Genomic DNA, 72,089 nt, shown 5'->3' with positions numbered 1-72,089 from the left:
TATATTCTTCTATCACAAGGCCAGCATTATGATTACAAACATCATGAATGTCAGTATTTCCAAACATTTCATTTCTGTGATATCAAGCTTTTAGAAAGAGAACAAATAATTTCATTCTTTGACTCGGTATTCCAGTACTTCCCTGAGATGTCTTAAACCTTAAATTCCTCCTCTCTTCTTTATAAAGTCGAAATTACAACTATTGACCAATCAAAGTAAACAGCATTATGCTTGATTAGGAGATTTCTTTCAAATCATGATGATAAGATAATGTACTATTTGACAAATATTTACATGTGACAGTTTTTCTATATTTAATAAATATGCATTTCTGAATTAAATGTTGTCATCTAAATATGTGCATAAGTCCCTCTAAATTTAAAAATAAGCATAACTCATCAAATTTTGTAGATACAAACGTGAAACGTTACTTCTGCATAGATAAATATAAGAGAAGCATTTTATTAATTGACACTTTTACACAATGAGAGAAGCATAAAAATTTAATTTTTTAGTATCACCCTCCAACACTACGGAAGCCAGTGCGATTTCATAGATTTGCTCACCATATTTTATAAAAGTTTATATTGGTAGTATATACTTATGTACAATATTTAGGAGAAAAGAACTTATTCCACTTTTTTGGGACACCCTACATAATCACATATAAAAAGAATCCTCGATACAAACTCATTGTTATAAAACAAACTCGATTGAATATTTAATCAAACAATAGTATTGATAGAACATCGGCATTTTTCAACTGAGCATTTGGCAGTGAAAAATATGGATATTGTATTTTTAACTAATGCCCATCTTTTTAATTAATTTAATCAACTAAAGTGCAGATTTTGCAGAAATATTAAAAAATTTTCACCAGTTTTGATTTGAATACTTACACCAAACACATAATTTTCAATTTTTTTAAATGAGCACATTTTTGCTTATGTTTTATGCTTAATAGCAACCCAGGTCTGCTGTACTTTGTCACTTCCCGCTATCATCTCTTTGCCACGGATCCTGAAGCACAACACCACAGGAACTAACGTCACTCTGGATAACACAAGGCTTCATAGGATCCAAAATAAAGCGAACTTACATAACAAATATTTTATTTCTTGGAATGGTAGTTCTTCAATTTTAGTGGATGGAGTAAATTCTGGGACATTTTTCTTCTTAAAGATTTGGCTGTTTCAGCGTAATTTTTGATGTAACTGCAGTAGTAATTTAAGAGACTTCGTGCACTTTTTAAAGCTGTTTTGGTTTTAGGCGTTTCAATGATTTCAACGTCACATAAATTTTAAGGATCTATTTGATGACTTCCTGCTCCTCTAATATTGCCTAGATACCTTATTCGCGTTTATACGAAGATCCTTTAATAATCTTTCTCAAATTCTGTAACATTTTACAATTTGAGGGAGCTGCTATTGTCGTCTCTAACTATGAATTCATTTCGCAAAATACAGTTATCATGACTTTATCACTTGAACTTCGGGCTATTTTTTCCTTGTGGGAGAGAAATTGTGTAGCCATCCCATAATAATGTGTTTCATTGTGAAAGTGAAGTGGTAAAATCACGATTCATCCCCAATAATTACGCAACGTAGGAGTCGATGAGCTTCTTTCTGCAGCATTAGACCATGGCAGAAGATTGAAATACGATTACCAATGCTGTCCTTTTTGTGTGGCCATCAAAAATTAAGGTACACATCTAGCTTTCGATATTATATGTTTTCATGAATAATGGAACGCATACACTCATATGAAATGTCCAGCACACTCGGCTTTTAAGTTTAATGCATCAATGTTCCCGAATAACTTGTAAGACAAATGGCAAAATTTTCAGCACTAATGGAAGTTGCAGGTCGCCCAGCTTGATCATCTTCAGTTATATCCGTGAGGTCATTTCTGAATTCCTTGCATCACTTTGATACTGCAGGTCACGATATTGCATGTTTGCTATAAACAGTGACAATTTTATAATGAATTCCAGTGCAATCCACTTGCTTAGTCCATATCTATATAAAACGTACAGTTCCTCTTACTTGCACTTTGGAATACGGATACAGCTGCCGCATCATTACGAACCATTCTCTAAGCATGTTCATTAGAAGAAAAACTATATACTTTTCCTTCTGAAGCTCTCAGTCCCGTGGAATTATTTCGATCTTTTTACAATACTTTGCCAACTGCTTCCAAATGTCACGTACTTGTTTATTCGCCCTCGTAATAGTATTTCTGCTTCGATTTGATTTCTAATCTGGAATTAATTCATCACATTAAATAGAAATCCCTGGGACACTGTCGAAGATTATATCGATTTATCTACCTGCGATATAAATAAAAATCTTCTATAAGGAGGTTAATTAATTCAACTTTTCGCCAACTCTTCAGGTTGAAACCCGTTTTCTTCTTGACGAATTGCAATTCGAGCTGAAATCTTACTACCTAAAAATTCAAAATTTTAACTAATAGGGTTTATTAAAGATTCGAAATCATTCATTTGACGAATCTTGTTGATATTCGATAGTAAACGAGACGCAAATTGTTGTATGTGATGAATATCTCTTGGGCCTCTTTTAGTTTCCTAAAATTATCTTATTTTTAAAAAACGTATATGAATGATCTGTTTTAGTCTGACAATACGATTCTATTTGTATTATCTTGACTAAACAAACGTTATTTACATAAACAACAAATTTAAATTCATGTATCGGAGTTCTCTTTCAAAGTTCCTACTAGGGATTGCAATATCGGAAAAAAGTTCAACACCGGTATTCGGTATTTTTTAGATCTTAATACCGGGATACCGGTTTTAATACCGGTAGTAGAAATTTAAGAAAAAGAAAGAAAACACAGGTGTTTCTTTGTTTTATTTGCCAGTTTTATTAGAGAGTGTAAATACCACAAAAAATAATTTGTAACATACAGTGGTGGCCAAAAGTGTGGACATTTTTTGAAAGTTTCATGTTTTTCAACTTTGCGTGCTTGTAGAATATATTAATTTTCACTTAAATACAAATGTTTGTATATCAAATTGAAAGTAATTTAATGTAGAATTTAATAACAAAAACAGTATTACAATATCTGTATTACAAACAAAGTTGCGCTAATTTTAGTAAGATGTATCTTAGATTTGCATTTTTTTTAAGTGATACTTACACAATCAATACTGAGTAGGATAACTCTCATTTTTTAAGACAGCTTCACAGCGTCTTTTCATCGAGTGAACGAGTGTTTGGAGTTCATCTTTCGTAATCACATGGTGCCAAGAATCAATTATAGATTCAATAAGTTGTCTTTTATTGGATGGACGTTTTTTTCGTACAAGAATTCGCCACAAATTTTCAATTGGATTCAGATCAGGGCTGTTTCCTGGCCATGGTAATACATCTATACCTTTATTTTGAAACCATGCTTTGCATACTTTTGCTGTGTAGCATGGAGCTGAATCCTGCTGAAAAGTAAATGGTGCTTTGTTGGGGAAGAAATCCCTGATGGCAGGTATCAATTTTGGTTCCAGGACAGTTTCGATGTATTTTTTGGCATTCAGGATGCTATCAATCACTTGAATTCGGCTCACACCATCTGCAGACATACATGCCCAAATCATGGCATTTGTTGTTGTTTTTATAGTTGCTTCAATGCAATCAGGATGAAGCGCTTCACCTACTCTACGTCTCACGTATTTTCTACCATCACTATCAAAGAGCGATATTTTAGTCTCATCGGTCCAGATTACTTGCTTCCATTGATTTTCTGACCATTTTATGTGTTCTTTTGCCCACTTAACTCGTCTTTCGCGTTGCTTTTGATTTAAATATGGTTTTTTCCTTGGAATTCTAGCTTGTAGTCCAAATTTTGATAACCTTCTTCTTATTTTTCTTGAACTTACTGCAATACCCGCTGCATTCATTTCACATCTAATGGCATCTGATGAAATTTTTCTATCTTGAAGGCATAACCGTTTAATTTTTCTATCGGCAGTAGCACTTGTGCATTTTTTTGGCCTGATTTGGCCTTATTTTCCACTGATTTCGTTTTTTCATAACGTAAACAGAACTTTCGTACACCAGAACAAGTCACTAAACCACCAACTTGTCTTGCAATTTCAGCATAAGAGAGGCCATTTTCTCTCAATATGACAATTCGGCTTCTTTTTGTAGATGTCGAATCAGTTCTTCTTGTTGGTGACATCGTTTAAAATTAGTTTAATTAAAAAAAAAGGACTTAAAATATTCAAAAACAGCAATACTCTATTTAATTGTACTAGTATGCATCATTCCGCAAAATATTTCCACAACAATAACTCTTTTACCATCCAAATAACCTAAACTATAGTTACATACATTTGATTGGTCCTCAGAATAGTGTTTGTGATCGGCTAGTACGCTTTTATTACAAAACACGTCATTATTCAAAACAATTTGTGTTTGTTTGTTCTACTAAAATGAGCGTAACTTTTTTTGTAATACTGTTTTTGTTATTAAATTCTACATTATATTACCTTCAATTTGATATATAAACATTTGTATTTAAGTGAAAATTAATATATTCTACAAGCACGCAAAGTTGAAAAAAATGAAAATTTCAAAAAATGTCCACACTTTTGGCCACCACTGTAAATTATAACAGTATATAAAGAATCACAAAAAAGTAAAGGAACATCTTATTTATTTAATTCACAAAAAAAGTGTAAATATCACTATTCAGTCTGTTATAAATTTTTGAAATGGGATTTTAAAAAACATAATGTATCAATTGTACTGTCATTAGGCCTGGAACGTAATCTTGTGCAAAAATTACTAGCTGTCGAAAACGCTCTTTCGGCATCTACGCTAGTTGGTGGTACTGTTAGCAACGCGCGATATACGTTTTCCAAGTATTTACCTATAAATCCCTCATCTTCAAATAAATCGATTTCTCGTCGGATGGTTTTGGATTTAGCTGATTTCTGTGTTGTATTTTGGTTTGTTGAAATTTTTTTTATTTATCGCTAATTCTAATTTTTGTTCAAGAGACAATTCCTTTTCACTATTGACATTAGTGTCATCATAATCTTCGATAACTGTACCGAATTCTGAATGTGAATAGGTTTAAGGGTAAAAAATTTTAAGAAAATTTACTATAAACTTGATCAAATTTGAATTGGTAGTCTCTTTTCTTCTTTTTCGTTTTCATTTTTAAAATCATTATAATTATGTAAATACCGTAAGACATTTTCTATTTCGATATGCCTTTCTTCTGCGGTTTTTTTGCAATATAATATATATTCTTCAGATAGTGATGTGTGCTGTTCTTTCAGTAACTGCAACATGAAATTTATTGTTGCATTAGCTGTTAATAAATTAGAATCTCTCCAACATAATGCCTCAACAGCCAGTTTTATTGGAAGTAGAACTGATACAGTTTTGGATATTAAGTCGAATTCAATATCTAAAAAATTAATTTGCAGGTTTAAGTCGATTATTGCTTTTTGGATTGGATTTCTCAGTTTCAAAAATCGTTCATCATTAGGAGTAAACTGTTTTATTTTCAGTTAGTGTATATTTTTGTAATATGACATTTTTTGTAGGGGAACGTTTAAATATTTTAACAATTTTTCGAACTTTATAAATTATAGGAAGCAATTCTTGATGGGTTAATATTTCATTCTCATTAGCAATATGTTGGCTATCACTGAACATATAGTGAAGACAATTTAAAAAATTTCTAGTAAATACCGAAAAAATGGTATTTAAACTTGGGAATACCGGTATCACAAAATTGTACAAATGGTTCAAAATACCGTTATTCAGTATACCGGTATTGCAATCCCTAGTTCCTACTAAGTCATGCACATACCTGTATCTTCCCCACATCTCCTAAGCAACAATTCATCTCTCTTCACTTTTACTTCTTTTGACCGTGGGACCGGAAGTGTTACTTAGAAGTAGGTGGCATAACAAAAGCAAATGTCCGCAACTACAATTTGAAGTTACAGTGAAAAAATATTTCACTATACAAGGCTTATCAAATGGAATTAAAAATCATTTCATTCAAAGTGCTTCACGCATTTTAAAAAGCTTATAAAAGCTGCAGGTAAGTGAAAATATACTTCGAAGTAAATGTAATTAATGCATCAAGGTAAATGAACGTTGTTAATCATAACCTAAATAATGGGAGAAAGATAATGTTATTAAACGACCTGATAAAAATAATAATTGTTAAAAAAAATTTTAATGATATAATTACATAAAAATTTCTATGACAATTAAATGTATAAGAATTTAATTGGTAGCATTAAAAGAATGAACTTTTTTAAATTTTAAAATGGTGCAACAACAAAAGCAAGCCACTCTCGTCTTGCCGTAGTATTCGATGTAACAGTATAACAGTCGTCACGACAGCAATGAGGCGAAAACTACGGTTAAATTCTAATGGCCATCACAGACCATGGTATAAACCTCATGCAAGAGGTTTCGGCAGGCTCTTTGGAGGGCATCACCGGAGGTCAGGCTCTTTAACCCCACAGCTTACTACATACACCACAGAAGCGAGAAACAATCACCAAACCGAAAACTTCTCATCCCCATGTTTGAGATACCCCCGTTGGGATTAAAACGGCGTAGACACAATTTCTGAAAGATAATCGGATAGATAGATAGTTTTCGGAAGACATTTTGGAATCCAATCATATCCTCCGACAAAGACATAATTGCCAACACGCGCAGCTGCTACTTCCAAGAGATGGTTCGCCTCTTCTCATCGTTCGAGTCGAATTTGCAGTGAAAATGCAACTTTAAATTGTTCACTAGTGGTACTCAGCTCGTAAGCTGAGTATGCATCTTTTAGAGTTAGCATACCCCAACTGTATCACGAAGAATTAGGAGGGAGGCGGCAAAACTTCGAAAGTCATGGCAAGGTCCGCAAGCGGCAGTGTCCACTCCCTTCGACTTTGGAGTACACCGGAGCAACATGGAACTTTTGTGCTTGTAATATACCAAAGAAAACCGAATATGCCTTTGGATACTTTATTTTCAATCAGTTTAAACCAAAATTCGATACAAATCTAAAATTTTGATTATAACGCCACTTACCAAATTTTCATTTATCTAAGTCATTGTATTTTAGAGTTATTAAGTTTATATATATACAAATTTACAGACCAGTAAACGGTCAAACCATTGACGGATTCGATCCTAAATAAAAACATCTACAATTTAAATGATAAAACAGTACGTCGAATTTTATCCATCAAGCTCTTCAAGTTTGTTGTTTCTGTGCTTACATGTGTACAAAAGACAGACAAACGAGATTTCTCAAGATGGAATTCGCTCACAATCTGATAGAAATCTACAAATTTGTTATAAAGACCCCACAGTAAATTTCATATGTCACAAAACATTTGTTCCATGTTACCTCAGTCACTTAATTGGGAAAGCTATAGTAAATCAGGTTGGTTAATTAATAAATTGTTTGGGAGAAAAGAGTATTTTAAGAAAACATAATAATGCATTCACGAAAAAAAATCTCTTAATTTCAAATTATTTTAAAAAATGGAGAAAAAGGATAACATCTACAAAACTGTTCCTTTACATCTACAAACTTGTTCCCAACTACCCTAACCCCCTAAGTATGTAAATGTTAAAGGCGTTTTATTTCTTTCATTTTACTGAAATTTATATTATAAATGTTAGTTCAGCTGTAATAAACAATGCGTAACACGGCAAAATAGCTTTTGTTTTATTTAAATACGAAGCAAGTAATAAAAATGTAAACATCCCATTTTTGAGGATAGTGTCTTACAAAATAAACTCTACAAACACCAAAATCTAATTCTGCTTTAATAAATTAAAAATGTCAAAATTTTACAAAACAAAAACTAAATAAATTCTGTAATAACATTGTATTTTCTAAATACAGTGGCATGATATATAAAAAATAAAATATGTCTCTAAAAATAAAATGCATAGCTTACACAAACTGTAAATTAAGTATATTTTCAATAAAAAATACAATTTAAAACTGTTTACAATGAAAACTTCCTAAAAAAGTCTTACTTCTCAACTAGATATGATAATATTCACAAATATTTCGCAACAATTCAGGATAATTGCTTCAACTGAACAATCCAATTTGGCATTTCATTATAAGTACTTATAATGAAAGACAGCAGCCTTGACAAGAAAAGCTAAAAATTTATTCTAGATTATTTATATTTGAGTGAAGATGGTCTTTCCAACATACATGAAAGGTATATGACTTCCTTTCTAATTAACACAGAAACATATTTATCTAGCACAAAAATAGCATGCTTACATATTGCAGAACAGTATATATTTTTTTTTTTTTTTTTTTGCATCCTTTCTCATGCAAGAAAGAAAAATGTGCAAGCTATATTAATCAAAATTGTATTATTTTTTTAATTAATTTTTTTTCTAAAGGAGGTAGGTATGAAAAATTGGGATTCCAAATTTTTTATATACAAAAGAAAAATACAAAAATTAAAGCATTAATTAAACAAAAACGAGATTTAAATTAAAAGTGCTTAAGATATTGAAAACCAGAAATGTGAAACATCATATCTTAATATCATTACTTAAAGAGAAGTTAATTTCAAACACACTATTCTAACAATTATCCTTATTAAATCTCTCAATTTTTAATATATTGCACTAACCCTTGAAAAATTCTTATATTTCATTTAGAACAACAAAAAATAGTGACTAGTAATATTTTCACCATGATGTTCATATGATTTTTATGAACAAATAAACAGTTTCTTTTAAAATATTCGTTTTCTTTCATTGAACAGTTTCTAGGTAATACAAAAAAGCTCTCTGGATGCATAATTTCCAGAATACAAGCTTAATATAAATTAATGCCATATTCCGACATAGGAGGAACTTATGCTGAATTATTCAGATCTGCTGAAGCATTTAGAGGATATAAATTAAGAGTTCATATTAATTTTTATCTATGTTAATATCGTTTGTTTATAAATAAAGATAAGGGAAAAAATCTTGAAAGACTCAGCTGAAAATATTTTCGAATGTTGAGCAGCTAATAAAAATATGTGTGCAACATACATATTAATACACAATACCAATAAACTTGATGGGATATCCAGAGTAAAATTTTTTACCGAACACAAGACACAGACTAGGTTAGAAGCTACAGAGCGGTGAAAATATATATCTTAATAAAAATCAGTATAATAACAATTAACTAAATTCAATTTTCTTCAACTTTTCATCAACCATGCTCAAATTTTTCATACTGGTATGATTAATTGACTCATAATACATAAAAGGAAAGACGGTCAAGGTTAATGAATAATGAATTTCTAGTGCATAAAAGCAAAAAATATTTTCTTTAAATTGTTAGAATATCCTTTATACTTGATAATTACATTTTATTTATTAACAAAATGTTTTATTACAAAGTTGTACAAGTCTATGTTTATTGTTGTGTTATTGATATGGAACATACTTTAAAACACCCCTAAACTATTCACTGTTTATAGAATGGAATATACCAGAATCGAAGTAAATCTCTCCATTATTTTACTTTTAATATTAATCATATGTGACATAAAAACTCAATATTTCAACAAGGCACATTTTCTTTATCATTATTACGGTAATTCAAATTTAAATTTATTGATGTTTGTCATGTACCAATTCTAGCTGCGCCCTGAAACTTCAATTATGTAATTTAATTTTTAAATGAAAAAAAAAAAAAAAAAAAAAAAAAACGATGCGATTTCTAGCGATGCACACGAACACATAAAATTAACACAAAAGCAACACAATATGAATGATCAATAAACGATTGGATATTTGAAACAGTTTTACACAAATAAAAATGCAACTTATTTTAAAACAGTATAAATTTATAAAATAATGTCTATATAAATACTATGAAAATCTTTTTAAGTACATCAAAAAAAATAAGATAAACTAATTGAACCTAAAAAGTGAAGAATTTTCTTAAACAAAACTATGAAACTGTTCAAACCGCAGAACATTTGATTTTCTCCAGAAGATAAAACATTTCGTAACGACTCTTAGTACTTTCCTTAACAAATTTAACGAAATAAACTCCTTATCACAAAGTTCTTTTAAAAGCCAATAATAATGAGTGAATTTTTATAACATTCAGTTTCAATGATTAGTAAATGCACATATTTAATAAAAATCGATATAAATTTGTTATTTATTAGTTTCCAATTCATTAGATTTTGAAGTGCAAACCTTCATTTAAAAAATTCTTCTTATATGCAGTAAAAAAACTTAACAAAAACCAAAAGGATATAAATGCAATATAATTTTTAGTAAACAAACTAAAAGAAATAAAATATCGCTCTAAAAGGGTAAAATTTTATTTTTATTCGCAAAAGGCGGCTGAAAATAAAATATGCAAATCTTTTTATTATTAATATTAATCCCTCCCTATCTGATTGGCGTCACAGTTGATTTTCAAAAAGACCTGAAAATATTTTCTAATGTTTTACAAATGGAAGTAAAGTATAAATATCATGATTATTATTTTATATAATTCAATCCTATTTAGAACTTTGCTTTAAACTTTTAGAGAAACACAGAAAAAAGTCAGTACAATAGAAAAAAATATCAATAATAGCATAAAGTATTAAAATTTCAGAGACAAATGCACTATTTGATAATTGATATGCTTTTATCTAGATAATTTACTGATTAAAATTTGAATTCTCCCACGATGTCAAATAGATTTTAAGAAACACTCTAAAGAGTAAAATATCTCAAAAATATGTCGAAAGAAGTTTCGTGATTTTTGCATATAAACATCTGACAATGATGCGAAAAGTTCAACAAAGGCACACATATGTATCCGAGATTAGGACCAATGGCAACCGTTTTCCTAAAGAAACATAACAAATGAACAGTTAATTGCCCAGTGATCGTTCATTCACAATCCACTATTTTTTCTCAGAGAGTTGTTAAAACTTAACTCAGCCTTTAATAAATATTTATTTTTATTAGAAATTCAACAAATTATCTATTTCTCACAAGGGATTAAGTTTTAAACAGACAATTTTCACGTGCATTGCTGTTTTACCTGCAAATTACGGTTTAAAGTAAAAATTTGAATTACACAGACAATTATCAGAGAAAGTCACTAATTAGAGTTGGTATTACAGTCATATAAATTAACTTCATGCCAGCATTTTGTTACATTCTGCATTCCCCACTCATAAATTGACTAAATCCTTATGAAAGGAATACATTTATTTTCTTAAAAGAATACTGCTTGTATAAGTGAAAAGCTTCAAAACAGCAGTATTACTATGGTATAAGCTTAAGTGAGATTCAATATAATACTTTAAAAGTGCTATTAGACACCAATATAAAGAACTAGCATTTAAACAGATCTCTCCTAATGTTCCTTCTAAGTTATTCGGTCAAAGGGAAATTTACAAATCCATAATTAATTTTTGAAAAGTGATCACTTTTTGTGTATATTACGAACTAAAAAACAAAAATGTAAATAATTGAACAAAGATGAACATACATTCCAAAGATTAGGGTCAATGGAAATCCTAATCTTTGTAGTGTTAAACGGCAGAAAAAAAAACACTATACATACAGTTCTGAGTTTTTACAACTAAATACCAATTTAAAAAAGAATTCAGATCTTCTATTGCCAATTATAAATTTAAAAATAATAAAAAAATCTGATTATATTAAATTATATTAATTTTTTTATTTTATATTAAAATGAAATATTTAAGTGAATTGTTACATTAATAATAATTAGAACTATTTCATAATTTCAAAAGAATGAAATTAAAAAAAAATCTATACCTTGCGAAAATTCTTGTTAACTGCTTCTCAAAAGTTTGTGAAAATGCACAAAAAATAATAAGAAAAAGCGGCAGGAGCAATAAGACAGAATTCATTCTTTAAAATAGAAGAATGAAAGAAAGTGCATAACATATCACAAGAAAAACATAAATTGGATTGATAAAAATTCTGAATTATGAATGATACCCATATCGAAATATCGATAAAATGAACAGATAATTAATTGGCACTTAATTCATTTGGCTACGTCAAAGAATATATGAATGTAATAACTTTCATAACAGTTGCTCTTGTTTCATCATATGCAAATAATTAGAAACATATTTAAAAAATATGTTGATTTACGAAAAGTAAAACCATAAAACATTCTTTTTATCTTTCACAGCCATGCTCTAAAAATATTCTGTAAAGTCCAATCAACAGAAATAAAAATATAATCAAATATAATTAACCTTAACTATGAAAATTTCATATTGCACAGCAAAAAACCTTTTATATAAATGAAATATAACAAAAAAATAAATAACTGTCGTGATACAGTAAATGCTTTAAAAAATTTAAGGAATATTTCCTTTTTCACAAGTAATAAGAACATTCTTTAAAATGAAAAAAAATATCTAACACATATTCATTTTACAAAAATCATGAAATTCATAAAACAGTTTCATACATAGGAAAGCTATTCTCGCATTGTTTCAGATCTAAAGAAAATCTAAGAACAAGGATTTATGCTTTCAGGAAATCTAACATCATTACAACCGTAACCATGTTCCCTCACAGGAATTCGAAAAACACGTCCACTAGGCATACAGACACATAACTTGTACCAACGAGGAGCACTGTCTTGGGTTTCAGCAGCAAAAGGCAATTTATCCGTGGAAACCATTACACCTTTTGCTCCATCAAGAATAATACTTTGATTCTGAAACAATTTTTGTTAATTATTCACAGAAAAGATTTTTAGAAATGAAAAACAAAATATACATTACTTTTATATAATGATATACTACACACAAATTAGATTTTTTAACAAACACATCATAATTTAAGGGTATATTTTATGAGTTACAAAACTATATAACAGAGCATATTAAATTTCAATAGACATAGGCATAGCAATTTTTGAAACCATGAAAAATCTGAACTACAGCTTTTATAGAAAAAGGCAATTTGAACAGTTTTTTCGTTTTGAATGCTATGTAATTAAATTGCACCGTATAATGTCATCAATAAAAAGCGGATTTTAATCCTTAGACTGGGATTATATAACACCACAGAAAAAATGCCAGATTAAATGTTTGAAATATGAAGAGAAAAAAATTTAAACCCCTACTTTTTACAAAGCAAAACAAAATTAGCACAGCTTAAAAACTATATTACATTTATTTTACGTCTTTAATTAATACTGAATGCATATTTAAAAGGTATAATGTAAAGTTTTATCAAATGAATTAGCAATAAATACGATGATAAGTAAATAAGTACCTATTTTATTCGTGAGATATGTATTTCAATATCAAGATTCAGTCAAGGATATCTTAATAAGAATATAAATAACGTTTGTAAAACATTGTCATAAACTACAGAAAATTATTTCTTAAAGATAGTAAATAAGTTAACTATACCATATTGCATAATTTGATAAAAAATATAGCAAAGAATCTAACAAAAGAAAGAGAGAGAGAGAGAGGGAAATTTCTTTACACATACCACACTCTTCAGATATAAATCAAGACCAGTAATCCAAATTATTTCTTTTCCTGCCATATATAATCCTTCATTTCCTTTCAACATTATTTGATATGGTGATGATATTTCAAGAGATTCATTTTTCTTGCTCACTATCTAATAAAAAATATATAACTTAATGAAACTTCACAGACAACAGAAAATGTCTACAAAGGTTTAAATACAGCTCTTTTGAAACATGAAACGATACAAAGATATTCATATTAATCGATTAGATTATGCAAAATATGATGCTGACATAAGACCAATAACTGAATTAAAATTTAAATAATAGTACAGAAAGTTAAATGAAAATCAAGGAAATTGAAATTAGAACATATTACGATTAAGAATAAATATCTCTTGAAGATATAAACTTCTTAAAACTTTATATATCAGTGTTTAGGACACATAAAAACTAATGCATAAATTTCATAATTACAATGCAAAGGTGTAAAAAAATAGAAACAGAAAAGAAAAAAAAATCAGAATTTGACTACCAAGTCAATTTCTAATGTTTCAATTACTAATAATTTCAATAATTATCTAATGTGTTTAGTTAATGTGTCAAAGTTCCAAAGGGGACTATTATTGAAAAATCATGCATTCATTTAAACATTCATATCCACGTAATCATTTAATCACGTATTTAAAAAATCATGCATTCATTTAACTTTTACCAAATCTTCACAATAGGAAAAAATTAAAACAGCCGAGATTTGTTCAGTCAGCAAAATCTACACGAACACTGGCATTTATTTTATAAACCGCCATTTTTTAACTCTCAAACAATTAAGTAGATGCTTTATCATTTCGTCTATAGTAGCCCCAATTTCCTTCAGCGAATAGAAGAAAGCACAACACAATATACAACAAAATAAAAAACAAATACAGAATGTTTATTAGTTCTGATCAGTTTTACTTTTAATAACTAGTAGTAATTTACTAGTAAACTTACTTTTAATACCTAGTAAGTAATTTTAATAATCAGTTTTAAGTGTTAATGTAAGAAAAGATAAAATTATTTTTTTAATTACCCTCGAAATATGTGCTTCTTTCACACTCAAATGTGAAACACCCGTAGGTAGTTTGAAATCTTTGTATTCTGTTGAAAAAATATTTTTTCCAGACGATGGACTTTGAAGTAGAAATTCTTCTACACCAGAAATCAGTGTATGATCATGATGGATTTCCATGCTAGGACCATATTTTCCGAAATTCAATGCAGATGTTGTGCGAAAAATGACCTAAATGATGAAAAAGGCTTAAAAATAATGAACAATATTAAAAAGGCCAAAAGTAAATGAAAAATACTTTTCATAAATAAATTATTGTGCATTAAGTAACTAAATTTTCAATTACTTTTCAAAACTCTGAAAGGATATTTATACAATAACTATAATTCTGTCACTTTGCATGATTATTAGCATAAGACGTTATTTGTAATCATAATTCAACTAACCAAGTTTTTGTTCATAAACAACATTAAGTTTCAAAAAAAAAAAAAAAACATAATTTATACACAGAGACTATTTTTTAATTAGACATTTAATCTTTTTTTCTCTAATTTCTTTAGAATTCTTTTATCAATAAAAAAAATTAAGCTGTCCATGTTACTCTGCTATCAATAATACAAACAGTTATAAAAGCTAATAAAAAATAATAAATAATAATTACAGGTTGATTATCTCCAGTTATTGGTAGATCACTCTCTAAAAATCCACCAATAACTCCAGAATCCGGAATAACAGTTCCCATATCAGCATGATTAAGAAATCGTAACAACCTTCCACCAGTCATAAATTCCATGCTTTCCATTCCATATCCAATTCGCAAAACACTTAGCAATACGACGATTACCTAAAAAAGGATTCAAACATTCATTTTTATACAAAGGTAAGGCCTAAAAATTAACTTTCATAGAACAAATGTAAACAGTTACAGATGTTATAATAATCAATAACTTTTTTGATAATAACTCTTCTTCTGACAGTTATTGATGCTATAATAATTAATTTAGATTAATAACTCTTCAAAGTTTATTATTAAGGTAAATATTTAAAAAATTTCTGAAGACCCACTGATTTGTTTTATTTTCAATGACATAACTTAAATATTAATAAATGAAAAATAATATATTTGATAAATTAAGACTTTTGAAAAAACAAATTTCATTAACAAAGTTATAAAATAATGATTAGCATTAATTACAAGGAATATGCCAATTTAAGAAAGAGCCATTTAGATATAAACATTATTAAAATATACACAAAAATTCTAAACATAGTTTTTGTAATTTATTTTCCTTGTATGACAAGTTCAATTGACTGCAATAATCAAAGAAAAGTCATAACATTCTGTCAATTAATACAAACAAAGAAAAATGTATAAAGCAACTTGTCAGGAAAATACTTACAGCTAAATTAATAAGAGCAACTGTAAAAAGAAGTACCACTAAGGCATAGAACAGCATTCCCTTCCTTCCTCGTAAACCAGTTTTATGTAAATAAATTTCTGATATTGGTGCATATCCAGGATGAATAGTAACATGTTGCTTATTTAATTGAGATTTTAAAAGAGCTTTCTCTCTCATGGTCAAAGCATTTGCACCCTAGAAGAAAAATTATGTTCTTTAGTAGCTGTTACAGACTTAAGAATAAATATTGATAAAGAAGATATTTGCATTTCAGAATTAAATAAAAAAAATCAACAGTGCATACTTTTTATTAAAGCTAACTTAATACAGGAAACATGAAGGAATGAATGAAAGGGAACTTTTTATTATTAAGAAAGCATTTATCAACATTATTTACTGTTGTTGTTATTAGTTTATTTTTCTTCTTCAGATTATGTTTCAGTTACTAGAATTCTAAATATGTATAGTCCAAACATTAGTTTCTAACAAAGCTATAAAAGTAGACTGAATAGTATTAATTTTGTAAAGTACTAGAAATGGAGGAATTGATGGGAAATGGAGAAATTGGTTATTTTACTCCTAAATCCATTAGCATTAGAATCACAATATGAACATGCAATCAATAAGCTCTTCAAGAGTTTGAAGTAAATTAAAATAAAAGTTTTTCAAACTTTTTGCTCATTAACTACAAAAAAAATATTTTAGAATAGTATATGATTTAAACAAGCTTTTAAATTCTATACTACATTATAAAAACTGGTCCAAAATTTTAATATTAGGTCAGGTTTCAAGAGAAAATTTTCAATTCTCATGAAGAAAGCATGCTTTTATTTTCAGAAATTACAAATCAGAAATTCTAAACTATTTCTGAAATTAATAAAGATACTTGCACAACAATATTTTCATGGATATACCAATATATTCAATACAGTAATGTATTTTTTGTTGATTTTTTTTATGAGTCTAAATTTAAATAAATTCCAGTATGAAAGAATTTACTCTCAGTTTTATTTCATTTCAATAAAGAAAAACCATTACTTGAATTTTTAATAATTAAAGAATTTGTTTTGAGATAATTTTTGGTTTTAAGATGCCATTTAATATATTTTAAAATTATTTATATATCCTAAAATATTATAAGTCAATTTATATGTCCCTTCACATTTTGAAATAATAGCAATAAAATAATTTGAACTTGCCAACAATAAAAACTTATGTAATGGTGTTATGCAGTTTTCATTTCGCAACTTCAGGTTGGAACTAAACTAGAAATTAAAATAACTATATACCAGAATTTTAATTTATTCACACCTCATTTAAATATATTATTGCTTTGAATATACCATTAAACATTTAAGATAGATCCCATTTAAAGACGTTAACATTAACTTAACTGCCTTCCTAACCAGTTTGACAATGACTCGGCAGACAAATAAATTGAAAAGAATGGAACTGATTTATCAAAAATAACTTGCCATATGTCCTAACATAGTCACAAATTAGATTTCTTTAATCTATGTACAGAGAGAAGAAATTCTACAATCTAACAAAAAATTAAATATTAAATAATAAAATCTAACTTATTTTACATATTATTACTCTGAATTACAATGTCAATTTCTGTCATTCTATGATAAAAATTCAAATAGTATCACTTCAAAATCAGAAAAATGTTATATATAAGAGTTTTCCCTCTTATTTTAAAATACTAAGTATATAAATACTAAAATATTTACATATACCAAAATATCAAACAATATAATAATAAAAACAAATTTGAAAAGAACAAACAAGAAAGAATTTTTTCTAGATAATTTTTCTTCCTCAACAGAAATTTTGACTTTTCATATATTTTTTCATTGTATCTGACATCAATAAATTCATTGGAACTTATAATAAAACTTGGAATAATAATGAATGCAGTGAGATAAATAGCCTTAATTTCTTAATTACAAAACAAATACACTTTTCTTATTTGAAATAAAGTGCTCTTATGAACATCAAGTACCAAAATTAAAAATTCCAATAGAGATACTACATTTGAAGAACCTCATTAAATCAAGCAAAAAATCACATTAACTTGCTTATATGTACAAACAATGTACTAAAATTATAGCAAACAAATTAAGAGCCAGAAAACCACGTTTATGACAATGAATTTTTTCTTAAAGAAACATTTAAATAAATAATAAAAAAATAAAACCTATCTAATGCTTTTGTTATAAATAATTTGCATATTTCATCTCTATATAGTTTTAAATGCATTATAATAAATCATTAATAAATTTCATCAGACTCTTCTCAGAAAGAATGTAATTCATATGAAAAAGTACTTAAAATCATAGAAACATATATTCTAAAGCAAATTGAAAAATTAATTCGATAAAACAAAATATATTATTTCACTGCTCATTATTGTATTGATATGCTTCTAATTGAAATTTCTATTTCACTCTAAAAAATTCAATGATTTTTCTATAATAAATAATTTTTTTGGTTTTTATATAAAGGGAGCAATTTATCTTATAAATTCACTATCAAGTTTCAGGAAAGAATTCAAGAAAATTTGTAATTTTGCTAACCATTTAGGAAAATGTTAAAAATTAACCAATTATGTAAATGCTAGTGAAATTTAAAAACTAACCCTTTTTTGAAACTGTTTGTGTCAGTAAATTTTATCTTTAATTAAAATTTCATTCAAAATGTTAAAACTCTTCATTTAAAAAACTGTAAAAAATATAAAGTTATTTGGAAAAACCAGACATAAAGTCAACAACAATCAATTCAAAAATTTTTGCACATTTTCCTTAAGATATAACTCTTCATAGAGAGATACTTAAATATATGAAATCAAAGTTTCTACAAAATTCTCATTAAGTAAAGTATTTTTAAATAAGTTTAATATATAACAGACTAAAATTTTATATTTGAAAAAATATAGAAAAGAAGAAGCAAAAACATATTGCAATTCACTATTTCATTAATAATACAATATTGCCTTCATTGCATAAAATTAAAAAACATCAGTACTGTCAATATCAAAATAATGGACATCTATAACTTATGGTAAATAAATAGAGAGAAAATAAAATAGGAATAAATATGGTTATAGTAACAATTGCCTGTCTTTCTGCTGCATCTCTTCCCTTCCCCCCAACAAAGTGCCTCTCTTTAATTTGTTACTTGTAATATATCATTATAATTTCAAAGATTGATATTCTATTTAACATAAAAAAAAAATTGTGATGAAAAGGAATATATATATATATATATATATATATTATTTTGTTATTATACATTTTTTTCAAAAACTTCTTTATTTGGATATCTTATTTTCAATACTATTAAACATAAAATATATAATCAACAATTTCATTCTTAATTACCAGTTTTATATCTATAATAAGAGTGAATAATGAATCTTTAGTTTTAATTAATTAATTTTTTCTTTTCCTCATTAGAAAAAGATTCAAAATCTAAATTGTAACCAAATGACAAGAAAGAAATATAAACCCTAAAGATAAAACAAATTTTCTTTCTTTCTCTTTTGGACATAACATAAAAATTTTTTTTTTTCTGCTCAAATAATGATGAATTTTGACTCCAGTGATGATAAATTTTTCTCCATTCTATCTAATTAAGTATATTTACCTTAAATGTATTATCCTACAAATTGTCTGGAACTAACCAAAAAGAATATGCAATATTCTAATTCCCTGTCTTACTTAAAAAGTCTGATTATAATTTGACAAGTTTGAAAAAAGAATAGTACATCACAATTCCATTTCTTGTCTTCTTGCAACTGTAGATAGCCTATGATTATAAAGAAGTTATCAATTAAATTATTATCAAATTCAAAATCTCTCATCCTTAGATGATCTTAAAACTATAAAATCCACAACATCATTCTGGAATTCACAGATATTAATCTCAAATGTACATTTAAAATCTTAAGTTCAATATCAATTGCCACCAAAGATACTGAAACCTATCTCCCTTCCTCTCCAATCTTTTCAGAATGATTAAAATACCAAAGGAATCATATTAATAATATAAAGCACAAAAGAATCAAAATACACTTTACTCCACAGTTTGGAAATGCTACTAGTAAGACATACAAAAACATAAAGTGTGCTTGTAAAGAAGCCCATTTGTGGGGGGGGGGAGTGCTAAGCCATTTCACAAGTCCATTTAAAATATAATTGAGAGATAATCGCTAACAGCTACCATCTTTTACAGTTTGACAAGTTTTAAAGGAAACAAAAAGATGCACTGCAAAATAGAAGATAATGTGATAAAATTTCATAAACTATCTTTAATTAAAATATAAAGTTGTATCATCAATTAAAATAAAGTAAAATAATTCTTATAGGGTATTTTTTACTTATTAAATAATTTGAAGTAAAAATGAAATTTCAGTCCTGTAAACAATAAAATACCAACAAAAGATAACGATAAGAATAATAGCCTGAAGGTAAACAGAAGCATTCCTATAAAAAAATGGAGCCAAAGGTAAATAAATACCTCCTCCTATTGTAACCATTCTCCAATTTTTTTCTAAAATTAAAGACAGCTTTTAAGTGGCTTTGTGTTGGAGACATGTTTATGTTCAGTTTTTTATAGAAACATTCTTAACTTTTTCATTTAAAATAATTATTTATGGATCTGATTTTTAAATAATGATTATATCGATTTGTGACTTCAAAAGCTAGTAAAGCTTTTTATTTGAAACTTCTCCTTTCAAAATATATAAAAGGTAAAATCTTAACATTTAACCCTTAACTGGGGACGTGCGGTCTGCGAGGCTGCTAGCGAAGGATTTTCGGTCACCCCTATTCTATTTTTAGCTCAATTTAATGGATTGACCCTGTAGCTTCCTGTTTTGTGACCTTCAATACATATGCACTTTTTCAACCGATTTCAGCGGATGCTTTTTCAAATAATTCAGTTATTTCTTCAAGTGCAGTCTCTAAGACTGCACCTCCCTGTTAGTGTCCCAGTGATAAACAAGGCTTAGCAGATGGCGCTAAAACCTGGGCACCGAAATATCATCCAATTTACTGATCATATTATGAAGCAGTGCTCCAGACACTTTTAAATGAAGCAGAAAGTGATTTTAGTGATAAGGATAACTGTACAGAAGAGTTTTTCGATGAAAGTTTGCATTCAACTCATTCTGATATGTATGTTCAAACATAACTAATTTTTCTAGTGATAATGTATTTTGAAAAATTTATAAAATATATTAATGCACCAAGAAAATATACAGAATTTATAGGTTGAATTTTTTACTAGTTCTGAACCCGTATGCTTAAAATGCCCTAGAAACCGTTCTACGAAAGTCACACAAGCCGATAAAAAAAAAGGGCCAATTTTACCCATTGTCAATTTTTTTATTTTTTATATAATTGTTGAATTTTATATTATATTGTCTTCTATATACCTTCATATACTGTAAAAATAAATATGACTTAAAAAGTAAAAAGTAATATTGTTTTCAAGAATATTATTAATTGTAACATGTAATTTGAGAAGAAAATGTATGTTCCAACACATTTTTTTTTTAATGATAATATATTTTGAAAAATTTCTAACACATATCTATATATCAAGAAAAATAGCTGCAAAATATATTGGCAGTTTTTCATACTAATACATTAATTAGAAAATTTAATTTGAGTGTAAATGAAATGCGGTCTTGTAGACCGCACCTCCCCAATTAAGTCCTAAAATTTCACCTCCCCAGTTAAGGATTAAAAGTAGTCACACTTATTGCTACCATATATTTCCCTATTTTACAATAATCTAGCTATTTTCTTTATGACTCTTCAACAGAAAAATGGTTTATTATATAATATCTTAACTCAAAATTTAAAAAAAGAACTCGCAAGTCTCTCTCTCTTTTCCCTTCCTTGAATTTAATTTTCTCTGCATTACTTAGTTAATAAAAATAACTTTTTATTGATAAAATAAAAATACTTATTTCTTTCAGTTTTCAGCTCAATTTTTGTAGATTCATTAAACTTACTATAATAAAAGTGTAAGCAAAAGTTATTTTATCTATACGTTAATTCTAAAATTCGCAGAATGAAAAATTTAAAAAAATATATTACTTTTTTTTATCAACAATTAAGAAAGAAATATCCTTTTTATATAATAACTTACATCCTTGTTGTTAGCATAATAGTTTCAAGAAGATTAATTATAATTCATTTATTCAAAAGCATATTCCTTGATAAAAATGAATGATATTATGGCAAATTCAATATATTTACAGATGCACTTAGTAGTAAAATAAAATGTATTTTAGATTTAAACCATTAAAATAATAATTAGAAATATTTAATGCTTCATTACTGATATTAGACAGACTATTTTACATCTAAAATGTCAGATAATTTGCTGAAAATATAGTCCATCATTAAAATTTTACTATTTAGTACGAATTTACTGACAAATAAGTATCTGAGTTTTTGTAATTAGATTGTTTCTTCAGTCCTTGGACCATATAAGAACCTACCAAAACCAAAGAAGGCTTCATTGGTCTTGGAGTCCTCTGAATGTTTCATAAAAGTAAATATATAAAATCATAATTTTTTAAATCATTTAATACACAAGATTTAGGTAATAAGACAGCGACATTAATGAGGATACAGGATGATTTTATATTAGTTCAAAATAATATCACAATTTAAATTTTGTGAAACCAATTTCGCAGCTACAATCAAGATTCATATAAACATTTATATACAAAAAAAGGCATTTGGGGAAATTCTAAAATTAAAAATTCATTAAGAAATTTCATGACATTATAATACAAATCATCATCAACAACCTCACATCATCACATAAAAACCTGAACAGTATGTCCTATTCTTAGAATTCACCTTATTTTATGTCACAGAAGTATGATGCTCATTTCTCAAACATTTTGATGAAACTTTTGTAGACTGCATGGATTTTATTTTAAATGTGGTCTTAAAATTTATACTAACTATCAATTACATGCATTGACAAGGGGTCATAATCAAGGCACTTCAAAAAGAGACAAATTTCGAGAATTATCTAGAGGCACAAATTAACAGAAGTTTGTCTTAACTTGCAAAGGAAAAAAAATATATATATTAAAAATGCATTCACTAAATTATACAAGAAGAGGCACTTGAATGCACCTTAAAATTTTCTATAATAGCAAATAGTTGCCAATTAGTATTAGTGTTTAAATAGTTCTGTTTGAATACAACATTATACTGGTTCATAGTCCCAACATAGCCATATAAAAATTTTGAATAACAGCTCCAAAGGTTTTTGTAAATTGTGGGTTACTGAAGCTATAATAACGTTCAGTAAATAATCAATTTCCAATCCAGAACTTGCATTATTAGCATAACTAATTCAGAAAAACCTATCGAACCAATTTTTATTTAAATTATTTTATTAAAATTTTACTAACACTTTGGCCCAAATTTACAAATGAATAAATATTATACTTCAAATTTCAGTTCAATCATTCTCTTAAATGAACATTATAACAAAAAAGTAATAACAACAGAGATCAACTAACATATTTGACCATAGATTAAATCTTAAAGAAGAAGAATATTGTTGTTTTCACATTATCCAAACTTAAACATGGATTTTATTTTATTCTAAAAAGGCAAATATTAATACTTGAATGAGTACTATCATATAAGAATTATTGTATGCATCTTATCTTTCAGAATTGGAAAATAGATTTTAAAATTTAAAAAAAAGATGAAGAATAGTCATATGAAAAATGTTGTAAACTACATATATATATATTTTTTTAATAATTTTAGTATCATTTTTTGTCAAAATACTTAAACAGAAAATTATTTCACCCTCCTGCAAGAGAAAAGAGTCAATTTTCATCATACATCAAATATTATTTTATATTAGAATAAAATTTATATCCCAATAAAATTGAAGTTGTATGTAATGGTGTTTTTATTAAGTTATTCACAAATATTTAGCAATAATAAATCAGTTACACATTATCGTTTCGATTTTATTTCGCAATTTCAAAGCAAACTAGATAGCACTTTTAATGTCATGTTTAGAAAAACAGTAATAGTTTTAAGGTGCACTAGTGAAAGTTCTTCTATGTATTAATTGAAATAAATATAAATTTAGTGATATTAACAAAACAAAAAAAATTCAAATTAAATGTTATCGAATGCACTAAAAATTTCCCTCAGACCAATACAAAGATGAACAGCTACACTAATTGTATTCATGGTTATAAAATGCAAACGCATCTTACATATATATTTTTAAAAAATAAAACATTTCCCCTTACCTCACCCGCAGCCATAACGAAACTATAGAATCCGATTGTTATTTATTTATATGCCAGTTTACTGTATTCTTAGAATTGCTTTCATCAGTACTGGTAGAATTTGAAAACAATACTTTAATAGCCGGCACAATGGCAGAATGTGTAAGTGATATTCTTCCCTTCTACATAAAAGAAACTACAAATTATAGAAAGAAAGGGGGCACATTGTTGGAAAAATCAACTGCCTAAATATTACATAATTTCTTTTAAATTAATAATAATAGGTAATTATCAATAATAACCGGTAAATGTGATAAACTAATGAATCACTTTTATCAGTTATTAATAAAGATGCATAATCCAGGGTTTTTTTTTTAAAAAACCAATATTTTTAAGGATGTTATTTTTAAATATTTGTTTCATATAATTGTATTTAAATCAGGCTTTAAAAATTTTTATTAAATATTATTAACAAAAATTTATTAATAATTAATATTTAATTTATTAATTTAATTGAAGTCTGATTAACTTAATTTTGTTTATTTAACTTTAATTTTATTGAAAACATTTTACACGATTTTATATATCCAAGTTAAATGTTTTCTAAAAAAAAATGAAATAAAAAAAAAAGGTATTTATTTAAAGTTTTAAAAAGTTCTGTCAAAAGATGGCGCCAGGAGAATGAATGCATATAGAAGGCGGTTTACTTTTTTGTGAGGTTATAAAATAAATTCCTCAAAAATATGCAAAAAAACAAAAAAAAAAAAAAAAAAACGGATAATATCCTTCAAGTTTTGATATAAATTTGAAAAATGATACGACTAAGCAGCAGTTTTAATTAAAGTACAAAAGTTAATTTAGAAAAAGGATTAGTTGAAAAATACTTACATTTTAAATACATAAACTTAATGGAGATAAAGAAAAATTCTCAAAACATATTTTAAAACAACAGTTCAGTCAAAAATAGAAAACACATTCGCAGGGGATAATAAATACAGTATAAAGATTTTTTTTTATAAATGTATAAATTGTAAAGGGAAAGGTCCGTTTTTTTTTTTTTTCTTTTCTTTTTCATTGAAAACGATTTAAAAGAATATTATTTAAGATCCCTGTTATGGCAATCAATTTTAAATTTATGGTTTGATTTTCTTTCCGATGATACACAAAACTTTACTCCCAATATTACCAGAAAGATCGTGTATTAGAAGAGAAAGTTGTTGTCGGAAAAGCTTTAATTCAATATCTTTTATCTTTAATAGCGATAAGAAATTTACGTTAAGAATTTATATCTAAAAATCTGCTTTTCATGAACGACATGAAGTAGAATAGCTACATTTTTATTCCAAGAATAACCTTTGGCCTTTCAAAAATCTGATGAAGACAGCTAATTTCATAAGACTTAAAATATAAAAGACTTTCAATATTCAACGTCTGTATTAATGCCTTTGGAAAAGATGAGAAAAAGTATAGAAAATGACAGTGTAATTTATTTTATGTATATATTCCATTCTTTTTTAACCCGTCTATTTTTTGCAGCTTGTATTATTCATCATCATAATTATGACATTACAATTTTAACAATTTTTTTTAATTCGATGATAACCGAAAAAACATTATCAGCCAAAAACTAAAAAAAAAGTAGTTGAAAAAAATTTGCACTTAAGTTTCTGTTCAACAAACCAAAGACTTCGTAATGATGGAATTTATCAAGTAACAGCACTCTGTTAATAAGCGAAGATGTAAGGAATATACAGAAAATAGTAGATAATGAAGAAATAGAAATTAATTCAGTTATATAAAAAATTGATTTCGTTATTTCTAGAGAAAAATCAAACCCAAATTAGAAAACCAGAATATTTTGTAAATGATGATATTGCTTTTTGGTCTCATGTTTTTTTAAGATTTGACCGCAGATATTTTAAGAGCAAACTTGCTGAAAAATATTAAGAACAAAGGTGATTTGAAATCATTGTATACGGGTAGATATGCAATGTATTTTAAAAGCCTATTTGAAAATTACTTTTGCAAAATAAAATTTTAAAAAAATACAAATTTGCTTAAATCCTCAAAAACAAGAGATTGTGACAACTGCGAATCGAATTTATCTAATATTCGATATTTAGTATATTAACTCTCTTTTGGAGAGTTATAATTCATTGAATTTTGTGTAAGAATTAGAAGTTATTTGTTTACAGAAATCTCCACGGTAATTTTAAGCGCAAAATAATTTTCTTTTTATATAAGAAATCTTTAGTTCTTTCACCAATTTTACTTAAATTCTGCTCAAAAATTTAAACTACGAGTGCGAGTAATCTTAAAAATTAATAATATTAATTATAAATCCTGCATATTATTTCTGTCATCGATCTAAGTCTAGGATGTCGTACTTTTATTTCTCTCTTTTCAGTAATTATATTGATGAAAGGGATAAAATGAATATAACTTCTTTGATTCCCTTATTTCTTGGAATATATGGAGCATCTTATCTAGCATACCTTTTGAGTGAGCATTTCTTTCCTCTCTGCTACTCTTTTTTTTTTTCCATTCTCTTAGCATGTTTTAAAGTGACGGCCTCAAGTCCTAGACAAGTATGTGGCCACCTCAGATATTATTATATTAGGTGCGAATTCTTCCGAAAAAAAAATCCATGAAAAAATTATTTCATAATTTTTATTATTATTCTACTGTACTATTTTATGTCATTACGAAATTACTGTGATATCGATATAAATATGTATTGCCATTTTAATGAACTGAGCTTCTCTTGCTCTTCAGGAAACCGATTGCTCGTTCTTCTTAACGTTGAACAGAAGAGGGATTTATTAATATTTTCCCCTTCCGGTGGGATAATTCTTATAGTTTTAAGTATCAGAAGTAAGGGGGGGGGGAGCATAATATATTTTCTACTGCTTCTCAGATGGGTAAGGGCAGTTGAAGGTTAATAAGGAATTCCAAGGTTAGTAAGATCAAATCGTCAAACTTGTCAACAAATTCATGGAACAATTATTTTGCAAATGACACAAAAGTACTATTTACTCCGCAAACTTACACTAACAAACGATAATCGAAATAGGGAAAGTTAGATCAAGGTTCAAAGATCAAAATTTTCAATAATATCACCTTCAGGGGATTCAATGTCGGCATATATCATAAAAATTTTATTCGATTTCTCTTTTGAAGTATATTGATGCATTTGAAGTTATTTAAAATTTTATTTTGTTCTCTTCTTTCACATTTTATTTGACTTGTAGAAACTAATAATTAATTTGCCAGTATTTTTTCCCCTTTTATATTTTCTCCATTATAAAAATTTTTTATAAAGATCCTCTATCCTGTGAGTATTTAATAAAATGTTCTTGAGACACTAATATATATTTTAAATAAAATAAAAAGCTCCACTCTTTTGCAATCAAAATTGATTCAGCTATGAAAATTTGATTATCTCTATTCTATAAAAAACGCTCAATTTTAGACTACTCATTCTAGAGGGAAATACTCCCATCAGCGCTCAGATTTTCTCCACGACCGATTGGTCTCAAACAATGAAATTCAAAGCTTTATGACTCGGTCAGATTTGGTCACAAAATATTGAAACGTTTTTTTTTTTTTTTGCGTGTGTGTGTGTGTGTTTTTTTTAAATTTATTTAAAATTTGGTGTATCAAGAACATTTTACTGAATATGATCGAAAGACCGTATAAAACTTCATAATTTTTTCAGAAGCACATTCATTGTTTGAAACAAAATATTATTTAAATCCTTTAAAATTAAATCTTACTTTAATGATGAATCGGAAAAGACTTTACAGAATAATTCTGTGAAGTATTACATAAATCATATATATTATATATATATATATTCATTCTAAACTGCACGATTCTCTTTTCCTCGTATTTTTAAAGAACATGTTTGGCTTCAGCAAAAAAGTTATCGTATTCATCGAAATTTTATCAATTTCAAATTTTACGTGAGCTGACAGAAAATTAGCGAGATACATGATAAAATGAACAGAATATCGTTAAGTCTTCGATAATAGTACGAGTTATATTACTATCAAAATTCGAAGCCTTTAAAATTTTTTTGCTGAGAAATCGTTAAGACCGAGTTACAAAAAAATATTTAATTGGACATTTTACCTATGATTAATCCCAGCGAACCGATTGGTCGCCAAAGACTGCTAGTATTAAAATAAAACCAAATTATTTCTACGTCAATGATTGCATAAAATCTATTTCAGTTGCCTGACGAGCCTTCCCCCATTTTTTTTTCTTTGTTGTTGTTGCGTAAACTTATAGCAAATTTATATTTTATTTTTCTCGTATACAAAGATAAAGTATTGTAATCCTTAAAAACTTCGAATTCCAAATTTTAACGAATCTCTATATTTTTCACTTTCCCGAGTCCGAGAAACACATTTGTGGAATTATATATCTGTGAACATAATTCAAAAACACTTTGAGTTAGACGCATGAACTTTGGTATAATAATCTATTCCAATTTTGTATATTTATATCAAATTGTGACGGAAATCCATTCAGAGGAACTCTCTACCCGATTATAAGTTAGCAGGATAATTATAAAACGAGTACTAAATGAATAAAATTTTTTAACACTTACTGTGTTGATATGTATCATATTTCGAAACACAGCTGCTAATGAATTTACCTCTGTACTTTCAGTAGCATGTAAACGGCATAACTCAAAAACACACTAAAAATATGAAATTTGGTACATGTTTTTGTGACTACAATTGTAGTTAAGTGTCAGATTTTAGTTTTAATTGTTAGGGAAAAAGGTGCCCAAAGAATTCTGGCATTTTTGTATAAATCGCATCTCAAATAGGCTCTTTCATAACCAATCACATACAGTCAATAAGTAAATTTATTAGAGAATGTTTCGGGAAAGCACTCCCCCTGAATTATTACTTGCCTTGTAACTAGAACACTTTCATCCTTGGAAGTTATTGGAGTTTATTGTCTTCAAAATTTGTAACTCATTTTAAAGAAAGCCGAGACCATCCTCCATGGCTCTAATAAAGCTAGGTCTCATGTTTCAGCTTCCATACTAGCGATTTACTCTTACAAATCTTTATAAGCTCATGACGGTAGACTCTCTACAGCAGTGGTAATTTTACATAAATTAAAGTGGCTATTAATTTGTTTTCTAGATATCAGCTAATTTAATGAATAATAATAATAAAAAAATGCATTTAATACAAATGAAAAATAAATTCAATTAATTTAAATTGTAGTTCTATAAAAGTCTAAAACATTTTTGATTTTTTTTAGACCTTTGTGAAAGCTAGTTTCTGCAGCATCCTGAGTTCAAAATAAGTAGCAATAATGAATACACACACAAAAAAAATTCTATAGTTTATTATATAAAATATACATATATATAGATATGTACACAAATTTTCCAGAGAAAAAAAAATTAAAATATATGAAGACACAAATAGACAAAAAGATAAATTCTAGAATTTCAATTCATAAGAGAAAATCGGAGATCTGCCTTCATAAATAAAAAAATAATGGAAGGAATAATCTCATATCAATTTTAGAAAAATAAATGAACTAGCGCGAATATTTCATAGTAGGGAGAAAAAAAGAACCTTTAAGTATCTCCAAAACGATAATAGCAAATGGCATATACATTTTGTAAAATTAAAAAAAAATTTCAAAATAAAATCCAGATTTAGTTTTCTGCAATCACAGATTTTAAATTTAATTCATAATAGAAACACAGATATTAACAGGTACACAGATATTTATTTATTTAACATTTAAGTACATAATATTTCTGATATATTCTTTCTATAACAAACTGTACAAAAAACGACAACTATATGCAAAAATTAATATCACTTTGGTAATCATGTCAGCTGCACCATTTTTCTAAACATGTGGAAAAAAAAAAGCAAGCATCTTGTGTACATGATAAATATATATAAAAAATTACACAACAAATGTTGCTTAATAAAATTTTATCAATGTAAATTTATAGACAGGCACTTAAATATCACAAGCTTGAAGAGCCACAATTTTCACTGGTTATCTTGGTTTCAAAATGATCAGAAATAAAAACATCTTACCGATATGCGCATATTTTTTAATTTCAATATAAATGATCTATTTTATGTTCAAATTACAATGTATATGGATAAAAACTTTAATGTAAAAGTTACATGCTTAATTGACAAGAGGCAAGTGTCAATTTTAATTTCCTTATTCAGACCATATATGGGCATATGAAAATAGCTTTATTCAAATTTATATATTTTTTCCAATAAATAATTTATCTGAACCCTGGAAGAATATCTAAATTAGTAAGCTACATTTTATGTTGATATTTAAACATTTTTTTTTTTTTCATTTTCCTTCAGATTTTGAAAAAAAAAAAAAAAATTAAAGCAAAATATACTCAAATTTAACAAATTATACAACAATTTCCATTAGAAAGTATATATGCAACTTTTAAATATAAACGAGTACATTTTTAATGGAAATAGGCATATAGCAGAACAATGCATATGAAATTTTTCATAGAGGGGAAAAAAAAGTTTGCATTATAAAATTTCTTGTGAATTTGTGAATCATTTCACCTTTTTGTTCATTAGAGAATTATGCTAGTAATCCAACTCTTGGCAATCTTTTCATTCCAGTTTTCAGTTTAATAATATATTGTCCAGTGTTTGCTGTTGATATTTATACTTAGAAGCTGCACACCAATACACACATTAAATAAACTTTGTCTCAAGTTATTTGGTCTTGAAATCATATTGAATGCTCTTCCTTATTAAATATGAATTAAGCATTAAAAATAAAATTACAAATATAGATTCATTCATATTTATTTAAAGATAAAATTTTTTTTGTAAATGCTATTAAAAACAATGACAGGAATTTGAAAAATATCTAATCAAATAACATTTGTCAAATTTAACAAATATCACTCAAAACTGGGGAATAGATGATATGACAATTCTCATATTTTATCTTTTAAAAATAGCATGATACAAAATAATAATAGAAAATTTGGTAAAGAGAATGATTTACTCTTAAGTGTAAAATCTTAATTTTGTACACAATAGATTTCAATTAATGGTTGAAATCTATTTTAGTAACTTTTTCACATCACCAATGATGCTAAATTGTCAATGCCAATACACAAGATGGCAGTAAAGGTAAATAATGCAGTCACAGTTTAAAGATTAATTGACTACAATCTTTATTAGAGGATTTAATCTTGAAAGTTTGCAATGCCTTCGACATCTAGAAAAATTAATTTAAAAACACTCGAAGCTTTGCTAGCAGTATCAGCAGGAATCTCGTAGTTCTTTCAACCTCTTAAAATCAAGAAAGAAGAGCAAATAATAGAAACAACACATAATCGAAAAGAAAGACGCTAAAAACTTCCAATGCTGCTTTTTAGAACAAAGAACTACTATGAATTAATGCACTTACTTATTTAGCTAATCCTTCCTTTTCGCCTTACCCACATTTTTGAACAATCCCTGGACATAGCAAATTATCAAGAGAAGCATAAAATACAGAAAAAGGGAGGGGGGAATGAAATAAAGATAAACAATTTTAAAAATTCTAGTAGACAATTTTAATTAAAATAATAAATCCAAAAATTAATTCATAAACAAATCTTTTCAAAGTTCATTAAAAAAATATTGCTAAAAAGTTTTTAATAAAATTCAAAATAATTTCAAGAATTTAAATTCACATTCAATTAATTTCTTTTTAAATCAATTATTTGTTAATTATTTTTAATGTTCAGTTCACTAAAACTTCATTTAACCCTTTAAAGGGCCATTTTTTTCTAGTCATATTATGTTAAAATATTTTTAGGTTTGAAGTTAGAATAAGAAACGGGATTCATTCAGCTTATTAGATAAATTTAATTTGATTAATTAATTTGGTTAATTAACAAATAAAGACACATCATTTTGTCTGAGATAAAGAACTAAAGCATCTAAGTTTCTGAATTACTAAAAAAAATTGTCAGAACTTATGCTAACCTACATAATTTCATACAAAGATTGATAAATTTGGTGGGAAGCATACTTCTCACCGCCCTAGAAAGGGTTAATAGGTGTACAGCTTAACAATAGAAACACTGGCAACAATTTAACTGAAGAGCTGCTAGCAGAAATACTTTGATTATGTGAGTTGCCATATTGGCAACAAACTCAAAGCATTCAAGTCCTTCTCAACCAAAATCCATTTATCCGTAACAACCAATTCAATTCTGTATCTTTTTTTTTTTAAATCTAATTACATTATACACTTTTTGAATATTAAATCTGATAATTCATTTTGCATATTTAACCTATTTTTTGCCTACTTTTTGGACAATTTACTTTAAATATGTAAGTTTTTAAAATTTAACTGTAATATAATTTTGGAAGTAATAAATAAATGTCTAGAAAACTGTTTTAGCATTATGGTCTACAAACTTCTTGTGCTCAAAATTTTGATTCAAAATCATGTAATAATGGTATCATCAAATCGAATTGATGCACATTTAAAATCTGATAAGTAAATGCAATGCGATTAAAATTCCCATATAATGACACCATCCAGATAGAAGAATGATGTCTGAATAAAAAGATACGTATTATCTGCCTTCCTCAATGGTATCTGTAGACTCAATTTAGACACGAAATAGCATGCTCAATCAAATATAAAATCAGAAACTACATCTGAGCATAAAATGAATATTTTTTAGAATTATACAGAATGAATAGTATTCAGTAGTATAATGAATATAAGCTTTTCAGATAATGAATTTCTGACATTGTGTACATCCATACTATAAGTTTTGAAACAAATTCAACAAAATATTATGAAAAAAAAAATGATGACAAAAACTTTGTTAAAAAAACTATAAAAAATCATCATATCAAAAAATAATTTCACAGGTATATTTTTGATTTTAAAGTAAATTTGTCTTAGATTCAGTGTGAAATATCTTTGGCATGATTATGAGCCATAGCTATTGAGAGACACTGTACCCATTGTTCAGTGTTTTTACTATCCTTGGCTTTCAAAACAAATGTCTTTTCGTTGGTAAATATCTCAAAGGCTTTGGGAATATTACGCCCTCTACTGCTGATAGCTCGAACACTACGAATTTGACTGATATCAATAGGTTGGACTTCTTTTTCATCCTGCTGAGAAAGCAAAAAGAGAAATTTAGGATACAAAGGCAACAAACTTAAAATACAAAGGTGAAGAAGATATATGACAAAAGAAGCTTTGGACAAAGTAAAAATGGGCCAGGAAACAATATTTTCTTTTATACCTTTATTCATCATAAATACAGCATTTAAAATTGTGAGGAACAATTCACAAATAATATTAATGAGAACATCGGTTAAAAATACTTACATGACAGCGTTGTTTTGTACAGATATTAGAATTACCAACATTGGAATTAAATAACATAAAACGTCACTTTATCAATGAAAACATAAATCTTGCCAATTCATAAAAGTGAACTTGAAGCAATTTTCTACTTGTATGAAATACTTTAAACAAATTTTTCAATTTTAACACTGCACTTTTTGATGGCTTACATCATTTTGACATTTCTAATCTTACAAAAACACAGCTGAATAATTCACTTTCATGAAACAAATTTATTAAATATGCCCAATTTGGAATGTACAAAAAATTATTTCTTTGTATTTACTGCAATGAAAGCAGTGTAATTATAATCTAGCCACTTTCGGAAACTAGTCGATTTTTTCACCTTATTGCTATAATTTAATTATGCCAACCAACTTTAAATTCCTCAATTTAACCTTTATGTTCATTTTGTATAGTATACCAAACATACAACTTTATAAAAATATACTATAGAAAATGTATACTACCTATATACATTTTTTTTGTTTGCTTTTCTTCAAAAAAGCAATCTTGCCACGATAAGGGTTAACTTTTGATAAGTGAAAGCATTAATTGCTACAAAGATAAGTAAATAAATAAGTTGTACAGTAAAAGAAAAAAAAAAAAGATCAATAAATAGGCATTGTATCAATATTTCCCGTAGTCCAGCTCGCATGAAAAGCCAGTATGAACTGGCGGGTTTCTCTCATTCGCCAACCCAGGGCGGCTGGTACTGAAAGTGAGCGTAAGCATCCCGGCACGTGTTGGAATGAGAGCATTCGAAAAGAAATGGCAAATGATTTTCAGCAAGTGTATATCTGACTTGAAGAATTGGAGGCGAGAATCATTTCTTTCTCATGTCTGAAATTACCATCCAATTTAAAGGAACAAATTGTTGAAAGCCTCAAAAATGAAGAACGCCAATTCCATTCTTCCAAAGGAAGCTTGCTAGAAATTCCGTTTCCAACGTTTTCCGGAGCATTTTGTGAGTGCGCATCATTTAAAATCCAATTCAATATGCTAGTATCAAATAATAATAATAATTTAAATGACTATCAGAAACTGTTTTATTTAAGAGTGTCTCTCAAAATAGAAGTTAAACAGAATTATCTGAAGATACATTTGATTCTTTGCAGGAATTAAGGAACATTAAATGCAATCAAGGAACAAAATGAAAATGAAAGTTAATTGATCATCATATTCTTTCGATTTGGAATTATACAAAAATACATAAAAAATCAGCCAAGGAACTTCGGTCTTTAACTAACTGTAATAAAAAAAAATTCGGGATCTTAAAGTTTTAAATTATGTACAAAATAATTCATCAGAGATTTTATTAGTTAATATAATCTTTCAAAAGCTTGAAGAATCCAGAAAACAATTTGAATTTTCCCAAAAACTCTCAGGAGCTCCATATTTTGATTCACATTAGAAAGAAAAAATTAAGAAACCTGCAAATAATATGAAAACTTACTGTTCCTCTATAAGATAAATGGCCGGCTGACAAAGTGAAATATCGTGTTCTCCATCGCCGAAAGATTTTCCATTTTCCTTTTTTTTCCTTCAATTGACCCTGAAATTTGCAAAAATTCCAAATGGAATTATAATCTTTTGATACTTAACATTAAGATATAAAAAAAAATCATAGCACAAAATCTCTACAAATAATAAAGTAAAATGCGTTTGTTGGTGCTCTACAGGCCACACCAACAGCTACCAAATTTGTCACAAATATATTTTAAAGGGTCAGATTGTGCATCTATCTTATTAGAATTTATTATAAGAATTTTAATAAATTCTAATCTATTTTTTATTTAATTATTTCTAACACGCATTCTAAAAAATTGCTTATGCGTTAATTCTCATGCTGCAAACGAAGGGATAAATATCCAATACCAATACCGCCTATGGCATACCTTCTAAAGATACAAAATTTTGCCATTTTTAAATTGGTATGTGTGAAAGCAATCCAAAAATCTCTTCATGAAAGCGACAAGGGAAAAAATGTCATATATTCGAATGTCTAATATTCTGGTGCGAACAGCCGCGTTTCGCCTTTGGTCCTATGCACAAACCATACCCTTCAGTGGAAAAACAAATTGAAGTTAATTCAAAATTTGTCTTTTTATGGGCTATGCATCTGCAAAATTATGTTACATATACAAAACTTGGATCGAAGAAGCAGTCGTTGAATTTTTAACACTTTCTGTTCTTTAGAATTTCATGAATATAGTCCAATTTTAAGCTTTTGTCAAGATTTCTTTGTACAAGACATTGAGAAAACACGAAAAAGAACTTCGAATCAATACAGTTTTAGAAGGGGTGTAGAAGCCTCAGTGTCATGATTGTGTGGAAAAATTAACAGCACGCACAACTCCGTACCTAAAGTTACAGTTAAGAGAGAATTCGAGCGATTAAATTATTTTAAGAGCGCAGCTAACCTGAATATATATATAGGTGGTTATCAAAATAATGGAAACACCTTAGATTTATAAAGAATCCTTTATTAGTATGGTGTAGGACCAACTTTGGCATGCAATACAGTTTGGAATCACCTAGGAATCGACTCATACAGGTGCTGAATAGTGTTTAGAGGAATATTATACCATTCTTCCAGGAGATATTGTAAACGTTCTGAGAGAGATCAATTCTGGAGGATATCAATTCCGTATTGAATACTCCAAAATAGACCACAACGGTTCAATTATATTGGGGTCGGGTGACTGTGCGGGCCAAAGGCAGATGTTTCACTTCATCCTCGTGTTCATCAAACCATGATTGGACAAGTCTCGCTGCATGGATAGGTACATTATTATCCTAGAAAATTTCATCTCTTGCAGGAAACAAAGTTTGCATCAGAGGATGGACCTGGTTAGCTAAAATTTCTCTATACTTCTCTCCAGTGATCCTTCCTTTCTGGGTTACGACTGGTCCAGCAGAAAACCACAACATAGCTGCCCATATCATGACAGATCCACCTCCATACTTGACAGTTGGAAGGAGACAATCACGATCATACGCTTGTGCAGGTGTCCTCCAAACGTGCACCCGTCCTGTTGTAGGGAAAAGTGTGAAACACGATTCGTCAGACCATATTACTTTCTTCCAGTTATCAATCGACTACGTTTTGCGAGTGTGACACCACTGTAGACGACGTTTACTATTAATATCTGTGACAAGTGGCTTGGGAATTGCTGCTCTGTTATATATATTCTGTTTATGAAGGTATCTTCTAACTGTAATCACTGACACTGAAGAATCTAAATGGGTATTGAGCTCTGCGGTCACTTTTGTTGCAGTTATTCGCTTTTTAGACATTACAATCCGCTTCAATACCCGGCGGTCCCTTTCACTGAGCTTCTCTTTCCACCCACTATTTTGCTTTGCTGAGCTTGTCTTGGCCGCGCTGTGTGTATGCTGACATGACTTTAGACACAGTACCTCTAGAAACGCCCAAAAGTTGGGATGTTTCGGTCATATTTGCTCCAGCTAGACGGCCTCCTACAATTTGGCCCCTTTGAAAATCTGAGAGGTCCGACATTTTACGCTTTTGAAAAAAATCCAAGGATTACAGAACTTCAATAAAGCTAACACATACTACCAGAATATGTACATTGCTTTTTATATATATATAAAAAAAAGAACAACTGTTGGCTATTATTATATTTTAAAGCTCACGAATGACATTAAAAAATGTAACTTTTATTCACAGGTGTTTCCATTATTTTGATAACCATCTGTACATAAACCTGAAATCATATATATAATTTCACAACACAGATTATATGTATTCTCAAGATTTCTTCTTAAACGCTTGTTTGAACAGGGTGCAATATCCCAAATAGGAAGGCAAGGAAGTGAAATCATGGGAAAGTATTTTGAACTTACATAGCTTTAGAATTTGAGTGAGTCGTCCATTGTAATTGTTAGAGATAATATACATATTACGAAAAAATATTAAAAGGACAATTTCTAAGTTTCATTACATAAAGTACCAAAATGTGTGAAAATACTTTGGCATCTATAGAAGACGGACAATAAAAAGTTAGAAAAAGTAAAATTTTATATGTCCCCGATCACGAAAAAGTGCCAGGGAGTAAAATTTCTGATATTCCTCTATGCTAACACAACGTTTATGCTTCTATCTGTAAAATTTGCTGACATACTAGTAAGTAAATTCATTGACTTAGACCATTTTTCTATAACTCACCAGTGCTTGAGTGAGTCGTCCATTGTAATTGTTAGAGATAATATACATATTACGAAAAAATATTAAAAGGACAGAATCAGGAAATAATAAAGTATTTATTAACTTTCGTTATACTTTGAGAGCTTAAAAGCTTTCTTAAAATGAATACCTTCGACAGTTACACAAAATTGTAATCTTAAAATACTTCCGCATGGGCGATCGAGTTTATTACTTGTGACTTAAAAGACTTTTTGGACTTGCGGGCAAGGACAGCGAAAGTGTATTACCAAAGTCAATTTATCCCCTACATTCAGACATAATGCCGCTCAAAATTAACTGAATATATCGATCACATTCAGCTTACTGTTGTACATAATGGAACCAACTTGTAGGAAACGAGATTATATCAAATATTTCCATTGCGCTGTTGGCTACAGCTGTAAATAGTTAGTTGTGTTTGAGAAGAATAAAGTAAAGTGTTTTGATACTTTCAGTCTAATTTGATACCGACAAAACCATACATTTTGGTGCCGAAACCCGGGACAATCTCGTTAACGTCCGAGTTGGCAATATCGTGCTCCTGCAAGAAGTCGTCTGATCACGGCACATGTGGAAGAAGGAATGTGTTTTGATACTTTCAGTCTAATTTGATACCGACAAAACCATACACAACTAAAGTGTCTAAAAATATCACACCACATATTTATAGAAAAATGCCACTGATGATGAACCTTTTGAAAGAAGGATGGATTTTTACCATTCCCAAAGTGATCCTTTTAAAGATTAATGTTTTTTTTTCCCCCGATTAAAGCGACATTCGCCTGTCCATATTATGCTTCTCAGAAAAAGAGATTTTGATTTTACCTAAGATAGGGCCCAACTGTTAAAGTCTAGACGTCGATCGTATAGCTGTCTATGTAACTGTTATATGAGAGCACAGACTTCATGAATATTGTACGTGTGTCAATTACAAGGGGTGTTCAAATGAAAAGGTACGAAACGTCATAACAACGTAACGAGGGTGTGGTTCTGCTTCATGATAACGCGCGTCCACACGTCTCCAGAGTCACCCACGTGGAGCTGGCCAAGTTCAAGTGGGAGGAGTTCGTCTAACCGTCCTACAGCCCGGACATGTCGCCCTGCGATTTTCATGTATTTGGTCCCTTGAAAAAAAAAACTGAAAAGGAAGCGCTTCAACTCGGACGGCGAACTCAAGGACACTGTGAAGGACTGGGTCTAGTCACGACCACAGGAATTCTGGGAACAAGGAATCCTTCGGCTTGTTAATCAATGGGATCGTTGTGCTCAGGCTTATGGTGTATACTTTGAATAAAGCCTTCATTTATACCAACAGTGTCGTTCCGTACCTTTTCGTTTGAATACTACTTGTATTAAATTGAAATCTTCATTACACTGTCGGGTTTGGAATGTTGAGTTCTGGATTGTTTGTTCATAGACCAGCATGAAGGTAATTTGAAAAAAAATGTCAAAATATCAATTTCTGTATCGTATGTATAATGTCTAATCCTTTATCTTCCTTTCCGGGCAAGTAAGGATCTTCAAATTTGTAATCGTTAAACCCTTTTGTAAATATAATTTCTACAACCAGGAGAGCAATATGAATACATACAGCATAAATGGTGAGAATTTTCAAACGCTTTTTGTTATGAAATATGTTATTGTCCTAGAAAGCGCACAGTTGCGAGAAAGAATTGTGTTTTTTTATTTGGCATTGCAGTAACTTTTCTGGGATATTTTAAATATTCAGTTTCTCATCAAATCAAAATTGCAATCGTCAACCAGTCACATTATGCGTGATTAACAATTTTTTTTCATGTTTTGATGATTGTATGACGCATTACTAGACAATTATTTGTACTCAATAGTTTTTTGGCATTGAATAAATTTACATTTTTGAAATAAATGTTCCCATCTAATTTAATAATTCGCCCCTCTAAATTTAAAAATAAGCATAAGCATAAGGAAATGTGAAATTTTGTGGATGCATAGATGAATGTAAGTGAAACATTTTACAAACAGACATTTTTATACAATGGGGGATGTATAAAACTTTAATATTTTAACTTTTTATTATTAGCCACCACAAAAGTTAGTTTTCTCATGCACTCGTCCCTCTTTTTTAATGAAATTTAGTAATTAGAAGTATGTGTCTAAGTGCAATATTTAGAAAAATAAAACTTGTTCCACATTTTTTTGAACACCTTATATGTATATATATGTAAACATAGTTTTGCAGATGCGTGGCCAAAAAGAAACTTTTGGAATTATTTCAATTTACTTTGCCACCGGAGCTGTAATTTATAGAAGGGGACGAAAGGTGAAACACGTTTGTTCGCTCAAGAAGACAAGAGTAAAGTGGCAAATGTTTCCCTTTAGTGATTTTACTATGAGATTCTGAAGGGATTTCTTTGACGAGTGTCGACTTAGGAAAGGTAATTGTAAGTATCTTTGAAAGAATGCCGTAGGTGTTAGGGATTTTTATCCCTTTGCTCGTGGTAAAAAAAAAACAAAGTAATCAGAAATTTTGTAGAGCACGTATTAGAAATAATTAAATAAAAAGTGGGATTTGGATCGCGAAATAAGAGAAAATTTTAGAATGAAGTAACATAAACTAATTTAAGATACAAACTAGTAAATTAATTACGATTCAAATTAGATTAAGAAATATCATTACACACTATATATATAATTGGAATGTCATATTACCATATTAATAAAAGAAAGTTCAAATGAAAAACCTTTCATTTCAATTTTGTAAGATCGTTTATTTCCTCTTTGGACAACTGAGCTAAAAGCACATAAATCCATAAAATCGTGTAAGCATATTGCAAAATTCTCAATAATATACTTCATCATTTCCCTGAAATTTAAACTGTTTTTAATGTTTCATCAAATATTTAATTATATGATTTTTTTTCCATTGTTGAAAACAAAGAAACATTCTCCATCTAATCTCTGTAGTTTACATGAAGAAGGAGCAGTACTATGAAAGTTAGAAGATAAATGAACAGATTCTTCACTTTTAAAAATAGCACTTTCATGTCACAGGACTGGAGTCTATTAGGATTGTTCATGATACAATGAACAGCATGCATGGATATTAAAATAGTATGGCTTTAAAGTCTATCCCAATTTGCTGCTTAAAAATTGATTGTTGTTGGAATCATGAATGTCCAATATGAATAAGAGATTTAATTGAAACTAAACAAAGCCAATATTTTTGCGAATCGACTGGTCACCAAAGATGGGTAATTTATAAATCTTATAATTACCTCTATAACAGGTTGGGTATCCTGCAGAAATCCTCTAGCCCTGTCAGGGTGGTTACATAAAAAGCAGCCCCATATATTTAATGGCCCATTATACTCGAATACATCAAAAAATCTAGCAACACGCAACTCGTTGATTAACATATCTTGATCCTGAAAAACGTTTTTAAAATTAATGACATGCAATATTATATAGTTTATACAATGAGTTACATCACATCAAAGCATTCCATTCTTCTTGGATTATGAAATATAAATTTAAAAAATATATATGAGAAATAAATACCCATAAATATGCATCATCTACAAAAATAACAGAAAAATTATAACTTCATAAGGAAGAGATGGGGAGGGGAACCTTTTGAGCAAATCACTAATAGTTTATATATATATATATATATATATATATATATATATATATATATATATATATATATATACATACACACACACACAAAGAGCACTTTAAAAATTTAACAAATTTTTGAAAAGAGCTAGACATTAGAGAAAATCTTGAGATCCAGACTATGAATTTCAAATGTGAGCTTTTCTTTCATTTTCATATTTGCGGATTTTCATTTCAATGAGGAATGATTTTGACCTGATATACTGACAAGAAAAAAATAATTATCAGATAATGATCTTAATATTTAAAAATTCCAACATTTATGAGATTTATTAGTGGTTTTCGATCGTTCAGACTTTGCAATATATCCTCCAAAGAATGGATTATTCTTTGGATATTCTATAAGCTAATGGATATTCTATAAGCTAATGCGCTGAACATAATAATAATGAGTTACTCTTACAAAACACAAGATCTTCTATAATTTTAACACGTCTGAACCAAAAGATTTGTTTATATTTCTTTAATATCTATCTATATATATATATAGATATTAAAGTGGGTTAAGGTGGTGGTAAAGTTATATAGATATATAAGTGGGATAAAAATCGCTCTGATTACTTATTATCCAATGGCAATTATCAAATGTAAACACACCATCGTACGACTGCTTCATAGAAAGTTTTTACAGCTGCATTGTATAGCTAATTAAAAGAACTACAAAATATTATTAGAAATACCCTAGAGAGAGTTTGGCTTGTCTCCAAAGAGTCTAATCAATCAAAGAAAAGACGATATAAAAGAAACCATGAAATAGGTGTCAAACAGAGTTTAATCGACTGCAAAAATAGATTTAACCGGCGCCAGATGGGTAATCGCTAAGGCATACCTATGGAAATAGATGACCATAACTTCCGAAACTGTTACCTCAAAAAATTGGGTCTTTGTATTATCTTAAGGTTCAAAAAATACCTTTTTTAATGATCTCAAATTTCATTATTGTACAATTTTTCTTTTAATTCTAATAACATTTTAAATTCGATTTCATAATTATCTGTAACGATGTTTTTAAATTTTATGATGGGATTCAAACTCATCCATAAAATCAGTCATTTACTTCATAATAGTATTTTTACTTCCGCTTTCCATTTTGTAATATATGCAATTTTTAATCTGCATTAAGCTGATTCAATTCATGTTTTTAAATCGTATCAAATAAAAAGTGAAATCTTTTTAAAAAAAACAACGGATTTCAGATTAACCATTTAACAGTCAGTAATAAATAAAAGTCAACAACTTTGCCGAACTCATCTGTCGTCAAAGTGGCTAGTTAATAAGAAAATCATTCTTATTTTGAATACAAATAAGTATGAAATACAAAGTTTCAAATGCTACTTTATTTAAGTAAAAAGTAACAGTACTTTTAAGTTATATTAAGCACGCACGCACAAAGTGCAACAATACATACAAGTAAACATAAATTTGTTACATAATCCCAGAAAAGATACATTTAAACGATTCTGAAATAAAGTGAAATTGAATACTGACAGAATCTGTTTTATAATTTCCACCTCATGAAAAGGCCCCGATTCTAAAAACTTTGAGCATATGAAATCTGGTTTTTAATAGAAAATGTAATAAACTTTTATATAAAATTTATAAATAAGTATAATCTACTTTTTTCCTATTTAGCATCTGATAAAATTAAAGTAGATTTTATTTATTAAGAAGGAAAAAAATACATAATCAATTTTCATTTCATGATTTTGAAATTTTCAACATTTTTTCTTACTTTTGCCGAAGGAAATGCTGAAGTCACAAGAGTGAGGAAGCTTTTATTGTCTGCTTTCAAAGTATCCCAGCAATTTTTTAAACTGCTTACAGATGCTTCCCTAGTGCTCAGAGCTATTGAAGACCTTGCCTAAAGTACAAAATTATACAATTTTTATAATTTCAAAATCATTACAATATTAAAAAAAGGACGAAATGAAAAAAATTAAAAAAAAAAAAAAATCATTACCTGCAAAGCTAAAAACATCAGATGTATCCACACACGAGGGTTACGTGTTTTCATAATAAAAAATGCTTTATTATACAAACAGTGTTCTCCTTTCCCCTGACAGAGGAAATATATCTTAGCATGCTTTTTTGCTTTGCGTTCTAAAAAATAATAAAAAAAAAATGCACTAACAACTGATTTTTCTTTTCGTTTACCTCAGAAAGATCATTGTATTAATAATCGACATAATTACCTTCAATTGTACATCGTACAGGTAAAGGAATCTTAACAAAAACTTTCACCATGTAAGCTTTAATTTTATCCAAATGTTTTTCGCAGAAATGTTGCACAGCATCTCTCATAGGATAAGGCTCAAAAACAGATATCCTCTGAAAGACAAGCAGTAAAATTTCAAACTATTAAGTAAAGAAAGTCTTTAAAAGAATAAAATTAATTTTAAATGGGAGATATGGTATAAAATATTATATGATAAATGTACAACAAATGGCAAATGTCAGTCGGTGGCTATTATAACGATACATTTATATGCAGCCGGCCACCTTGTCATTACTGAACTGAACGGTATAGATATGATTGATGTGATTGACTAGTGCGTTACCACCATCCAACCATACGCTAGCAACTGATTTCTCAGACCTGAACAACCTCTTCCAAGCATTCCGACCTCGACCACTTTTCCAGAGACACACTATGTTGGAACAATCAAAATTATCCTCTGCTATATGCTTTCTCGTTCGCGGCAGTTGGTCCCAGCTACAAGCGACAGGCGAAGCCCTGCCGCCTCATCTCCATCAGCATCCCAGTAAATCGAGACCCAGGCACTTACCAATCTACTAAACACCGTCCCTAAATTTTCCTGATGCTTTCCATCAAACTAATACTCTCAACCAGTTGTTATCCTTTTCACCATTGTCACATTTATTCTATTCACCCACCAAACTAAATTAGTGCTAAAAATTCTGGACTCTGTCTAAGCGCAGGTTCGCATAATCAACCTAGTTTTAACTACCCGCATACCAACAACACAGCATGATGCTGAAAACTTCACACCAAAAAGACCACACTTAACAATCCACATACGTAGAAAAGATAAACTATTTCAATATTATTATGAAACTATTTATGGAACAAAACCCAATCCAGTGAGTAGATGCAGCTCACTTTACCATTATCTATTACTTAAAAAACGTTACAATCTCTACATTTTATCTTCCGGCATCACGTGTCCTTACCCTGAGTGGCACCAAATTCTTTTCTAAAAAATCCTAATTTTTCAGATGTTACAAATCTCAACTTTCTCTTTCAGCAAACGGTCGGGTACAATTACTAATTGATCTTCCATTCGGAATCATACTAATACAGGTTTCCATTCTGGATGTTATGTCTCTTACTAAAGCCGTTTGCATTTTGCTGATCAAGAGCAGTAAACTGCAGACAATCACATAAATATCAAACCATACTATTTAATAACAGACACTGCACAAGTAGATAAAAAAATCCCCAATTTTGCCCCTACAGAACATTAAAAAAAAAATTTTTAAAAATCTAACAGTCATCACCCACTTACATTCCGCAGCAAGATACTGAAGTGTCAATCTTAGAACCACATCTAAAATAACCTTCCACTGATGTGGACGTATAAAAAATCTTTCCCTACCAATTATGGGGCTTGAATTCACCCAAGTGGGTGACTCCTGCCCAAACACAAGTCAAAAGACGAGAAGAAAGAAACATCCCTGGATATCTCAAGTTTGAGATACCTGTACTTACTTAAAGGAGACACGTTCCAGAAGGGATCATTACATGTGGGGCAATGGAAAGAGCAAAAATGTACACCATTAAACAAAACAAAGCTTACAAACAAAAAAATATTATTATGTAACTACATTACATCATTGAGCAGAAAAAAAATCTTTAAATTAAATAAAAACATTCCTTCACAAAACCATATACTAAAGCCATAAACACATTATCACTATGGTAAATTCAAAAAGATGTATCTAGTTTGAAACAGCACAAATATCAATCACTAGAATATTATTAGATCATGTATTAAATAAGACATTATTGATGGCCACATACATCAAATGAAGTTTACTGAGAAATGCAATGTTAGATAAAACGATCAAGAAATATATAGTATGATAGATACTCCATATCCAAATTTTGATAGTACCTCTAAAAATAAAATTATTCTTTAATCAATTTTTCTGCTTTTAAAAGTGTTTCAGTTTTAAAGTTTATAATTATTAATATTAAACTCGGTTGCGGCTAATATATTACAACTTACTTTAGAATATATATTATCTAGAAAGTGCAATTTAGTTGTGAACAACCATCTAGATATTACACATAACTTATAATGTGAATACAATTGAGCATACTTCTACTCAGCTATTATTATTAAAAAATCACTAGCGTAAATGTGCAACTTGGATATATAATTGGATATTTGTATATTTGGATGATGTATGAACATTCTAAATTCAATTACTTTGAATCTCTAAAAATACAATTTTTGAATATCAAATTTCGTTTAATGACTCATTTATTAAAACCCGATATTTTAAATTCTACAGTCCTATCTAAAAGTTGGTAAAAGTTACCTGAGGATTTGATGACTGCGAGCCTGAGTGAGTTATAACAGTGACCCCAGATGCATTTCTTAATTTAGTATTTTGCAATGTGTGATTATTAGAAGAATATGCTAATGTTGTCACTGGAGATGATGTAACTTGACTATTAACAGCAGCAGACACTGGTATACTAGATGAAGGACTAACGGAAGTCGTAGTCGAAGTTGACTGACTGGATCTAAGAGCGTACGATTCATGCGTAGAAGTAGGTTGAGTGTTTCCAATGGAAACAGTAACTGGTCCTTCCTCCTGAAGAGTTGGCATACTACCACTGAAACAATTTAGCACATCAGATATATGCATACACATAATTTGAAGCTTTTTATAGTTACTAAAATTAAAAATATCATTCAGATTAAGAACTTTGATGAATTCAGAAATATAATTATACCTGATGCCCTTTTGTGGAGATGTTAAAGCCGTCATAACAGTCACACCTCCACTTGAAACACGGGTTATAGGAATACTAATATTTTTATAATTGATAGCTGTCATACTACGATTCATAGCTGTAGATGAGCCGAGTCGCATCATGCTTGTATGCAAGCCAACAGGTGAACTCAATCGAGTAGCACTTTGGTAATCTACATAAAAAAAAAATAAGGTATGAAATAGTATGACAGAGGAATGTATGAATTATTTATGTTCTACCTTTTAGAAGATTTTCAAAATTAACAGCATCACAAATATTTTTTTTTATTTTTTATTTTTTGGTATTCAAACATATATTTTAAAAAAACGCAGAAAATTTCTTATCACATCATCATACAATTTTCAGCTCAATTCTTTTTTTTCCCTTTTCTTGTCTCTTGCTGTTTTTATCAGTGATAGGGCAGATTCCTAGTATCACAGAATAGAAATTTATAACAAATTTTTGAGTAAAGCAGAACTTAGAACAGAAATAACAATTTAGAAATGTAAAAAATAGATACTAATACATGACAAGAAATCACAATTGGGTTTACAACAGCATAAATAACAAGAATATAGAATAAATTTGGAACTCTATAGAATTCAAAATAAAACAAATATTAATTTATAACTAGCACAGCATAAACAACCACAAAGGTAATAAAAAACATCTATATAGAATGACAAGAAGGCACCTTCCAATAAAAAAGAAACATAAAATATACAGAACAATACACTTATAGCAAGATATATTTGCAAGTATTACATTATATAAAGTCAAAAGAAACAAAATTAGATCCTTGACATTTTTAAATATAAAATTCAAAGAATATCTATATAAATAATTTATTAATATCCAATCAATAAGAACTATTCAAAATTATTGAAAAATACATATAATAGAATGAAAAATATCTGCCTAGCTGTACAAGATTAACGCAACAACATTACATAAATATATCTTTGTTTCGAAGCGATTAGGATATGCAATTATATAATAATGCCTTAAGAATTCTTGCACCAAGAAGTTCTTTGAGCCATGAGCCTTGCACCATGAGTTTTCATTTTCTATAATCAAAAAATATAAAACTCATACTTAACAATTCAAGTACTTTGAACTTATAGACTTAGTTACTTGCAGGCTGAATTGAAATATAAACGTAAAGAAAGAGAAAATTAAGGATTAGTGGTTGTGAAATCAGGGAATAATTTAGCCTTGAACTTCAAGTACAAAGGAGACGAATCCCAATAAATACATAATGATTAAGGTTAAAAATGTACTACAATCAGTCTAAATAAAAAAAAGAAAAAGAACCGACTTCAATCTATGATTCTTTCTCTATAAAAACTTTTTAAACTTCATTGTAATATAAAATTATGCATTATCAAAAATAATTTTACAAAAAGATTCAAGAACTTACACAAAGTGCTCATTGATGAGGGAAGGCGTCCCATACTACGATTAATAGCCTGTAAGGAGCCAAGTTGAGACATGGATCTTGCTTCAGCAGGACCAGGTAAATTATTTCTAGATCTGCAGTCTCTAAATCCATTATGAGTGGTTTTAAGTGAAGATAGTGGCAAAGAGGGTGTTTGAGCTGACAGAGGAGTGAGGGACACATGAGGAGGATCTTGCTTGTTACCTCCCACTTTAACAATGGTTATTCCACACGCAGTTTGATTGATCACTTGCTGTTGTGCTCTAGAAATGGCATAATAAATCCAGCTTCTTAATGTCATAAGTAGGAAATTTAATAAAACCCTTACAAGTCAGTATCAAATAAAACAAAATTCTCAATACATCAATAATAATCATAAACTTCAGATTAATAATAACTTTCAAATATTGCACTTTTCAAATTTAATCTTATGGGTATAAGACATAAATCATATCTGCTTTGCTTCCCAAATTTTAAAGAGACCGTACTTCCTACTATAGGTATGTTAAACTAATTCAATGTTCAAACGAAGAAATTCATAAAATAAATTTCAAAGAGCAAGCAGGTTTCTTAAGTTTACAGAAATATTTAAGCACAAATAAGCATATTAAATTGGACTATAGCAGTGTTTGTCATCAAAAACATGCATAAGTAAGACCAGGACAATGTTACAAATGCAAATATAATGAAATTACTTTAAATTTACAGATTTTAGAACATGGAGAAGAATTTGTATACATTTGTCTCTTCATAATCTGGCTCCTCTGATAGCCTGATATTTTCAGAAGGGTGAATCGAGTATTTAGTGGAAAAGCCACTGCATGCTAATGACCCTATCACAACATAAACAATTGGCTGCTGCTCCAGAATAATATATATTTTTTGAATAATTTTTTGCTTAACTTAGAACATTTGAATATTTAGATTTTAAAAATACAAAGCACCTTTTAAACAAATCTCCAATCTAGCATTTTCGTTAATACAATAATCCTTTGGCGTGATATCTACCAGATATCTGAGAGACTTTTCTATGCAGTCAGGTTGTAACATTATTAGTAATGTTAAGGAAATTTGCTGTTACCACTTGAGTACAGCAGATATTTGTGATGGAGATATATTGCAATTAATAACTTCCACACAAACAGGTTAGGATGAAAAGCACCTAAACCAAGACCATGGAACTGTGAGAAATAATTATTTATAATGATGTATTTCTTTAAGTTCATTAATTTCAGGCAAAAATGACAAAACTGATGTATCAAAAGTATTGTGCATGAACTTAAACAACAAGGAAAGACAAAGATCCTATAAGCCAAACTTTTGCCTCAAGTAACTAGGTTCTCATTGTAAAAATGAAAATAAGTGAAGTAAAAATACGTTAACCAGAAGATATTTTCAGAACGGGCTTTAGTCTGAATTATTTACATCTAATTTATAGATGAAGAAACAATAACGAAAGGCTTCAACAATATGTTGTTTATATAAATAACTGAGAAATTGAACCATAATTGTAGAATTACTAATACTATCTCGCTAAAAAAAATGGCTTTTAAACACACATAAGTTGGATTCATGACGATTCAGCAATTACTTTCGCTAAAATTGAATTTTGTTACATTTATATTCTAGATGCATTTGCGTATTTTCATACACAAAAGACAGAATTGAACACCAATCATCCACTATTTATCTCTTGAGAAGAATTTGACATTTCAATAATGAGAAAAGACATTAGAAATGGAAGTGCTGATTTGAATATATCTTCAATATATAAAAATCATGCAACTGCAATCAGATTTCAAAAAGGAATTCCGTAATTTTGTGAAGTATTTATACGAATTTTCATGTAGAGTATGGTAGTGCTAATACCTACACATTGAACTGAAATAAAACTTCAAAAAGGATGCATTACTTATATGCACTGTTACGGAAACGTTCAGGATCTGAATCCTTTTATGAGACCTCAGACAAAATACCAAAATTTATTGAGATGACGTCAAATACCCTGATATTGAAAAAAATAAAACCCACTTAACTAAACAATGCTATTAATAACATAGTTAATAATCAGGCACATAGATTATTGTTTGTAACTATGAAAATATCCAAACTACTTTTATATTCCCCTTTGCAATGTTATTTCAATACTCGTTAGTTGTTTACTGAATTTCATTTAACTGGCAGGTGATCGATAGTTTTATTTCATGAAGTCTAATCCATGTTCAAGATATGATTATGCTGCAACTCGATTTCAAGATAGCATTACAATTTTTGTAAAGAAAATTCTCATTTTTATTTTAACTTAACGTTTGCTCACAAGTATAATTGCAGAAATGGATTAGTTAATGAAAATAATTAAAAGCATCCTAATCAATGTCTCATTAGAATAAATTTTGAAGCATTAAATAGTCATCACAGTTTCTTTAAAATACAAGAAATTGCCGGATTTCAAACATTAATTAAAAACAATGATTTATAGAACCATTTCAATAAAAATAGTCTAAATGCAATAAATATATAAATAAAAATTGTAAATAATATTGAAAACATCATATATCATTAATTACAACTTGCTGAGCATTAACAACATACATATTATGCAAATTACAGCTGAAGTTATATGTTTGTGAATAATTATGTGAATAAATTACAAACTCACTTAGATGCTCGACAATCCATTTTTAGTTGTTGTAGGTATATTCGAATATTTGATGAAGCTGATGGTTCAACTTGGTTACAAATTGATGTTAAATACTGGGGCAAAAGAGAGGGAAATGTGTCGGTAATACCTTTGATGATGCGTAATAAAGCCATTAGTGTCCACTGATCAACCTTACCCAGATGAGAGATGATAAATTCAAGAGAATCTTTTGCTCTTTCCTAAGGAGGAAAAAAAAAAATGTAAAAATAATCGAAAGAAGAGAAAAGAAAATTAATAATTGTAAAAAGAGTAACTTAAAAATAAACTAAAACGTTGAGGTATTATAAAGAGGGAATAGGGAGGGAAAAAAAATGAAAATGGTGCACTTCTTGGATAAGCCCATTATAAAACTGGTTTGGTTATGCTATAGTTTCATGATGTAAGAGCTATTTTTGGCTATGTTGCATCAAGAGATTAATAAAAAAAGAACAATATTAGCATTTGAAGTAAGTTGTAAAAACAATAATAGAGTGATAAAATCTTAAATTTTATTAAAGATGAAGTTTGGCAAGAAACAATCTTGATATAGTTAATTAATATATTATAATAGTAGTTCCCAAAGGTGTTTTATTTATTATTATACAAGACAGTAATAATGAGATAATCTTTCTTCTATATCATAGTAAAACTGCCGCTAAAATAATCAGATGCATCAACTTCTATTATTTTGGATCACTTTTAAAAATGAGTCTTCTGTTAGTTTCTTTATTTTATTTACAAAACAGGACAAATTTTGCTTCAGATTTCAACGTCTACTATTTAAGAATTGATTTATCTGTTTCTTCTTTCAGCTTGTCATATTATTTAATCCGCTTAACATATATTTTTTCTATTAAGCTCATAGAAAATTAGAAGCATTTATAAATTACAATACTTTTTAGTGTCTAATTACAATGACTAGAATTCAATTTTAGCTTACCTACTTAAAAACAGGATAATTCAATGTACAGGTGACATTTTAACATGTGTAAGCGACTTTCTATCTTTGTGAACAGCTTCATCAGTTATTATTTTACCACTTCATCTTTTGTTTCGAAAAATTTTGAGATGGTAAAACTTGATTTAGTATATAGAAGTGACAGTAACTATTCCACAAATTGAATGTTGGTAGATGGCAAATAGAATATAAAAAAGGCAGAGTTTGGGAAATTTCATGTATTGTTGATCTTAAGCAAAACATATTTACAACAAATAGACTGTCTTCAGAAAATGCGATTTTTAGGTGCTTTAATATTTGGATTTACTTCTCAATTTCCCACATAAGGCCAGTAAAACATTTTCAGTTTTCAAGGCTATCTTGCATAGCCAACTTAGGGATTTATAGTTTTCCAAAGAAACTAGAAACATATAAAGCACAGGCAATTTCTAAAGAACAACCTTTATGTTTTTAAGAGTAAGGTAAGGTAAGTTAAGGGAAGAATAGAAGCAAAATAAATAAAAAAATGAAGATGAGTGTAATTCGGAAAAGAGATAAAATCATTTAGATAACATTAGAATTGTGATGCCTGTCACACTTAAAGAAGCACTCTTCCTAAGACATTATGACATACTATAAAAACATTTTAATTTCACTAGCAGTTTGGTCATTTTTTTTTTTTTTTTAATTTCAAGATAGTTATACACTGCTAAAATAACCAATTTTTAAAAGAACATATAAGGATTTTTACAGAGAATATATTCCTCAAAAGAAGACCATTTAATAATATATATTTTTTTACATTGAGTACATGCAAACTTATAAAAATATATGACAGCTCAAAAAGTACAAAGTTTACATAAAGCAAGGGAAAAAAGTAGTTTCAAGAATAAAATTAAATGTAATTTTTTTTTAAACCTGAGGAACAGTCAGAGAGAATTAAAAATTAATACAGAGTGGTTATGGCAAAATTGTTTCCACTAATGCAGAAATATTTCATTAGTTAAAGCAGCAACATAATTAAAAATGAAGATAAGTTCATTATAATATGATAGTAATCTTTTAATCAATGATTCAAAGTATACAGTTTAACAATATTTGGAACGCTATTTATTGCCATTTTTTAAATGGCTAATATTATTAAACATTTGCAGTTTGGCTAAGAAAAAATAGAAGGTAAAACTTTAATAAAAGAAATATTTCCAGTGAAATATTTATAATAATTCATAATATTTAAAGAATAAGTATAGTGAAAAGGATATATGAGTTTAAAAATGTAAATGTGTTCAAAATATTATTCCAAGTTAACTTTATTAATTAAGAAAGAAAAATATTTGTATATAAATTAAACGATTAAATTACACCTATCTAAGATATTTTTTAAGTATTCACGAGATTGTATCTGTGTAAATCAAAATAAAGAAATGGAAGAATTCTTACCATATTTAATTTACCAATTATACCCAAGATTCTGGCTACAAGTACTAAGGTACCAGGTTGTAATTCTGCTGCCATTTTCATCTTCTGAACATGTTCTGTGAATGACTGGGGACGAACAGCAGCCATATCTAAAAATATTTGAAGAGCTGATGCAGCTGTGCTTGAAATTGTCAAGCATTCACTTAAATGAGGCAGATTACTTTCCAACAACTGGGAAAGGGGAAAATAAATATAGTTTAAATAATTGTTAATACATTTCTATAGAATATAATAAAAATAAGAAAAACAACATTTTTTATGTCATGAAGGACAGAAAAAAAAAAATTCATAAAATATTACGATTACTAAATCATATTATTACTAGTTTGAAATGCTTCCATTCTGTAATACTCAAACAATGGTTTAAAACTGTTAAGCCATTTTTATTTCAATATACTGGTTAAAAATATATCAACTTTCACTAACACACAAAAGAAAATCTTTTTCATTTTAAAATCAGAGTTAAAAAATAAAGATACTTAAAATTCAAAACGATTTTCCTTTCATTCATAGTTGGTTGTTTAGCTCCCTAATATTTTACATAACAGCATTTCTTTAAATTTTATAGCAATAATTATTTAGAAAAGGAAGGAATAAATAGAGATTTCAAAATTTCTAAACTATAAAATCGTGTAAATTCAATAACTGCATATAGGACAATATACGGATGAAAATATTCTACAGCAAATTGGCCATACTCAAGCTTGTCATTTGATGGGAAGAAATTATTCAAGTGATACGGCTGGCTAAAATATTATATGAGGATGAAGGCAGAAACATAAATTGTATCAAATTCAAACAGAGATTGTTTTGAAAATAAATATAAAAATAAAAATATTAAATTTTTTCAAAAATTTTTTTTAGAGGTAATAATAATTAAGTTTGGGGTTTATGGCACAAGGGCCATTATTTGGTCATGATGTGATAAACAAATTATTGAGTTGTGAAAAGTTATAAGCTAACATCATTAAATAGCACATTAAAAGTTTTATCTGAAAATTTAAAACTTTGAACTGCTTATCGCAAGGAAATAACACTGAAAAAATAAAATGGCAGAAAAAATAAAATAAATAGATTTTAATCTAATGTCTAAGCAAACGAATAAAAAAAAAAATTCAAAAACATAAACATCAGGATGTAGTTCAATCAGTATGGTCACTGCAGGTGAGATCATGTTAAAAGTAGCAAATACTACACTCATGTCCAAAATTAAGGTCACAAACATAAAATCTGAAAAAAATGAAAAACTATTCACCGTGTTGTCACGGAATTCGGCACAGAGGTACACTACAATGGAAGAAAGAACATAGACACATAACAACATGAAAAAGATTTTAATTGGGAATTAAGAAACAGGGTATATCAAAAAGTGTTACATTATGAATCAGAGATTAAGCATTTATCTCCGGAAAAACCTGTCTAATATGGAGTGTGACCACCGTGCACTGCTATACAGGCTTCACAACGAGCTTTCATACTGTTTATGAGGGTGTCAATAAATGCTTGGGGCAACAAAGCCCATTCTTCCAAAAGCGCTGCTTTTAACTCTTGGAGGGTATTAGGAGGGGGGTTACGCTGTGCAATGGGTATTCCGAGACTATCCCAAACATGTTCAATAGAATTGTGATCCGGAGACCTCGAAGGCCAGTCCATACGTCGAATATCCTCTTCCTCAGGAAAATTATCAACGATCTGGGCTCCGTGTGGACGCACGTTATCGTCCATAAATATGAAGTCTCAGCCAAAAGCACCCCGAAACAACTTCACATAGGCTTCAAGGATCTCATCTTTATAGAGATGTGCAATGATGTGTGACTGCCCAACATTATGCCACCTTAGACAAGGATTCCTCTGCCATCAAGTCTGTCGATTTCTTTTACGTAGGAGGGATGATAGCAAGCTCCTCGCTCTCTCCAGATGAAGATTCAACGAGTGTCAGTGTGGTAAATCTCGACTCATCACTGAAAAGAACACGCCCCCATTCTTGCTGTGCCCAAGACTGCTGTGTTAGGCAACACAAAAACCGGGCTTTTCTGTTGGATAAAGCCAAAGGGGAACACTCAACCGGTCACCGAGCCTAAAGGGACCTCTCTGCTAGATGTTTGTATACTGTTTGTCTGGAAATTCTTTTCCAGACGCAGCAGCAAGGTCAAGAGCAAGCTGAGGAGCCGTTGTCAGCCTATGCCATCGTGCGCTTAATGCCAAATAGCGATCCTGTGCAGGCGTCTTTGTTCTGTGACGGCCTTGGCCGGCTTTCCTGGTTACAGTACCACTTGTTTGGAATTGATTCCACAACCTGTATACCACTTTCGGTGCCACTTGTAATCATCGAGCCACCTCCGCTTAAGACTACCCAGCTTCAAGCCTGCCAACGGCTCTCCGTCTCAATGAATCGTCTAAAGGATCATGAGAACTCATTCTCACTGAAAACATGTTAAATTTTTTGTTTTAATGCAATATTCACAAAATTGCAGACAAAATTCCCAGATGCCTAAACGGTCTAGTCTAAACGGTTTCAGTAGTTCCTCAAAAACTAATGCTAAACAATATTTTTTCCCGCAACAAAGGTTAATATCGTGTTGTCGGTCCTTCACAATATATAAAATATAATTTGTTTAAATTTTACTGGTAGCCATTTAGAATTACTTTGAAAAACATCTTTGTGACCTTAAATTTGGACATGAGTGTAGATTTTAAAATAAGGACATTCAATAAGGTATCAATTCACAGACAAAGTATAACAGCAATGTGTTGATTATTATGAATTCAAAATAAGAACTATTTTAAATATTACATGAACAAAAAGAGTAAATATTTACAGGTAGTTTAAGCTTTTTCTCACTTCATTTTTGCAAAAGAAAAAGTAAATTTTCTACAAAAAAATACAGTAAGAGAATTTTTCTTTAAAAAAAGTGAAGTGAAAAGGTCCGAAATCTGTTAAGTGTGAAAATTGTATTACACCTGCATAAAGAAATACACTTTTAGCAAGCATTAGTAACAATCCTCTTAATAATATGCAAAAAGCGCATTCAGACAAATTAAAAATTACTAATATGGTGTTTAGATTTTAGGAGGATTAGGTTTGATTTGATCAATCGTATTAGTTTCCCATCTTGAACCAAGTTGAATGAGTTTTAACTCTGATGGATTCAGGATTCATCACACACCTACCCATGATATATTTTTAGTGGAATCAAATTTTAAATCGTTCAAATACCTCAGATTCCAAAATCAAAAAATTCTGCCACAGATCACAGAGATCTCCACATTTCAGGAGGAGGCCACCTTCATAGCATATATTTTTGGTCCATAACTTCACTTAAATGTTCCAAACAAAATCTGATTAAAATTGTGAAAATTTGAAATGATATTTTTAATATAAAAATAATTTTTATTCTATATAAACCAAATGAAGTTTTTTTTTTTTTTGTATGATTAAAACAATCTTGTCTTCATTCTTCAAAATGAGGAACATAAGAACTTGCTGCCCTCATATAATTCGAACTATTCTAAAGCAAACTGGCCATATATTCAAGCTTATCATTTGAAGGGGAAATGTAGGGGAAAAAGTATTCAAGCGATAAAGTTGGTTGAAATATTATATAAAGGTGAGGTCAGAAACATTAAAACAGTATTACCCTTTCATAATTGAAAATGTGTTTGTATTTTCATACTTACTGAAGGCTTGTATTTTGCAATTAGTCCAAACAAGTTTAAAAGACTCAATTTCTCAGAATTTTCACATTGAGGCAACAAGGAAACCAAAGCCATTACATGATCGTGGATGGGCTCCTTATTTACTACATATATCTGGGGCAAGACTCGGGCAAGGGAATAATTACCTGGGAAAAAAATAACATATTTTGATTTTACAAAAATAAGATTAAGAAGAAAAATGGAGGAACACACATTTACATTTAACAATAAACCCCGAATGTAAGCGGAATTGAGAAGCGCAACCGCGAATAAACCGTATAATTGGACAATAAATACTCAAGTAACGAATTAAAATAGTTCGAACCAAAATGACACAAGGGAAAAAGAGCTGCAGAAAACATATCTGAATGAACCAAAGAGAAGTTCAAACAAAAAACTAAGAGATGTGCTTATATTATTCTGAATGTAGAATTCTGCAACGTACAGATTCGTCAAAATCTCGAATTGAAGTTTTTCGAGTTATAATAATTTTTTGTATAGGAGAAAGTAAAAAATAAAACGTTCATTTTTTAAAAATAAAATAGGGTCGTTAAGAAAAAAAAATTATAAGAGTAATGCAAATTGGATTTTAGTTAATAAACTAGCGGCAGTAGACTCCTTAAAGCTTTCTCGCCTACTCAAATTTCCTCCTCCCTTCCACTCCTCATAAAATTTTGGACCTTTAGTAAGGTCTCGAATATCTTGCACGGCATTGGGGAACAATAGTTAAGAAATATAAATCTTTGACGGAAAGCTAGCATTTTTAATGAATCGACCGCAAGAATATGTATTTTGGACATCTTTTTGCCGACCGACAGACATCAAAACCCGACAAGAAACAACAGTTGTTGTCACAAGATACCAAACCGAATTTCAGTGATTTAAGTCATTGCATTTATGAATTATCGTGTGTATTGTTCGTGAATGTATACGGAAGAAGAGACCGATTTACGATTTATCGTTCGATAAATTTGCTTCAAAATTTGAAATGAATCTATATTTCAGATGCTACAGCTGGATTAAATTTTGATACAGATCTTAAGTCTTATAATAAAACCTTATACCAGATTTAATCCAGCTAGCCTTTTTTTGAGTTATAGTGTTTTCATGCATGTGGTCGGAGAGACAAACATAATAGCTTTTCTTATTCAATTTACATTTTTGGTCAAAAGACTACATACAAAATTTCATTCTAAGTCGCTCTATTTTTGAATTTCCATTTTCAGAGATAGGCGAATAAAATTTCAAATAAGTGCTTTTTTTTATTACAAATAAGTCTAAAACATGAGCTTGCAGTAAATTCATGAGATAAAATTACAATGATTTGTATATTACACTAGAAAACAAAATTCAAAAAAATAATTTAATTCTTGTGTGTGTGTGGGGGGGGGACCCGTTGATTTGGATGCTGAATTATTTCATCACCATAAATATTATCCATTTGCCATTACTTTAACCAAATAACTCCTTCTGTGAATCGCCCTTTATTTTTATAATTCAAAATCCTAAATTTACTTTCAATCTATTGATCTGATTAAAATATTCTTGAAATATATTTGAAAACAAAGTGGAATATATTATAAAATAAGAGTTCTTTTCAACTTAATGAATTTCGTACCTGATTAACGATCATTTTGACATGGAAATAAACTTTCCTCCTTTATATAAAGGCTGATAAATGCTTAAAATGCTATTATGCGAATTAGTTTTTTACTAAAGAAATAAAATTTCATTTAAAAATAATACATTTCATTCACAATAAAAATTTCTGGGTGGTATTGAAATGTTTAGGACCGGAGGTGGATTCCCAAATATTTTGAAAGGTAATGAAATGTTTAAATTTCCATTAAAAAAATCATATTAGTTGGAATTTGAAAATGAATGTTCATGCTAAGAACAATCAGTCATGGTTTTTGGTTAATTTTTGGGAATCTCAGTGAAATAAAATGAAAGAAATGCACTTTTTGCTTCAAGTAATTTGAGAACTTAATATATGGTCATTAATGGGTTGGCCCTTTTCAGGTGGAGTTTTAAGCAACCAAAATTAATTGTAATTCATGAACTATTGTGAATTTTGGTACGAAATTTTATTCACTTATATAAAAAAAAGCATTATCAGATCGAATTATTGAAAAATCTCAATTTCTGTAATGGGAAAATTCTGAGACACTAATTTATTAATGATGTTAATGAGTGTCTCGGATTTAATAATGTTAATAAAGAATAATCATTTTTCCGATCTAAATAAACCTATCTTCTTGAGTATTTCCGATCGATACCAGTTTCATGAAGATGCGATAATAAATAAAAACTAAAGAGGTGCAATTTTAATTTTTTGATGAATGTACACTAATTAAAATACTTTTAATCGAAGGCAAGTACTTATCCCAATGCAAAAAATTGGAGCAAAAACACCAGTGGCAAATACAGTAACAAAAACAATGATGATATAACAGCATTATGATAAAGATTGATATTTTGTTACTGCCCTTCTCTCCAAATTGTTATTAAATTTTGGCAAACATTAGTTTTAACTCATTTAAGTATTACTTAGGTTTTAAATAAACCATAAATTGGTAGTAGTTTTCTTTTGATTGCAAAGTAATAGGACACAAATTATACTATTTTACAGCACAAATTAGAATTTATTAGAAGTTAATTTTTATGGATTATGCCAACTTTTCAGTATTTAGCATTGAAGAACAAGAGGAATATACACAGATCACAGAGCAGACAACAAAGATGTGTCACAGCTCACAAATAATATTTTATAAAGAAATCAAGGTTGGTTAGTTAATTTTTTCAAGTTACATAATGGTCTTTTAATTCTATAGTAAAATTTTCCAATTATATGAAACCAACTACTTTACGTAATTAGATAACATACACTCGTGAAATAGTAACTATAGGTAAAACATCTTTATGAATTTCAATCAGAAATGGTAGTGAATATTCTCAACATAGATACCACAACAAAGCTTGAAGCATTATGAAATTATAGACTAATTTGACTGGCAGATCTCTGGAAAAAACCAGTAGGAGTGGTCTCCTCAAAGCTTTCCCACATACTTTCTAATAAAGGTGTTATACCAAAGCACACCTTACTAGGCATTGTTGAACAATAGTTACGAAATATTAACCTTCGGCGCGAATTTAGCATTTTTACTGAATCTATCGGGTCATTCTTGGCGAGTTATTAACGATTAAGCATTGGCATGCGATTAATAGCTCCCGAAAATCGAAACAGAAGAATTTTTTTCAATCGACTGAAACAAAAATTTGTTAAAAAGCTACACTTGTAGTCATAAAATCCCAAACGAAATTTAATATATTTAATTCATTGCACTTTTGTGTTATCGCGTTTATATTTTTCTGAAAGTACAGACCGACAGACGGATTTGGCTCAAAATTTGATAGATGTCTATACCATAGATGTTAAATGTGTGTATTGAATTTCATCTCTCTAGCTCTCTTCGTTCTGCAGTTAATTTATATTCAAACAGGCTCTTAACGGATTTTGTTCGAAATTCGATAGGAATCTACAAATTTGGTGTTACGACCATATACCAAATTTCATCCATCTAGTTCAAACTGTTTTTGAGTTATCTTTGTCACAGATAGACAGACTGGCATTTTCCAAAAATGTGTTTTTCGACCTTAAGGAAGTCTAAAAGATTGAGTTCACAGACAGATACTATGCCAAAAATGTATTTTTCGTGGAGATTCGTCAAAATCTCCTCGAGTTCAAATTTTTTCGAGGATTACTATACTTTCTCTATACTACGTATGCGAGAAAGTAAATAATAAAAATAAGATCAATAAATGATTTATGACATGTTACAAATAAAAACTTAACATGCATTAAAATTCAGCTTACCACTTATTATACTGTCTATAATAGGCTGAACATGAACAGCAAGAAGTTCAGCATTGTTTATCGCAGCTAAGGAGAGATAACTTGACAAGTTTCTGCTAAGCTCTTTGTTACCTCGATGTAAAAATTTAACTGCAACAGGCAAAGCTAGTTTCATAATAGATTTTTTACTGTGATTCTGAAAATAAAAATATTCGAATAAAAATATTAAAAGAGCATAAAAGATAAATAATTTACATAAGTCAACAAAGTATATTTAAATGATTAAATTCAGCACATATAATATGAACAGATATAAATTTTAAAATACTTACATTTTATGATTGAACAGAAACTTGCAATAGTAGTACTTTAATGTTAGCAAATTTTGACATTACAGAAAAATTTCATCCCCTCTTTATGAAGCATTATTTCTCTCAATAAGTCTCTTGTATAAAGTGTAAGCATGTATTATTACATTAATAAAAAATAAAATTTAACAGAAAAGAAATTGAAATCCTTATTAAAAATATTGAAAGTATAAATTTTCAAAAATCTATTTTGTAATGCATAAATTAGCAAAGAATATGAAGCATTTTTTTAAAAAAAAAAAAAAGAGCCTGTCAGAAATAAAGGGAGTGCATACAATAGTTTTTACAATTTATCTTTTGAATTGCTTTATTTTATACAGAGGGATGAATAATACGACCACCTGTAAAAAGAGACAAAATCCTTATTAATAGGCTCATGCTTCTTCCCGTTTTGTACAAATTGCAGTTTGCATCCAATATGCAATGGATAAATACAATCAGAACAGTCACTAGGATACATACAGACCCTTCTGCAAAGAGGATGCTAATTCAGAAAATGTTTTCGGTGGTGGAAACCAAGTGGAAAACTTGCCTTCCAGAATGCTCCATAAAGTTTCAGTCATATCCAGATTAAAAGGCTGATTAAACTATATGTTTTGTTATATGTGAAACTAAACTAGTTTTACTTCACCAATGTGTTGAATGGGCAATTACAGTAGCGGGAATGCAGCATCACTTAAAAAACAAGATAATTCAACAGGAAATACAGTTAGCATTATTGGATGAAGACAATCAGCCAGAATACCAACATATTCCTGTCCTGTAAGCTATGCATCCACCACACCAAAGGGCTAAGATCACAGAACAATATTAAGCCACACAATATTACTGAACTCCCACCATACTTAACAGTAAAACAGGGATAAACAACAAGATAGGCTATTGTTGGTATTCTTCAAACATAAGGAACATGGTCCAGAATAATATCATTTGTCTGACCAGATGACATGTTTCCATTGTTACATCCCATTAGCATGTTTATGATATCATTTTTGTTGTTTCCTAGTATTCCAAATTATCTTCTATTTGCTTTTTCTGGCGCATTGTATTTTTTGTTTGTTGGTTGGTTAGAACCAATAAAAATAAACAAACCAATCAATTTCATTTTCTCTTTAGGCACATAGTCCTCTAAGCATACAACTATTTTAACTTAACTGTTTTAAAATTAGAAATATTAACTTTTACAGAAAATAAATCTAATATACTCTTGTTTTTAATAAAATATCTGAAACATAAAAAACTTCTAATAATTTTAACTTTTTTTAAATAAACACATAAACAAATTATATGACTTCTAACTAAACATGAAAGATGAAAAAAAGATGGTTTAAGCATTTATAAGATTAAACTTAATAGATAACAAAATTAAAAATAATAATAAACAAAAATGATCTTCGAAAAGTTTCAATAAAAAATTATAACTTGCTATTTTTCTTACCAAAAATATACAACTAACAATATCTGATGCAATTTTAGCATGAGGAGGGTCTTCATCTTTCGGTAGTGGACGAAGATCATGATTAAGACAAGATTCTAAAAGTGACACCATAGCTGGTGCATGTTGCTCAATAGTTCCTGTGTCCCTAAATAAATAAATAAAAGTTTAAAAAAATCTCAACAAAACTTTTAAAGCTTTTTTAACATTTATACTTCTGTTACAAGAAAATAAGCCAAAATTTATACCTGATAGCAGAAGTGACTCTAGTAATACATATTTCAACAACACTTTGATTATTATCATTTTGGGTAAAATCAGATGCACTGGCAATTTCTTCTATTTTTTCTAAAACTTCCGAGATATCTGAAACCAAGTTTTTGTCTTCGATAGAAAATAGATCACCAGCTCTTGAAAGATCATGGTTCTTGAGAACTTGGGCAAAAAGCTCATGCATATTGATGCAATTCACATAGAACCTAGAGAGAAATATTTTATTATACAACATTATGCTTCCAATATGCCACAAATCACAACATATATTAAAAAAAATAATAATTGTCACTTCTTAGAATCTCATCATTTAGTGGGAAAGTTGGTGTTTGGAGTTTTTTTTTTTTTTTTTTTGGCAGAATGACTCTTTTTGGCGAAATTTAACCACATTTTTAAAACCATTTTACAAAGCTGCTATGAAACAACCATATCTTGGGTAAACTATGATATCAAATGCCAAATGTAACAAATTATATACTAAAATAATTAAGAAAACTGTCAGCCTAGTAAGCAGATGTAACAACATTAATAATCAAATCAATTTCTCCACATTTTGCTTCTAATATAACCTCTTATAATAACTCAATAGTTAATCTTTAGTCAATGATAGAGCAAAGGAATGTATTGCAAGGCAACGAAAGAAAGGAAAAACAAGGACGATAATGATGTTAATTTGGGTATAATTCTGGTGCAAGATTCTTTTGTAGAATAAACTACCCCAAAGCTTAAGATTCAGAACAAAATTCTAATTTTTTCAGAGAGTAAATTAAAAACCTATGCACAAGAAATAAAACTAGAAATGGTAGGATCTAAAAAGATATTAGAGAATAAAATCAAATATCACATAAAACACCTGATTCTTTTAAAAATGCAAAGATGTTGATATGTGGTATTTGTCCTATTAAATATGGTAAATCACTAACACAGGAACTAAAATGTTTAAATCATAGCAAAATCAGGCCTGTACAATCTATTAAAATATCTCGTATAGTTAGAATGTCCCCACAATGACTGCAAGTCGTGGAGGTTCTGAGGTGAGTAAATATTTGTGGGTAAGTCTTGAATGACCAATTCTTAACATAGTCAAGATGACATCATATCTATGGTTTAGAGAAGAAATCCATGGTGTTATCATAGGTTTTACATTGTACAATTTATTTTTTGTATATAAATTCCAATGTTTGCTAATTCCAATGTTGTCCAAGGTTTTGCCAATTTTGAAAACTCATTTTTGAATGTATGCACGCACATCAGCATAAGGAACAGTTTATATATGAAATTCATTTGCAGATTTTGCAGCAGCATTGGCTTTCTCATCTGCTTGAATACCAACATAGGCAGGAATTCAAGAAAATAAAATACAGAGCCGTTCTGGAGTAGAGTATGGTGTAAGAAGGAACTGAGTTTTAAGTATGAATGGATGATCTGGATTTGAGCTAGTGACAGCTTGTAGAGAACACCAAGAGTTAGAGTGGAAAAACAAGGACACAAACAGCACAGAGAGAATAATTTTTTTTAACTCATTTGTCATATTTGTTTAAAAAAAGAGATACTGACATTTCTTCTTGCAGTGTCCCTGCATGGAGCATTTATACACTCTTGCTCCCCACCCATCTACATTAATAAGCTTAATTGAAGAACAGCTGTTAAACTATAATAGAGAAGTATTTTACTTATGGCAGAGAGAATTTTATAAGGTAACCCAAATGGAAATAATCCCATGATAAAAAATAAATATATATCATCCTAACACTATGGGAGAATTCATAGGAAAAGAACTTTGAAAATCCCACAGACTTCAGGATACCACTAGTATTTCTAAGCATTTTCACAATTATTGAACTAGCTCCCCTATAGGTCCATCATTTAAGCAATATGGAATCTTCACTGTAAATTTTGAAAGCAGAAAATAATTAACTTTATGCAAAAATAATTAAATCCTTAATTAATTATTAAATAATGAATAATCAATTAAATAATTTAATTTTCAAATTTAATACTTCGTATATAAACTGAATATTTAAATAATGGATTTACTATAACTTATGTATACCAGCTTCATAAATTATAGGTGAAAACAATAATACATCAATATCTATAAAAAAAAACTCATAAGGTATGAAACTAAGAACATAATCTGGTAACATATGTCTACTTCATAAATATTATATATAAGGTATCTGAACATCAGGGTTTCAAACTTCTAGGGAAGTCAGGACATTATGAAATGACTCAAAATTGCATAGCCAATTCTGAGTCAAATGAATGCAGCTATGAATGCTTCGCACGAAAGTCTCATAAAATATCCTCAGCTGTTCAAAGGCCCATTAAAACTGAAGCCACATATCTATTTTCAGCACTTTAATTTCTTTTATACAAACATACAGGTATTAATAAAATATTGGCAGCAGAATCAAAAAGGAAGAATCCAAATGCACATAAATATATATAAATACATAATTTCACATTTTGTTTCAATTCGATTTCTAGAATAATATGCCATATCAATTGCAAAATCCAAATAAAAAAGCAAGGAAACAAAAATATGTAAATAAATATTAATAGGAATATTTAAATGCACAATAATTCTATACACAAGTTAAAAACATCAGTTAATTCAATCAGATTCTTAAAAGAGAGAGAATAAAAGCAATAGCAATGATTGAAAATGCAAAAAGTTGTAAAGAAAAAACAGAAGGTACTAGTGGAGTAGTTACATTAAGTACTCAAGGAATTTTAAGAATATCAAAGAGGAATTAAATCAAAAACAAAATATGGAAGAAAAAGGAGGTACAAAACCCTGCATGAATTATTTATGATAAAAAGATTTAAAATTAAGGAGTACCATTCAATGTTCTGTTCTAGTTTATATTTGTGTAATGATGACAAATCTAAGTTTCAGCATCTAAGCAGTTGCTGATTGGAATGTATAAACTGCAAGTAGTTAAATCTTGGAAGAAGGGATTTGAAATAAGATTTCAAGCCAAGGAATTTTATGTACATTTGAAGGAGCTTTAAAATGATAGGATATGGCATAGTAGATGGATGAACCTTCCTGGCTGCATGAATGTTGTTCAATTCAGCAAATTTGAAACTTTCAAAATACTTCAAAAATAGACAACGCCTAGTTATGATTAAAATTTTATTCCTGGACCATTGCCTTAAAATTGGCAATACCTTGGTAAGATGTCAAAAGTGTGAAAGCCAGTAATTTCTTCCTTCTATTCTCTTTCCCAAGATTCTATAGATATGAATTAATTTTTTCAAAGAATCTGTTGGGGTTTCATAGATTTCTTATTTCTTTTAGAGTAGGAGTTTCTTCATTTGTGGAAATTTTTATCTAATAATCTTTTTGCTAGCAGGTCAGCTTTTTAATTTTCGAAATGATCCTCATGAGTTTCCAACCAGTTTCAAGTTATGTTTCTATGTTGGGGGAGCAAAGTTTGAGTAATTTGAACTTATTAGTAATTTTGAGAGATTAGATAGTCAAGAGACTGAGCTAGCTGTCACTGCAGACTTTGCACATCTTGTTTTGTACTATTGTTCATATCATAGCTTTATGTATTGCCAAGAGTACTGCTTGAAACATACTATTATCTGGGTGAAGCTTGTCCATCCATTCATGCAGTTTTGCATTATCCTGCAAAGCCACTAATCTCCATTTTCACAAGGGTAGCCCCTTCCTTGCCATTTGGGAGGTAGAAAGAAATTCAAATGATCAACCATAAATTATTCTTTACCAGGATACCTCAAAAATATGATGCTTACTATACGTAAAAAAAAAAAAAAAAAGACAAATGCTAATGCTAGAACATAGACAAAGTAAGTGATAAGATAATACATGCAAAAGATTAATTTTGATAGTTACCTCTTATCAGAGTAAGATGACTCAAGTGAACTATATTTGCCATCATCATATCATTTTTTTATTCCTTCTACTATTTCCTATAAATATATATTCAAGTAAAGAATTAGATATTGAAGTAAATAAGAACTGGATATGACAGTACATTTCTACAGGTAAGAAATATTTAGATTTCACAACTAAAAAAGAAAAGAAAGAAAAATTCATGTCAGCAATAATTAAAGAAACATTTAAATAAATTTTAAATACAACTCATTGAATTTTTTTTATTAGACTATAGGTAAAATTTATTCATATTTATTTTTCATAACTGAATCAAACATGCCTAGTCAATTGACTATTTTTCAGTTGCAATTTCAGTGTATCAAATAATAAGTGTATTTATAATCAATCACTTGTACTGGCAAAAGAGATTCATTGTGAGTTACAATTCACTATAACTAACATCAAGGTCACACCATACTTTATTGAAATCGGAACAAGATTTATATCTTCTAAATTAATTACTTTTCAATCAAAGATTGTGCTCCAGCTAAAAATCTCAGTCAGCAGGCTGTGAATATCATTTTTTACTTTTGTGATAAATGCAAACAAGTACAGAACATCATTGGCATTTTGTGACAAAAGCATTTTAATTTGAGTGAGCAAGTGGTTAAGAAAAAATAGTAAACACTGAATATCTGTAAAATAATTAAATTTTGTTTTAAAATAAAATACAATAATATATTTTAAAAATTGTATGAAACCAGAAAACTTATGTAGCTCTCCCTCTGATGAATACACAAGATTTGGATAGTATTTAGCTTTTTATTTATCTATTTATTTTGAAATCAAAGCTCACTTTAAATCATATATAATATAAACTTCTAAGAAAATAAATCCTAATAGATAATTATTTAGATAGAGTGTTCCCTTCCCTAAAATTATACTTGAAATGTACTATCAATCTATAAAATTTACATGTCTCGAGACAGACAATATACCTGTAACATTTGAAAGCAATAGCAAGTCTTATGATTAAAGCTTCATGAACTAACATCAGCATATATTCTAAGAATATATGCAGATAGAATAATTGATATTTGTGATAAAGCAAGTAAATGAACTTGCTTTATCACAAATATCAATTTTCCATGAATAAATTTTCATATTAGACACAGCTTTAATGTATCAACCAGATTACTTGGAAGTATTTAATTATATCAATAAATCAGTGATATACAAAATGGAAGTTTTCCTTATTTTGCATAATGTAATTAAAATAGCAGAATTTCCATCAGAAATATAGCAAAAAAGAAAGTTATTATGCATATATTGTCATTAATGAAACATAAAAGTTCAATACATAGCTTATATTTCAGTCATAACTCTATAGAACATCCATTTTTTAGGATTAAATACACAAGCAGATAATGGATAGATAATAAATCTATTATAGATAGATAATAAATCTATTACAAAATAGATTTGCATGAACTTTCTTTTATTACAATATAGCAGATAATGCTTATACACTAAACAAGGTGAATACGAAATTTAGTAACTTCTAATATTATAATGGGAAAAAAAAAAAAAAAAAATTCATGAAATCTATAAATATCTAGTTGACACACACACATATATATCCAATGATATATTCTATCTAAAAATCATATAGTTATTAATGATTTTGTACTTATTTAAAAGTTGAGCCCATTTTGGACATTTAGATTTTTTTATCTAAATGGTATAATTTAACATGCTTAAAATAAATTATATAAAATGAAATTTCAAAATAGATAGAATATTAAGTAAAACAAATATTTTCCAGTGTTACTATTTCTTTTAAAAATATTCCTATACACTGAAACCAGTTGTATAACTTTTGCATTAGCAATAAATTCGTTTCACTAAAAACAGATAAACTGTTAAATACTTAAAAAAATATATACATTTTATAAATTTCCTTTGGCAGTTTAAAAAATATAAATGCTTTAAATCTGTCCTGCTACATATTCTGCAATTACAAAACAGAATTATTTCTTGTCTAATTTTTTAACTATACCAACAAATGAGTCATATACAAAATAGGATTCCTATTATAAACACAATTTTTCATCTAGTTTAATATTTTGCTATAAAAATTAAAATAGGAATAATAAAACAAATATCTTAAAAACAGTTAAAATCCTTATGGAAAAATAAAAATCTAGTTCTTTTTCTAATGTCATTAATCAATCAATAATACTTATATTATTTTCAAGTACACAGTAATAAACATTCAATTTGCAACACTTAGAATACTTATACATATATTTACTTCTAACTTTTATCCTCTCCATACACACAAAATGCCCAGTGCTTTACAGAAAACCTGACAACAGTACAAAAATATTATAGAAAAATAAAAATTAAATGAAAAAAGTCTTATGTCATTTTGTTTACATTCCTTCATTCATTTTTGAAAAAATACTTCATGTCTTTTGGACATAAATACATTTCAGTTCAACATTTTCAATAAAAAACATTTATTGAATTGATTTATTTCGTCAAACACATGAAAACAACATTACCACAACATTAATGAACTGTAATCATATAATGTCCAATGTAAACAAATAACTTACTTTATTAACTAGCTTCTAATTTCCAAGTTACATAATTAGATAAAATTTTTGATTCAATCAAAATAGTATTTATTGATCAGAATGTCACTTTAATAACTCATCTGCATGGATAAAAATAATCATAGAAATTTGCTTTCCTTCCACTTATTTTATTATAACTTCGTTCCTTACAAATAAAATGCATTTATGTTCAGAGGATTTTCTGTCCTAAGATTCACACCCAATAGTCATAGTCCACAGAATTATCATTTTCAGAAATAATATGTTTAAGGATTTATATTGCATAGTTCGACTCGTATTTGTGTAAAATTGACAAAAGAAAAAAAAAATGCAATCAAATTTAAAATTAGGAAGTATTGAGATACTGTGAGAACGGAGACGTGTTGAGCAATTTCTGAAATCTCAGCTATTTACTATAATTTAGACAGAGAAAAAAAGAAAACAAAGTGCGCGAAAATTAACAGGTGCTTACCAAAAAAATTCCCTACTCCTGGGCAAAAGAAATGTAATGTTGATTCAACATTTTTATTCACTAGAAAATGAACCAATTAAATTATGTTATCATGTAACGAAGGCTGTAGTTTCAAAACAAAAATAAGTAAATAACCGGTTTCATTCCCTACAAGTTCAAAGCCCCCTAATAAAAAAAAACATAAAAAGAAGAAATAAGAAAACTTAAAAACTTTTTCCTTCTAGTACGCGAACTTTTCGGTTATAGCGACAAAACTATCCACAATAACCGAGTAAACTATATACAGAAATACTATACAATACAGATATTTTTCGATTATCACAAGATTTCAGTAGTTTATTTTATTTATTAAAGAGAGACACTATTTTTTTTTTTGCAAATATAAAATTCTGTCAATTTTGTACAATAATCTAACGAACTTGGGATGACGTCATTAAAATGAACAGAAACGCACGTGACATTTGTCATGTGATTAAGACATTACAAGTCACAAAAATGGCGCCGCTCTCGTCGATCAGTCTGCCATTAACGTTCTCCGCCGAGTATGAAGTGGATTTTTTTGTTTACATTTGCAGTTACAATTTTTGAGTCATTTTCTTTCCTCTTATTACGAGTTAAAAGAGGAAATACTGGTGTGCTGATGGATGCTTTAATGCGAAACACAAGAGTGACTGTCATGATCAAATGTTTTCTTATTTTCCTTTCAACAATCCTGCCTATGGTTGATACCTTTGGTATAGATTTTTTCAAGCCTTCGAAGTCGGTGATATGCTTCGATCATTTTGAAGAATTCATTCAGTGTGTGTCCATTTATTAAATATAGCTGTTCCAGTAATTTGTTAGAAAAACTCTTCGAAGAAAAAGAAATCGGTAAGCGATTTGCCACCAAAAACAATCAAACAAAATCATGAGTGCATTTCTAATTTACTTCATTCACATTTGATGAAATTTCTGATAATTTTGAATATGTTTAGAAGGTTTTAAAATGTTTACATGAGTATTACATTGCATTTTTTTACAAAATCTTATCTAAATTTAATTTATGTAAGTAAACAAACTCCTATTGCAAAAATAACAACTGCTATAATGCTAAACTTAGGTGGAAGTGAATATTACTAGTTTTCTAATTACATTTGCAGATTTGTGATGGATTCAAAGTGAATTTATATCAAACATCTTTTCTATTATTAAAAATGAAATGTCAATAGTTTATTGTATTTAAACTGAAATTCATTGTTATCATAATATCCTGTTATAACACTGTGCATCTCAGTGATTTCATTTTTAATAAATAAAGGTCTTTTCATTGAAAATCAATTTCCATATCAGCATTTATTATATAATTTTTATTCCCAACTTCATTGCTACATGCATGTTTCACTTTTTTTTTCTATTTCTTTAACATATCAATTTTGAATTATAAAATTCTGTGAAAGCATAAAAGTGTTTCTTTCATCTCCTCATTATATCCTATTTAACTTCTCTCTCTCTCTGTATATATATATATATATATATATATATATATATATATATATCATGACCTTATTCCTGTTTATTCATTCAATATAATTTTTATCAATGTAACTTTAGCATTTAAAAAAATTTCATAAATGTCCTGCTTTAAAAGTATACTGTTCAACATTATGTTTTTATTAGTGATAAAAAAAACTGTTCTTTAGTATCTAGGATGTTTTTGTTGAATAAAATTGATTTCATCATTTACATTAACATTCTTGTCATACTGTGTTTATATTATTTCTAAGTGTCTAGAAAAATAAATGTTGATAAATAGTAAATAGTTTTTTGTATTAGTGAGTACATTAAAACATACATTTGATCATATTTTTTCAAATAATTATCACATATATTTTATCTCTCTCTCTCTCTCTCTCTATATATATATATATATAATATAAATAAAAATTATGAAAGCATGAATTTGTTTGTTTTCAGTTAATAATTTCAACAAATTAAAATGAAATTATTTATTCATAAGTTGCATAGATTTAAAAAAAGGTATCCATACCTTTTATATTTCATAATTTGAAATTGTAAACATAATTTATTCAATATATACTAATTTGAGTTTCATGTTCTTTCTTCTAAGCAAACTGAAAACATCAAAGTCTCAATATTTATAAAAGTAATTACATAAGGAAAAAAAAATATATATATACAATAATTTCATTAGTAAGCTTTAAAATATTAACTTATCTAAGAGTAATAATTATTTTTAAAAAGAACTAACTGGGGGAACTATATTAATAAAATTCAACATTCAATACTATTTAAATAATATGTAAAAAAGAACATATGTAATTTTTCAAAAACACTGCCATAGTCATTTGTCAAAATGTATCCTTCGGACAAAAAAAAGGGGGTGGGGGGATATGGGAAAGGAAAGAATAAAGCGGCACCAAACGA

The 72,089-nt window shown here is 28.7% G+C and overlaps 2 protein-coding genes across 3 annotated transcripts; both read right to left on the bottom strand.

Moving 5' to 3' along the window:
- Positions 1-9,713: 9,713 nt before the first annotated feature.
- LOC129960803 (beta-sarcoglycan-like) lies at positions 9,714-24,386 on the bottom strand. Its single transcript, XM_056074455.1, has 6 exons — positions 24,293-24,386; positions 15,973-16,167; positions 15,234-15,416; positions 14,594-14,803; positions 13,539-13,673; positions 9,714-12,750 (listed from the first exon to the last, which is right to left on the bottom strand). The coding sequence occupies exons 1-6, from the start codon at positions 24,305-24,307 to the stop codon at positions 12,541-12,543; spliced, it is 948 nt and encodes a 315-aa protein (XP_055930430.1). The 5' UTR covers positions 24,308-24,386; the 3' UTR covers positions 9,714-12,540.
- A 5,401-nt stretch (positions 24,387-29,787) lies between these two features.
- Positions 29,788-69,883, bottom strand: LOC129960530 (protein melted-like). Of its 2 annotated transcripts, none has more exons than XM_056074020.1 (17): positions 69,666-69,883; positions 66,591-66,667; positions 62,698-62,928; positions 62,453-62,597; positions 60,668-60,842; positions 56,773-56,936; positions 53,056-53,265; positions 50,658-50,878; positions 47,981-48,261; positions 46,540-46,732; positions 46,119-46,419; positions 43,745-43,880; positions 43,513-43,652; positions 43,285-43,413; positions 41,150-41,299; positions 35,142-35,240; positions 29,788-33,450 (listed from the first exon to the last, which is right to left on the bottom strand). In XM_056074020.1, the coding sequence occupies exons 3-17, from the start codon at positions 62,904-62,906 to the stop codon at positions 33,235-33,237; spliced, it is 2,769 nt and encodes a 922-aa protein (XP_055929995.1). In that variant the 5' UTR covers positions 62,907-62,928; positions 66,591-66,667; positions 69,666-69,883; the 3' UTR covers positions 29,788-33,234. The 2 variants fall into 2 exon arrangements, with proteins under 2 accessions (XP_055929995.1, XP_055929996.1); XM_056074021.1 differs by having other exon boundaries at positions 29,788-33,447.
- Between the last annotated feature and the right edge of the window lie 2,206 nt (positions 69,884-72,089).

The sequence above is a fragment of the Argiope bruennichi genome, chromosome X2 (genome assembly GCF_947563725.1).
Source record: "Argiope bruennichi chromosome X2, qqArgBrue1.1, whole genome shotgun sequence".
NCBI lineage: Eukaryota > Metazoa > Arthropoda > Arachnida > Araneae > Araneidae > Argiope > Argiope bruennichi.
This window is presented reverse-complemented; position numbering and strand designations above follow the sequence as displayed.

Coding starts and splice junctions, on each gene's coding strand:
- LOC129960530 (XM_056074020.1), bottom strand. CDS start 62,906: ATGCATGAGCTTTTTGCCCAAGTTCTCAAGAACCATGATCTTTCAAGA. Junction 60,843..62,452: donor TTGTTAGTTGTATATTTTTG/GTAAGAAAAATA, acceptor TTTTATTTTCAG/AATCACAGTAAAAAATCTAT. Junction 50,879..53,055: donor TAATTGGTAAATTAAATATG/GTAAGAATTCTT, acceptor TTTCCTCCTTAG/GAAAGAGCAAAAGATTCTCT.
- LOC129960803 (XM_056074455.1), bottom strand. Junction 15,417..15,972: donor TTGCTCTTATTAATTTAGCT/GTAAGTATTTTC, acceptor ATCCTTTTTTAG/GTAATCGTCGTATTGCTAAG. Junction 14,804..15,233: donor TAACTGGAGATAATCAACCT/GTAATTATTATT, acceptor TTCATCATTTAG/GTCATTTTTCGCACAACATC.